Consider the following 71,557-nt stretch of genomic DNA (forward strand, 5'->3'; position numbering starts at 1 on the left):
TATAATATTTTTTTATTTCTTCATCTTTCTTGAATCATGTATTTCATTCGATTCAAAAATTCAAATGATATCGTTAGAATGAAAATGACTCTCTTTTTTTTTTTTTTTAATTGAGTTTGCGATCAAAGCTTTTTCCTTCCTAAACACCTAAGAGAATTTGGACGAATAATTAAACTTATATTAGTGATTGAAATTCAACTCACTACGATTTAGCACAACCTAATTCACTGTAATTCAACTAAGATATTGGTGATTGGAAGTCTAGATCCTACTGCATGAAACCGCCATTGAAATAGTGATTAAAAGCTTTTTTGAAGTGATTTGAGCAGCTAGCAGTGCCATGTCCCATATCCCCCTCACATGTTCCAATCGAGACACGTCCATTTTCATGGCACGTTGAAGTGTGTGAAAACGAAAAAGAAGCCTGTCTATGGTGCATTGCTTTCAGATTCCGATAATTGTAATTAATTACTTGTCAATATCAGATCTACTGAATAAAGAAAAAGAAGCTTTGAATGGTCGGTCACTGAAAAGTGAAAAAAGAGTCATCTTTGAAAAAAGAAAAGCCTCCCTATCTCATCTCTATTTCGGTGATATGGTAATGGACGGCCAAAAAAGCCATACCCTAATTTCAAAACACACATATATACATATCCACACACACGTATACAAATGTAGTCCAAGAGAATCTTGACTGTCAAAAAGCAAGAAAGGACTGTATCTTCGTATTTATTTAAGGAGCAAATTAGCCATTTCAAAAAGCTAGCAAATGCTTCTTCATCAAGTTAAGCACCTTTTAACTTTCTTAAACACATACAGCCAAGATCCCACTACCACTCATCGATGTCTTTTGTATAAACTTATATAATCTCCATTAAACCCGGACCACCCTATTTCTTTCTTCTTTCTGTGATCAATCTCATTAACTGTAAATCGAGATTTCTCATGCATGCAAACGGAAATGGCAGGAACAACAAGAAGGTTGATCGTGGAGGTAGCTGAAGCGAGGAACTTGGTACCCAAAGACGGCCAAGGAAGATCGAGTCCGTATGTGGTTATTGATTATTACGGACAGCGGAGACGAACTAAAACAGTGATTAAAGACTTGAATCCGACATGGAATGAAACTTTTGAGTTCACTGTTGGCAAGCCTTCAGATGTGTTCGGAGACATGTTGGAGCTTGATGTTTATCATGACAGACATTATGGACCCACCAGGAGGAGTAATTTTCTGGGGAGGATTCGATTGAGTTCGAGTCAGTTTGTTAGGAAAGGTGAGGAAGCTTTGATTTATTACCCGCTTGAGAAGAAGAATTTGTTTAGTTGGGTACAAGGTGATATTGGATTGAGGATTTATTACTTTGATGAAGTAATTATCCCCCCAACACTGTCACCAACGCCGTCACCAACGTCTCCACCGCCGTTAGAGCCAGTAGAAGAAGAAAAAACAGAGGAGAAAACAGAGCAGTCAGCAGAAGCAAAAGAAGAGATAGTAACACCTGAATCCAATTCAGAACCAACAAAAGAGGCCGTAACAGAGCAAAAGCAGGATCGTGGATCTGCACCATCTGTTGAGCCTGAGTCAGCAGCTGAAGCTGAAAAACCATCGAAACCAGCTCAACAAACAGATGAAGCTCAAGCTGCTGCTGATCCATCAGTAGGGCCACCACCCGAAGATTCGCAGGCAAAGGAAGCCAATGATGATATTGCGATGGAGCCTGCTACTGTTAATGCTTCAAACTTAACCTCGTCACAATCTGATACCTCGCCACAGCCTGAAGTCACGATAACAAGGTCTGTATCAGTCTCCATGCCGGACATGAAAGTGTCCGGAATCAACCCTCCCCAACCCATCATCAGGACGGTTAGTGAAGCGGCAAGCTACACTTCAGATATCTCTACAACTCCGAGCATCGAACGCTCGTCGTTCGATCTCGTGGAGAAGATGCATTACCTGTTCGTTCGTGTGTTAAAAGCTCGATCACTTCCCACCAATGGGGATCCAGTAGTGAAGATCTCAACTTCCAACACCCACATCGTATCAAAACCTGCAAGAAAAACTGCCTACTTTGAATGGGACCAGATTTTTGCATTCGTACGCGATCCACCTGATTTATCATCTTCCATATTAGAGATCTCCGTCTGGGACCCATCGTCGCCTTCTTCGAACTCCATGTCTGACGCCGATGAAAGAAATTTCTTAGGAGGCATTTGCTTCGACGTGACAGAAATCCCTTTGCGGGACCCACCCGACAGTCCATTAGCTCCACAATGGTACAGATTAGAAGGAGGTGGGGCCCACAACAGTGATCTCATGCTTGCCACGTGGATCGGAACCCAGGCTGATGACTCATTTCCGGATGCTTGGAAAAGCGACACAGCTGGTAATACTAACTCTAAAGCAAAAGTTTATATCTCCCCCAAGCTTTGGTATCTTCGAGTCACGATTCTCGAAGCCCAAGATGTTTTACCGATGAAAGCAGTAAAAGAAGCTTCCTTTCAAATCAAATCTCAGTTAGGGTTCCAAGTGCAGAAGACCAAAATCGCTGTGACACGAAATGGAGCTCCATCATGGAACGAAGACTTACTCTTCGTTGCGGCAGAGCCATTTAGCGACAACCACTTGATATTTTCCCTCGAAAACCGGCAACCTAAAGGACCAGTAACACTAGGAGTCACCAGTGTTCCTCTCACCGCCATCGAAAGACGGGTTGATGACCGGAAAGTGGTTTCCCGATGGTTTAATTTTGAAGATACAAAGAACGAGCAGAAAGTATATAAAGGTAGAGCCCATCTAAGGCTTTGCTTCGATGGGGGATATCATGTAATGGACGAGGCAGCAAACGTGTGCAGTGATTATCGACCAACAGCTAGACAATTATGGAAACCTCCTGTTGGGATTGTGGAGCTTGGGATCATTGGATGCAAGAACTTGCTACCCATTAAAACAGTAGATTGTAAAGGCTCCACAGATGCATATACTGTAGCTAAATACGGACCCAAATGGGTACGCACAAGAACTGTTTCTGACTCGTTGGATCCGAAATGGAACGAGCAGTATACATGGAAGGTTTATGATCCATGCACGGTGCTGACTATTGGCGTTTTTGACAGCTGGGAAGTTTTTGACATGAATGATTCTGATGGTAAACAAGCGACCCGACCCGATTGTCGTATAGGAAAGGTCAGGATACGTATATCTACACTGGAGACAGGAAAAGTATATAGAAATATATACCCTTTGCTTTTGTTAGGAAACAATGGAGTCAAGAAAATGGGTGAGTTAGAACTTGCTGTGAGATTTATCCGTACAACTCCAACATTGGATTTCTTACACGTGTACAGTCAACCTTTACTGCCATTAATGCACCACATCAAACCGCTAGGAATGGTCCATCAAGATATGTTGAGGAACACAGTCATGAAGATCATGGCCGTACATTTATCGCGATCCGAGCCGCCGTTGAAGAACGAGGTAGTACGTTACATGCTTGATGCCGATTCTCATGCATTTAGCATGCGTAAGGTACGTGCCAACTGGTTAAGAATCATCAACGTGCTTGCCGGATTGATTGATATCATACGGTGGATAGACGACACACGTGTGTGGAAAAATTCAACGGCTACGATACTCGTGCATGCATTAATGGTGATGCTGGTGTGGTTTCCTGATTTGATAATTCCCACGTTGGCTTTTTACATGTTCGTGATTGGAGCTTGGAATTATAGGTTTCGGTTGCGGTACCCACTGCCGCACTTCGACCCGAAAATCTCGCTGGCTGACGTGGCTGATCATGAAGAGCTTGATGAAGAGTTTGATACGGTGCCAAGCACTAGATCACCAGAAACAGTACGTGCGAGGTATGATAGGTTACGTTGTATTGGTACACGTGTCCAAAGGCTATTGGGGGATTTTGCCACGCAAGGCGAAAGGATACAAGCATTGGTGACATGGAGGGACCCACATGCGACGAGGATCTTTGTCGGGTTATGTTTTGTTGTGGCTATGTGTCTCTACATCGTACCATTGAAAATGGTGGCTATGGCCTTCGTGTTCTACTATTTCCGCCATCCGATTTTCCGTGATCAGTTGCCGTCACCTGCGTTGAATTTTCTAAGAAGACTTCCATCTTTGTGTGATCGAATCATGTAGGCTGATTTGAAGGACTAAGTCATTGTGGACTCGCTTTTGTAATCTATAATTCCATATGTTAGCTTAGTCTTTTATTTTTTAAGCCAAGCAGAGTAGAAAATTAGTGATAAATTAATGTAATATTTATAAATTAATTTCGTCAGATAATAAAATACCACTACAATGTATACAGTTGTAAGCAATCAAGACGTACCAAAAAACCAAGTAGGAAAAGGTAGAATATACCTTCGAAATCAAGATGAACTCGAGAGGAAGACAGTCGCTCATGTAAAAATCATATTAGGGTTTATATTCTTTTGTTTTTTTTTAAAGAGAATTTGAAAAGTTAACAAAGTATTTTTACTACTAGTAAAATTGTGGTGTATAAACATGGTGCTTGTATGTTATTAATTTATTGTTTAACCTAATACACACATTCCTCACGTGCAACATCCCACTTTTCTCTACACCCATGGGTTTGGATTATTAGCCAATTGGGTCTTGGATTCATTGACATTATTATTTACATATATTGTTGCAGAACGATATGTTAATTTCATTATATTTAAATATTAAAAAATTTTAAAAAAGAAATTAAATATTAATTTTAAAATTAAAATAACCGACTCAATGGTGTATTTTTTTATATTAAATTATATATTTTCAGATTTTGATAATTAAAAAAATATTTTCTTAATTTGCATCGGTAGTCAAACCATCTATACGTGTGAATAACTTTTTAAAGAGTAAAAAATCATTTGATTTGTAGCTAACTACAAGAGGGATAAGAAATGTGCTATTGCACCTAAAATAATAAAAAAACAAAAATCAAACATAATTTTTTTAAAAAATTAAATAAAAATATTGATTAATTAAAAAAAATACTGTTTTATGTAACAAAAAAGTCACCATTTAATTTGATTTATGTTTCCTTTTTTGATAATTCCATTTTTTTTCCCCTTTGAGAAGAAGGTACATTGGTTTTAGGTTACCCTATAAAGCTATTGCCATGTTACCCAAATCTTTTTAAGTCTTGACACAAGTGGATCAAATTGAAAATGAGATCCACACCATAGTTTTTATATAATGGATGATAATAAAAGTGTAAATATTATTTTAACTCTCAAATTATGTAATGAATTAAGAGAAGGCTCCCTTTTAAAATATATATATATACATATAATATGTTGTGTTACATAAAAAATAAAATTTAGATCTTTATGGTAAACTAGAATATAAATAATCGTTTAACCAAGGTTGTTGGCTAATCGAGAGAAGAAGTTATTTATTCTATTCAATACACAAAGAGATCAAAGAGAAAGAGGATAGAAATGTTAAATCTTGACTTCTATCGGGTGGTGGAGTGATGGGCGTTAAGATTGATGCTGATGCATTGGTGATAAGTGATGCTAGAGCTATTACTGGTGGTAGTGATGATCTCATAATTTTGAGATTTTTACATAAATAATTAGTTTTTTATTTACTCTAAATAAGATTTAAAGAGTTATAATTTTTTATTGAATATTTTAACATTGTAATACCCGGACCTATAATTTAACCTGAAATTAATTTTGAAGTTTAAGAAATGTATAAAAATATAATTTTTAAATTTATAAATTTTTATTTAATACAAAATTAGGAAAAAATAGGTTGAGGATAAAATTGAAAATAATTTTGAGAAAAAAATGTGAAAATTTGGATTCAAATTGTGTTTTTTAAAGAAAAATCGGAAACTGAAAGTCAAAACACAATCAAGAAAAATTGCACCAAGTAGAACCGCCCAGTCAGCATCCCCGACGAATTGGAGCGCGCCGCATGGCAAGACACACTCACTAGGTGTCACGTGGGAGGCCATGCTGGCAATCCGTGTGCCCGCGATCGGACGACCCAGATGCGTTCCCGCCCGCATGAACGGTCCGAATCTGTTTCATCTTCAGGTGTGATCAGACAGTCGCGATTAAGCGTGATAAATGGTTCAGATTTATTTTTTTTAAATGCAATCGTATGATCGAGATCAAATCGCGATAAACGGTTCAAATTTATTTATTCTTTAAACGCGATCGGACGGTCGAGATCAAACGAGATGAACGGTTCAGATTAAAAGGAGACATATATAAATATCTCGCATCACACTGAACCAAAACCCTACCCACCAGCCTCCTATTGGAGAAGAAGAACCAGTTGCTAAAGAAGAGAGCCGACCCCCGTCCCCCACTGCACTGGAGCCACCTCTGACCGCAAAAAAAAGTAAAAAATTCTCATATTCGTTTGAAATTTGATTCCGAACACCCCATGGCTAAATCGGAGCAAAAGGAACAACGGATGAGCCGAAAACTACAATTAAAGCCCGACGGACATGCTGCGGGCAAAACCCAAATCGCCTCTAATGAGTCTGTTTTCCGTTTTTCGTTTCGTGTAATTTTTCCACCATTGTGTTCATCATTCTATTTTTTACAGGTTGACCAAAGAAAAATGCTCAGTCGTGAATGTGAGCTAGCGGAGCCGCTGCATCGAAAAATTCTGCTGTCGGTAGGTTTTTATTTTTTGACTTTTTTCGGCCAACTGATGCCCCCTAACGTATTTTCTCACAGGGATGAGTATAAAATCAGCCGAAAACTGGTCAAACTGGCCGAAAACGGTCAGGCCGAGGTAAACCACTATCGCGGACGGCGATGCCATTGTCGGAGCACAGTAGTGTCGTCGTGCTGAAATTCTGAAATTGGCAAAAAAAAGTTTTTAACACCAATTTTAAATTTTTTGGGGTATTTTTAAATATGTAAAGCGTGTTTTAATCTCCATAGAAAAATTCATGAAACCTGAGAACCGTCTGTAGGTGCAGTAGAAAGTTCGGTATTTCGGATATCGATTCAGGTAAGAATCTCTTACCTTATTCTCTGTTATGGAATTGAAGTTTAATTATCAATAATACGGTATTTTGTGTAATTTAAAAAATTTCGAGAATTAGCTACAAGTTATTAATGGAGACAGAACCGGTTATTTATTATTGTTTGTCATGTTTAACCGATTGTTTGATTTTACAGCTTTAAATGCATGATGATATACTGAAATTAGTAAAATGATTCAGTTGCATTTCATTTATGCATGTATTGTTTGTCTTACGTTGATTTACGGTTAAATTGTGAAACTGAAAATTAATTGTAAACAAAAAATTAATTGGTTAAGTGAATAAATGAATGGTAAGCTTACTGGATATCCTGAGATATAGTGGACGGACCGGGTACATAGGAAACCCTACCGTGAACGTCGCCTCATTCCGGATGGGGTATCGAGGATTAGTATTTTTGGTGCTCATACCAGACTGGGTATGGAGACGGTCCGATTCACCCTCATATCGGACGAAGTATTGAAGGATGATATTTTTTACACTCATACTAGATGGAGTATGGGACGGTCGGTTAGTAGACAATGTTGAATATTGGTTTACGCGTAATGAGACATCTTTATTGGCTTTCAGGGATACCAATAGGCAAATAAAAATGGAAAGTTATTATTCTTACTCACTTGAATATGAGATTGGAATGTTATTTGAGTTATTGTCTCTATAGTTCGATTTTGTAAATATCGCAAATGGTAAATATATATAATAAATGATTTTCCTTATGATAAATAAATTTGCTTAAATTAAGAGCTCTATTGGTTGTTTTTATAATTTTTATCAACCTTCAGTTTCTGTATCGGTGAGTAGTGTGATATTCTTACTGGATTAGTGTAACTCACTATTTCATTAACTATTTTAGATCAAAAGGAACAAGACTCAGATCTCAATTAACAAGAGGGTTGTGAATAGTTCACCACCCGAATTCCCTTTAAAAACTAGTAAAGATCGTCCTAGAATGCTCAACATATTATTTTTTATTTATTTTCTTGATTTTATTTGTTTTTTTAGAATGGTCGTTTCTGTAATCCTATTAGATATTCTAAATTATTGTGTAAGGAATGTAAACCCTAAACTCTATTGTTTCGCTTCCGCATTTAATTCATTACTTCATTTTCTTTTAAGTTCCGGGTTTTTACATATAAAGTATATATGTATTATACATATATAGATAGGACAAAAATGTTTTGGTGTTATTATAAAGACATATACTTAAAAACATATATTGGGACTTAATTATCCATCAATATTGTATCTATGACACTAAAACAAACTACTAATACTGAAAATGTAATCAACTTAGGAGAATTTGATAATAGAAAATAACTTTTAATATTTTAAGTTGAGACACTATTATTATCCTATATTATATTTTGTTATACAAAAATAAATTAGTAATTGTGAAAATATAATCACCTTATGAAGAATTGAGATAGCTTTCAACAAGATATCAAGTAGGTATTTGGGACGACTTCAACTTGTGTTATAAGTTTTAAAAATACAATTAAAATAACTCTTAACTAAAAATATTTTAATAAAAAATTATTTAGCGTATAATAAAAATACTTATAAAAAATATTTTTTAATAAATGATAACTTGTGCACGTGTGTGTATATATATAAATATATTAAAATGATTATACTAAATTTTTAATTCATTGTGACTATCTCAATTAATAAAAATTAAACTTCACATAATATTAATTTTATTTAAAAATATAATAGATTCATTGAGATTTAATTTAAACTAATCACTGATGTTTTATTAATACACTAATGAAATAAATATTAAACATTACTGAATCAATATAATATGTGATTTGTTATATTTGATCTCTTGAGCAAACTAACATGAAAATTTGAAATATATATATATATATATATATATATTATATGTGCACGTATGTATAATATACCTTTAGAGGCATGCATCCAACTTATTTTTCTCAAAGTTGACATGAGAATTGTTTGTTCGGATTACGAGGTCAAAGAATCTTTTGTATCTTACCAATTGCCTTCATACATCAAAGTGAAATAGAAAATTATTTTTTAAAAAAGTGAAATAGAAAATTATTGGAAACCCAACAATTAATATAATTATTGGAAATTATTATATCTTAAGAATTAAATGGGTCCATTAATTATAACCTATAGTGCTTGTTAAACCTAATGTGTTATTAAATTGATACATTTTTCACTTATTTTAAATTATTCATAAGTAGAAAGATGTACATTATTATTTAACTATTATTTCACTGTATTTATGCCTTCATTGAATCTTCAAAAAAATTTAAAATTAAGATTTTGTTGATTTAATTTTTTTTTTTTTGAAAAAAAATTAAATACTTTTGTATTAGAAGAACACAATAATTTTAATTTTTTTTATTTATTTTGAAAATGTATTATTTTTTCTGTGATATGTGAAAGTATTTTTTGATAAGAAAAATAATTAACCACGTAGAAAATTAATCTCAGGACATGTTATTTTATTTCATCGTGATTAATTCAAGTGCATTTCCGATTTATATTGCAATCTTGTTGATTTGATATGAACATCTGAATTTATTTTCATAAAGAATGAATTTTCAATATTTTTTTTTATATTTTCATTTCATATGTCTTTCAACGTATAAAAACATATAAGATAGATAAATAAAAATAAAATTAGAAGAGAATAAAAATTACTTTTAATATTTTTAAGAAACTATTTTTATTTACATTCATTATTCCTTAAAGATTTTGGACAATAATTAATGTTATTTCGGTTTCTATTGTTTAATTATCTCTAAAAATAAGAATTATTATGGTCTAGATATTTGTATTAAATATATTTGAGATAATATTATTTGTTTAAAATTAGTAGTCATTAATTAATTATCTTTAATTATTAATAATCTAGGTAGCTTTATCCAACCATGGATCCCCCGATTACGGATCTATTTTCAGTTTGACTTGGAAAATTATAAGATTAACAATTTAATCTTAAAATTGTAGAGGGTAAATAGTGATTAGTTCCTGGATTAGGCATAATTAAACAATTTAATCTTCCATGTGGGACTTTATAGAGCTTATGTTAGGAGCTACTAAAAAATTACTATGAAGTGTATATAGTGAATTTTTTAATAAGAATTTATGTAATTTAATAATTAGATAATGTTGTATATATATATATATGTTTGGGCAATAAATCCATTGAACATTGACAAACAATCTTGGTGTTACCTCAATGGCCGTATTGTCTTCATATCCCAGAACCAGTTACATCAAATACGCTCCTTCTCAGCTGGCATCTTCATGAATCAATATATATATATATATATATATATATATATAATTGACTTTAATAATTTGTCTTCTTTATAATTTTTTTTTTCTAATTATTGATTTTTATAGATGCTAATTTATATTGTAAACCATAATTACTTGACAAAATTGCTTTTAATTTCCTTCATGACAAATGGGTATTGGAGTTGCATAACGTGATGCCAAGAAGAACGTGAGGGAAGAGCATTACAGGCTTGCAGAATATGTAAGTTATCCTTGAAGTCCGGTGTAGATCATGTGAGAATGAGGGTTCATGGTAAGAAGGATCTTGTATAAACAGAGAACTATTCCTCCCCCCCCAAGTTTCTCTTTCATTTGAAAATTTAATAATTAAATTAGGATAATCAGATACTGCCAAAACAAATTTCAATTACCACAAAGCAAGCTACTGTCCTATAAATTCCAGCTCCCTTCTCCCTTCTTCTCCATGCCCTTTCTTTTGAAGTTGCAGAGGCTACTGGGTATCTCGCATTTTCACTGTGAGTTGATAGCTCTCTCATTTTTCCTGCTTTCTTCTTAGTCTCTTTCCTCTTTCTTTAATTCTCTGTTTGTTTCCTGAGAAAAATGTATGTAAAAAAAAAAAAAACACCCATCAAGTAGAATTTTACTTTTCAATTCTGTCATGGAAACCTCGTGCTCCAACTGGGTCTCCCTTGCTTTTTCTATACATGGTTTTATGAGGTTCCTGCTGCTTTTTATCTTCTAGCTTTTTAGCCATTTATAGCGGAAAGAACTCTGCTCTGTGTATCTTTCAAACTTCACCTTTATGCCTTGTAGAATAATACATTTTTTTTTCTCTCTTTTTCTGATTGACATAATGTGTCATCCTTGAATGAGATTCAGCATTCAAATGGTGTTGTTTCCATTTTCGTCAGCTAGAACAAGTATAAACCAACAAGTTTAGATTCTCAGAAACCAAACAAAGAGTAAAAGTCATTATTATATATCTAGTTCCTTGTTTTACTTCATTCATTTTTTTGTCTTCGTTTTCAGAACAGTGTTTCCCTGCTGGCCTCAATTATAATATTTATTGTGTGTTCAAATTATTGTGCCTAGGGTTGTTCATTAGTTGTTTTTGTTTAGGTGGGACCTGTATTACAACTATGAGCTCAACGTGAGGGATAATTTGACTTTTAATTAATAAACAAATTAATAATGATTTTTTATACAATGAATTAGGATGGACTATAGATTATTTTAGCTTTCCTTTTCAACTTTCAAACGGATTGGTTCGTGGAATTGTCAAATCAGAGGTCACGTTTTTATAAGATTCATTATGTTATCTGCATTTGTATATTGTTCTGTTTACATTTCTTTTAGCTCATCTTTGCCAAGTATTGTGTTGGAAGTTTTGTACTATTTTGCTTCTTTGTGGCCCTTTTAACTTTCAATGTTAAGCAATTACCTTAGCATTCTCAATGTCTATAACAAAAGCATTGCAAAAGTTCTTGTCTCAAACCAGGAGACTAACTAAGCAATATGCTTGTTTTGATCTGAAGGCAGTCAAAGGTACAATCATGGCGAGAATTCCCACGTTTGTGGTGGCACTTTTGCTCTTGTTGTATTTGTCAAGAGCAGAATACATGAAATATAAGGATCCAAAACAGCCACTGGCAGTTCGAATCAATGACCTGTTCAAGAGAATGACGTTAGAGGAAAAGATAGGACAAATGGTGCAAATTGAACGCAGTGTTGCATCGGCTGAGGTTATGAAGAAGTATTTCATTGGTAATCTTCATTGATCATTCTTCTTCCATCCATGAGATAACTGTTTTGACCCAAATGTGATGAAGAGAGATGAAGGCCAAGAATTCTGCATTTTACAGGAAGTGTGTTGAGTGGGGGAGGGAGTGTTCCAAGCAAACAAGCTTCTGCAGAGACTTGGATCAATATGGTGAACGAATTTCAGAAGGGTGCTTTATCGACCAGGCTTGGAATTCCAATGATTTATGGCATTGATGCTGTTCATGGACACAACAATGTCTACAAGGCAACAATCTTTCCCCACAATATTGGCCTTGGAGCTACCAGGTAGGTTCATATGCCTTTCTGCAGTTTATGTTCGTATTAAATGAGTAATTGTCAGCCACCAAATATCATGTAGTTTAAAGCTTTAATTTCTAAAGGCATCATTGGGAGATATCTTTATATTTCGTGAATAGGGATCCTCAGCTTGTTAAGAAGATTGGAGCTGCAACTGCATTGGAAGTTAGAGCTACAGGCATTCCATATGTCTTTGCACCTTGTGTTGCGGTACTTAAATCAAATCCAGCGTGTCAACCGCTCTGATATATGAGACTTCAGCATAATTTCTAATTGATTTAATTGCTTTTGACTTTTCTTTTCCATGTAAAGGTTTGCAGAGATCCAAGATGGGGTAGATGTTATGAGAGCTACAGTGAAGATCCAAGCATTGTTAAGTCAATGACTGAAATTGTACCAGGTCTGCAGGGGGATGCTCCTCCTGATGGCAAGGGTGTCCCTTACGTTGCTGGAAAGTAAGAATTTCTAACAATTACAAGTGCTATTTACTTCTCCTCTTTATATTCTGTAGTACCCAACTATTTTGATATCTTGGAGGAACATTGACTGCTGTTATACTTAGCTTTCAGATCACTTGATATAATAGCAGATAATTCTAATGACTACCATGTTGTGCACAAAAGAGAAAGTTTTGTTTCTGCAAGTAACTAATTTTGTCATTTTGCTTATTCACTCCAGTTCTCATCCAGTTGACATTATCAAGAAACCAAAAAAAATTGAGTTTTGCTTCCTTAAAAATGTGACAGGACATCTAACTATCTAAAATTAGTGGTTTGTTGAAACTATAGAATGAGATTTTAGTCCAAGGTATTATGTAGATGATGCATATTATATGTTGTGTTTTAGTAAAACTAAAAAGTAGCAGTTAGCTGTTGCTGAGGAATGGCATGAACCATGTGATCCACTTTAATATGTCATGGTGTACAACAAACAAGAGGAGGACCCACCACACACGCACAAACAAGAAAACAACAGTAAAGAAACAATGGCTTCTACTTGTGGACTCCAAAGCCTCTTAGTTGTCTACTTTATTTTGTTAGTGCCTCAAATTAGATATATGCTTGGTAGTTTGTATCTTTCAATTAAGGTAGGTAGGTGGTTCCTAGAGGAAATACGTAAAAAATTGTCCAAGCTTTCTGAGGAAGCATTTTAGTAGATGATTCCTGACGTGAAAATTTAATACTTTATTCAATGATAATGTCCCCAACTTACCTTTGCAGACAGCTACTTGCAGGCCAATTTGACTAAAGGCCTGAAGTGAGGATTAAAAGAAAAGATTCATTGTCACAAAGCCAAATCTCAGTAGACTAATTCATTATTTTTTTGGGCACTTAGGTATAATGTTGCAGCTTGTGCCAAGCACTATGTGGGTGATGGTGGAACAACAAATGGCATCAATGAGAACAACACTGTAATAGACAGACATGGGTTACTTAGCATTCATATGGCAGGCTACTATACCTCAATTATAAAGGGAGTATCAACTATCATGGTTTCTTACTCAAGCTGGAATGGACTTAAAATGCATGCTAACCTCGAACTTGTCACCGAATTTCTCAAGGGCACTCTCCGCTTCAGGGTATAACCATTTGCTGCGGATTTAGATATCTGGTTTCTCTGGATTTGACTTCTAGCATTTTATATAATCAACTGAAAGCAATATGGAAATTGTGTACAATGTTTCAGGGTTTTGTGATTTCAGACTGGGAGGGTCTTGATAGGATTACGTCTCCACCTCACGCTAACTATTCATTTTCCGTTCAGGCTGGAATAAGTGCCGGCATTGATATGGTTATCCCTTTATTCCTTTGAGGAATTTTATTCTCTTCTCACCTTTTTATTGTTTTCTCAAGTTTCATTCTTTAAATTTGTTGGGGCAATCTTGCAGGTTATGGTTCCATTCAACTACAAAGAATTCATAGATTTGTTAACCTTCCAAGTGAAGAACAATATCATTCCCATGAGCCGCATTGATGATGCAGTTAAGAGAATCTTGAGAGTTAAATTCGTAATGGGTCTATTTGAGAACCCACTTTCTGATACTAGCCTTGTCAGTGAGCTTGGGAAACAGGTCTGCTTGAATATTTCAAACCTGAAATTGGAAGATGAAGAAAACATATTTATTCATAAAATATATCCTCACTTTTTCCTAACAAATCCAACAGGAGCATAGAGACTTGGCTAGGGAAGCTGTGAGGAAATCACTTGTACTTCTAAAGAACGGTAAATCTGCTGATGAACCATTGATTCCACTTGCTAAGAAGGCACGGAAAATACTAGTTGCTGGCAGCCATGCTGATAATCTGGGTTATCAGTGTGGTGGATGGACGATCGAGTGGCAGGGGCTCGGTGGCAACAACCTCACTAGTGGTAAATAGACTTCTAAAATGACAAAAGTGTTTTGAAAAGGAAGTCTGTGTTCTCAAATGCTGTAACTATCAAAATAGGTTTACGTATAACCAAGCCTTGCTGTCCTTTGTAAAGGACCTATTTAACCACCAGATTAGGTCACATTTATCTGCCTAATTCACCAACTAACCTTTTTATGTTGTAATGAAACAGGTACTACAATCCTCACTGCCATTAATAACACTGTTGATCCTGAAACCAAGGTTGTGTATCAGGAGAATCCTGATGCTGATTTCGTGAAGTCCAACGACTTCTCTTATGCCATCGTTGTGGTGGGTGAACATCCATATGCAGAGACATTTGGTGACAGCACGAACTTGACAATTGCAGATCCTGGCCCAACCACCATCACAAATGTCTGTGGAGCTGTGAAATGCGTTGTTGTTGTGGTCTCTGGCCGCCCTGTCGTGATCCAGCCATATATCTCCATGATTGATGCTCTCGTTGCTGCTTGGCTTCCAGGAACTGAGGGTCAAGGTGTTGCAGATGTTCTGTTTGGTGACTATGGTTTCACTGGAAAGCTTCCACGCACTTGGTTCAGGACTGTCGACCAGCTGCCTATGAATGTTGGAGACAAGTATTACGATCCACTCTTCCCATTTGGACATGGACTCACCACAAAACCTGTCCATTCCTTCTAAGAACCCACTTTCATTTTTTCACGAAGATTTCTGGTAGTCTCAGTTCATTTCTGTAACAAGCTTATTTTTTGTCTGGTGCAAATTATCAAAAAATGAATATAATAAAATTTATCTTGATTAACTCAATTATTTCAAATATTTTTCTTTTCTTGAGGAACAATTTTCAACTTCAGATATGGCTTAACATCTTATGTTACCAAACCATTGGTCGACTTTGATCTGAAGGATCAAATAGAGTATTAGAATAGACACTCCCCTGTTTATCACTGTGATGTTCAACACAAAAACTGTGTTTCTGGATCAAATTATGGAAGTTAGTGTTTGAATTTCATAAAATTTGAAACAATCTAATTACGTAATCTGTTTACAGTTTCTAAGATTTGCAAAAGGAGATTCAGCATACACAAAACAGAAAATACAAATATAAGCAGGCAAGAACACCATCCTTGGTCCTAATCCAGTGCAGCTTGAGCTTGGCTTCCGTTTGGTGACAAAAAAAAAAAATCTCTTCATTACATGCTTTGATGAAATATTTTGGATATATTTCGAATTGGGTTAATTTTAGTCTTCTGTTACAGACATTCAATCATGCTTTTATAACTTTAGTCTTCTTCAATCCTCTTGTCTTTAGTTTTTGGTATTTGCTCTTCCATAGTTGACCTTATTTAAGTGAACCACAGTTGAGTTCCTGGTGCTGATGCTGCATGATGAGAATCCATTATGAACATTGAGATCAAAAAATGGTTTACATTATTTAATTTATTGAAAAACTCATTGGTGTAATCCACATAATAGTCCACTACATGCGAAGGAGAAGAACAAGGAAAAAGATAAAAGAAAACACAAAGCAGAATATAATGATGATCATGGGTGCTTAGCTTTCTCTCATCTTTTGCTATTTCCTCCCTTGGTCCTTGTGATTTCTTATTTCACTTTAATTATCTTTGCTGGTTCTTTTTTTTATACATCTTGAAATTTGTAGCTCTGCTTAATTTGTTTATCTCCCATATGAGTATCTGTATTTTTATATATGAGGTTGTCTTTTAGTTCTATCAATAATTTTGGTCTACTGGAAGACTGGTTGGAATCAATTTTCTTTTTTGAAATATGTTGTGGTCTGAGTTATATTAATTGTGTAAGTTAATTAAATATAATCTTAAAAAAATTCAATCAGAAATAAATAAATACAAAAGACAACACAAAAATACAGAATTTTACAGAAAAAAATTTTTACTATAAAAAAAAAAAAACACTACAAACTAAATTCCGAATCAAATTTAGTATCAATAAATTAATAAATATAAACAATTCTAAATATCACGAACTTGAATTCTTTAACTAAGAAACACCCAAATTATTTTTCTAGTCAACACCCTACAAATATCCATATTTTTAGATAAATAATGGAAAAATAATCATTCAAATATTTTTTAATAACAAATACTCAAACACACACTAAATCCTAAAAAGAAACAAACTTATATACATATATATTTGTATGTATATATATTTCTTTCTTTCTATACTTAACATGTGCTGGACCCACTTAATAATAATATACATAATGAATCTAATCTGGATATTATCTGCGTATGAGATTTAGCTAGTAGCTTTCTATGAAATATGAAGATTGATTCCTTTTTACAAGTAGCTTTTTCTACAATCCATGTCCTTTTTTCACCTATATTTTCTTAGGAAATGATTCTAGTTCACAAAAATATACAGAGATCATTATAGATTGCTGTATCCATTTCCCTAAACTGTGATTATAATTGAACTGTGTGATTGTTTCTATGTGAAAGCAATTTGAAGGCAGAAAATGGTGAGAACTCCCTTCTTCCTCATGGCATTTTTAGTGTTTTGCTGCATGGCAATGGCAGAGGCAGAAGAGTACACGAAATATAAAGACCCAAAGCAGCCATTAGGTGTTCGACTAAACGACTTACTCAGCAGGATGACATTAGAGGAAAAGATAGGCCAAATGGTACAAATCGAGCGCAGTGTTGCCTCTGCTCAGGTCATTAACGAGTATTTCATTGGTAAAATCCATTCTTTCTTCTTTCTTTTCTTTAAAGAGTGACTGAAAGGAAGAAGCTTGATTGTTTAGCTGTACATATATGGACAAATATATATAAGAGACTGAGAGAAGAATTGTGGGTTTTTTGCAGGGAGTGTATTGAGTGGGGGAGGTAGCGTTCCTGCTAAAAAGGCCAATGCAGAGACTTGGATCAACATGGTTAATGAATTTCAAAAGGGTGCTTTGTCAACCAGGCTTGGAATTCCAATGATTTATGGCATTGATGCCATTCATGGTCACAACAATGTCTACAATGCAACAATCTTTCCTCACAATATTGGTCTTGGAGCTGCCCGGTAATCCTTCAATATCACTTTCTGCCCTATGATTTTCCTGCTATAAATACATAATCCAGAAAGCTTGAATCCCTTTTTCCAATTAAATATCAGTATTGAGTTTTGCAGCCTCAAATTCACCAACAAGCTTAGAAGGCTATCCGTTATTGAAGGATGCGTCTGTACTTATCTGAAACAAAACTCTGATGTGGCTATGTGCTTTCAATAGATCAAAATTGCTTATCAACATATTTTTTTCTTTTGAAAATCAGGGATCCTGCACTTGTTAAGAAGATTGGAGCTGTAACTGCAGCTGAAGTTAGAGCCACAGGCATTCCATATGTGTTTGCACCATGTGTTGCGGTATCTGATCAAATTTCAAGTTTTTACTGGGGAACTACAGCAAGGAAATTCTTGTATAATCCTGATTCCTTTAAATGCCTATCTCCCTAGGTTTGTAGAGATCCAAGATGGATTAGGTGTTACGAAAGCTATGGTGAAGATCCCAAAATCGTGCAAGACATGACAGAGATCATATCGGGATTACAAGGCGATATCCCTTCTAGCTCCCAAAAGGGTGTTCCATTTGTTGATGGACAGTAAGAAATTCTGCCTTCTACAAAATTTTTTTCTTTCTAGATAAAACTAAAGCAAGAGAAACACTCGGCATATATGGGTATGTATATATATGTTTTATATATTCTTGCCTTTTACAATCTTTTACTTCTGGCAAAAAGGAAAAAGGTAGCAGCTTGTGCCAAGCACTATGTAGGTGATGGTGGAACAAATAAAGGGATCAACGAGAACAATACTGTAATAGACAGACATGGTTTACTCACTATCCACATGCCAGGCTACTATCACTCGATCATCAAAGGAGTATCAACTGTCATGGTCTCTTTCTCCAGCTGGAATGGTGTTAAGATGCATGCTAACCACGATCTTATTACCAATTTTCTCAAGAACACCCTCCGCTTCCGGGTACAGCCCGATGCTTTATAACTAATCACGTTTCTCCGTATTAATGTAAGAGCAATATGTAAACTTTTGTTGTTGTCTCAGGGTTTTGTCATCTCAGATTGGCAAGGTATCGACAAGATTATGTCTCCACCTCACTCTAACTATTCATATTCCATCCAAGCAGCAATACAAGCTGGTATTGATATGGTTAGTCCTTAACATGTCATTCGTTAATTTGTCACATTAAGCTTATACATCTTCAAATGCTTGCTTCTGCAATTTGCAGGTCATGGTTCCATTCAACTACCCAGAATTCATTGATGGTTTAATCTTCCATGTGAAGAATTACAATATCCCCATTAGCCGAATTAATGATGCAGTAAAGAGAATCTTGCGAGTCAAGTTTGTGATGGGACTCTTCGAGAATCCTCTAGCCAATACAAGCCTTGCTAAGGAGATTGGAAGTCAGGTTAGTCAATATAACCCCAGAAAAGGAAGACCATTGAAAAAGAACAAAAAAGAGCTCATCGCAATTTTTCCTGAAAATATAACAGGAACATAGAGAATTGGCTAGGGAAGCCGTGAGGAAATCACTTGTGCTGTTTAAGAATGGAAAATCTGCTGACCATGAACCAATGATTCCCCTTCCTAAGAAAGCATTGAAAATACTAGTAGCTGGCAGTCACGCACACAATCTGGGTTATCAGTGTGGTGCTTGGACAATTGAGATAAGAGGGTTTAGTGGCAACAACCTCACAACTGGTAATTAAATAGACTAACATTACCTTTACTCTAATGCTATATGTATAATAGGATTCTAAATCTTCAGACTTCAAATGGAAATCTTTTATAACTTCTCAAGGAAAACTGCAGTACAATAGTAATAATAATGCTATAATACCTTTACATCTGCTGAACAGGTACTACAATCCTTACTGCCATTAAGAACACGGTTGATCCAGCAACAAAGGTTGTGTACAATGAGAACCCAGATGTTGATTTTGTTAAGTCAAAGAACTTCTCTTATGCCATTGTTGTAGTAGGCGAGCACCCGTATGGACCAATAGAGGGTAACAGTGAGAACTTGACAATACCAGAACCTGGTCCAACGACCATCAAAAATGTCTGTGGAGCTGTGAAATGTGTTGTCATTATTATTTCTGGCCGCCCTGTTGTGATCAAGCCATATGTATCCACGATGGATGCTCTTATTGCTGCTTGGCTTCCAGGAACTGAGGGTCAAGGTGTTGCAGATGCTTTGTTTGGTGATTATGGTTTTACCGGAAAGCTTCCAAACACTTGGTTCAAGACTGTCAACCAGCTCCCTATGAATCTTGGTGATCGTCATTATGACCCTCTATTCCCAATTGGACACGGACTCACCACTCAACCTATTAAACCTAACTAGGAACCCTGCTTCACAAATCATGTCAATTATTGCAGAAAACTACATGTGAGAGATGATTATGACAAAAGTACTTACTTTGAATTACAAGAAAAAAAATATGAATTTCATTAGAACAAAATCAATTTAAAAAACCATGAAATAAATTTATTTTAGTCTGATCAAACAAATATTTATCACCCAAGAAAAAACAGATTTGAAAATTAACATTTTAATCAGTTTTGTATAAAAATTCAGATACTCTTGATATGGTGTCGGCTCGGTGACCAACATTCCTGGATTCCAGGCCATAGAACTGGTTTGTTTTCAGGAATCATTTCCTGATTCAGAATTGGAATCTTGATGAACAAAACCTAAAGAAGAAGGAAAGGCTTCATAAACTCATTGCTTGCGATAACTGCAATTTTCATCACACTCTCAAAATGTAACCCTAACTTTCCTACTGCTAAAATACATTTTCGTTCCTGGGAAAGCGATGGTGACAGCACAAGAGAATGCAAGGAATTTTATTCATAAGTAGTAAAGTACTTAATTTACATAAAACTATAGATCTGTGATATTGTGATGTATTACAACCGGGGAAGGTTAACTACGCGATATATTGACTGCCTGTTATCATGTTAATTAGCTGCAGCAGCTGCTGTAGCCGTCTCTTTCTCAGCATTTTCATGACTTTCGTGCTCAGCTTCTTGGATCTGCCTCATAATATCTGCCTTTTTCTCCATGAAGGATTCAATTTTGCCATTAATCTTTTCCAGCTTCTGTTTGAGCTTGCCAATATTCTTGCTCTTGTCTCTGCTATCAGACTTTCTTTTTTTATCACCCTTCTCCTTTTTTTCTTTCTCTTTATTCTTCTCTTTTCCCTCCTTTTCCTTACTCTTGTGCTTATCTTCTTCTCCTCCAGTTTCCGGTTCTTCCCTATTGTCCTCTATCTCAATCTCCCTAGATGTTATTTCAATCTTTGACCTTGCCTCGTCTAACTTCTCCTCGTGCTTCTTCTTCTCTTTATCTTCCTCATCTTTCTCCTCCTTGTCTTCTTTCTTTTGATCATCACCATCTTTTCCCTTGTGCTTCTTCTCTACTTTCTCTTCATCTTTCTTCTTCTTCTTCTTCTTTTTGTCATCTTTCACTTCATCTTCATCAACTTCTTCCTTATCAGCTTCATCCTTTTTCTTTTTCTCCTTCTTCTCCTTGTCTACCTTCTTCTTCTTTTTCTCTCCTTCATCCTCATCTTCTATTCCCCTGTCCTTCACTTTGTCTGCTCCCTCCTTGTTTTTATCCTTTATCTTCTCCTCCTTGTCTTTGACCTTCTTTTCATCTTTCTTCTCCTTTTTATCTTTCTTCTTCACCTCTTCCTTCTCCTTAGACTCTCCATCTGAATGTTTCTTCTTCTTCTCCTCTTCAAGCTTGATTTCCTTCTGTTTCTCCTTCTCTGAAGCCCCTTCCACTGTCTCTTCTTTCTCCTCTTCCGATTCTTTGGTCCTCTCCTCCTCCTTTTCCTTCTTACCTTTCTTCTTCTTAGTTTCCTCCTCTCCCTTTTCATTATGATATTTATCCCCAAATTCCTCATCATCTTTGCTCTTCTTATGCCCTTTTTCCTTATCTTTCTTATCTTTGTTCTCTTTGCTTTTCCCTCCCTTCTTCTCAATCTCTCCAGTTTTGTTATCCTCTCCCACTGCTTCCCCAACAGCATCCTCACTATCTTTTTCCTTTTTCTTCTTTTTATCCTCATCCTTGTCTTTCTTCTTATGCGCTTCATCTCCTTCCTCCTTCTTCTTCTTCTCTTTGTCCTTCACCTTCTCCTTCAGCTCTTTGTCCTTTTTCTCTTTATCTTTTTTCTTTGAGCTACCTTCATCCTTCTCTTTGTGTTCTGCCTTCTCCTCTTTATGTTTTGGCTTTTCCTTCTCGACTGTTTTGGTCTTCACCTCCATCTCCACTTTAGTTTTTTCTTCCTTTTCGTCATCTGATTTTACATCTTCAGTCTTGATTTTCAAATGCATTTCTTCCTTCTTGACCTTTTTTTCTTCGTGAGCAAGGGATTCAGATCTGTTTTCCATTTCCCAGATCTTCCACTAAAATTGGAAATTGGAATTTGAAGCTCAGATTTCCTGACACATCAAATAAATCATCTGTTAGGAATCAAGAAAATAGGCAATAAAAAAACTTATGATGAATACTTTGAAACACAAAAAGGGGTAAAAATTTCATTGTTATTTAAATTACAACAATATGTGAGTATGATATATTGCATACAAACTCCAAACTCCTAACAGTTTTGCAAAAAAGAACCCCTTTGAATTTGGTCACTCCTAAGAATAAGTTCTCACCATAAGATTCATCTAAGTTTCCTAAAATTCAGTCCCAAATAGACGGAAACACAAGTAAATACACCAGGAAGTTCCCCATAAAACTTTGTTCAAATAATTAAAAACTGAATGATATATCACCCCGCATCCTAACTTAAAAAGAGAACATAAAGGAAACCACAAAATGTTGTTCACTACATGTGCAAAGATTTTCTCTTTTTCCCTGCAGTAGCAATATTTGAATCCAAAAACCCAAAAACCCAAAAACCTTCAAGGGAGAAAGAAATGACAGGCTAGCTATGCGAAAACGATAAACATACTTTTTTCTGTACACATATATGTTAATATGTGTACGAAGCTTAAAAAGTATATGCACATATAATACTTAAATAAGAACAAAGCACTTATTCAGAAAACAGTAGAAAAAAGAAACTTCTATTATCTTCAAATAAACCAAATAAACATATTCTCCATTTTCTATGCATTATTAAACAAATGCATAAACAATCAAGCGATGATTCAATGAAAACCTGAGTTTCTAAATACCTTAGGTAAAAACTATTGGCGAAAGGCAGACAACCATCACCAATAATGAAACTGAAAAGGTCATAGTGCAAAGAGATGGATTGAGGCTTGGAAACTAAATAACCAACTTGTTTTCTCCTAAATTCAATTGCTTATCCTATGTTCTGAACAGTCAAACAAGAGCAAGTGCCTTCCTCGTAGATGCCAGCTTATACCATATCTTCATATTTCAATCTTGAACCTCATGTCCTGCGTGGTTCGATTTCTAGTTTATTTCTTCTCTTAGTAGATTGATAGGTAAAAGAAAACCATAGTTGTAATGAATGAACAATTTCACCACTGATTTAAAACTTTTGGGGCTGAAATATAACTCCAACTTCTCAAGGTGAGAATTGCGGAAATCTCAGTTCGAGAATTAAATGAGATTCTAACACGAAAATCATGATCCAATTTTAAGATCAGAACGGCACTAAAACTGAATCAACGCGGTCATAAATAAAATAATTGAATGAATAATTAGCGTATATAGAAGAGTTTAGTGTAATTCATTATTCCCGAAGCACAAAGGTACAATCCAAAAACATCAGACAAGACTCAGAAAAAGAAAATTCCAATCAGAAAAACCATGAATTTCTGTACCTTAATTTACTCGAAGGACAGAACGAGCGATCTTCGTTCCTGTGCTTGTTCTCTGTTTCTTTCTTTTCCTTTTTCTGCCAATACAGGAACTTTAAGAGAGACAACTTCGGATCGATCCACCGGCTACGGAAATGACGGGATTGTGTACTATTTATAGGCTGAAGGGTTTTGATTGAATCACCCGCAAGGCACCTGTGTCGGTAACACGCAAAGAACACACTAACCCTGCAGTAACTGCCACGCGTTGAATTCTACGCGTCCCTTCTGACAAACTCTGGATTTGGACTGTACAGCCACGTCAGCTGCCAACCGCCAATTTGGTAATTGTGTGAATTTATATTTTAAATGTTAAGAAAATTTATCAAATTTTTTTTTTTGGGGTTAAAATTAGAGCTAGAATTCATCAATTTATTTAATTATATTTTATTGAATTAATTCTTTTAATCTTCTACCACAAATAATTTTTAAATATTAATTAATTTTATAATCATTAATTTATTAAAAATTCACAAGATAGGACATAAATTAACATGAAAGTAAAAAAAAAAATTTATTTTCATATATATTTTTTTTATTGTACTTTTATTTCTATTTAATTTGATCTAAATTTTAAGTAAACTTAATTTTATCTATTGTATTTATTTAATTGTTGAATTTTTTTTAACAACATATAACTTTTGACTTACCAATCAAGCAATCCTTCATTCATTTCAAATGCCATCTTTTTTTTTTTTGCAATTTTCTTAGTTCTTAAGAAACTAGAGGATGAAATGTAACACCAAATGATCCAATAAGATTTGAAAATGACTTACAACTAAAATAATAAATTTCATTTATGCATGCATATATATATATGTATTTATATATATAAGATCTATAAACTTTTGATGTAATAAATTTTTAAATAATCTAATTGTAGAGAAAAGTATTGGGATGAGTAATCTTGTAATGACCCCTGAAATTGAAAAGGAAATATATAATAATTTAAGTATGGAAACAAAATAAAAAGTTAAGATTTATATCCCTTACACAATAATTTAAAAGTATTAAACAATATTACAGAATGAATACTCCGAAAGAAACACGAGAAATAAGAAAAATAATAGAAAGTAGAAAGTATCTAGCATCTACTTGCAATCTTCTTGCGGATCAGGCTCTAGAACCAGGTTCTCTTGATATGAAATAGTTAAATAAAGGATGAGCTACACTTGTAACGGCCCTGGAAATTAAAAAAGAAATGTGTATATAAAAAAATTTTTGAGTGCGGAAGTGAAATAAAAATTCTAATTAACATTCCTTACATAATAACCAAAAACGTATTCAACGTATGAAAGAATAAACTAAGTAAGGTAAATACTAGTAATGAATACTATAAATAAAACTATGAAATTCTTAGACGTCTACTCGCCGTCTTCCTGCGGGACGGGCTCGGGAACCAAATCTTCCTGATCTGAAATGGTTAAATAAGGAATGAGCTACACTAACCCAGTAAAGACATCACACTATCTCACTGTCACAGAAGTAAAAGTTGATAGAAAACAAAAACGACCAATGGAGCATAATTCATGATAAATTCATTTATCAATAATAAAACCCCTTTACTGTCCACTTACCTCGGTGAGCTTCATGAAAATAACATAAGAAAACAATAACATTATAATACCATGAAATTATACACACTTTATAACACAACACATATCATACCTTTGCATTTTAATAATCAGATAACAGATTTTCCTCTTTTATCAGCCTACTAGTATCCATGGGGATCCATAGGGGTCCCTGCTACACGTGAATCATTCACATTGATAACTTGATTCTAGGGTCGTCTTCATACCCCGTTCGGTATGAGGGTGAAACGAGCCGTCCCCATACCCCGTCTGGTATGGGCAACAAAACACATAAGGTCTCCATACCCCGTCCGATATGAGAGACCACGTTCCCGGTAGGGTTCCCTACGGACCCGTTCTGTCCACCATCTTCCAGAATATCTAGTCAGGCTGTCGACATCATCCATTTATCAATTCACATACCTTTTTCTATTTTTTCTTGGTCTCAATTATCCAATCAAACATAAACACGTAAAACAGTAATGAACACCAAACAAGACAACAACAGGTTCACAATAATTCAAACCATAATAAACGAAATCGTGATTCATGCATATGAAACCATAGAATAAACACATCAAATACCATACTGCATTTAAAACTGAAAAATAGATCAAACAACAACTGACCGAAAAATACATCAGATTCGGGTTCCATTAGTAATTTTAATTAATTATACACATGTATTAATTCATGAAATGCCGTTTTATTATTTATTGAGCTTTAATACCGTGATAGGAAATGGAGTGAGAAATCCTTACTTATTTTAGAGCCTAAAATCGGCTTTACACTGTGCCTACGGGCAGTCCCTAGATTCTCTGAATTTTTTTTCGGGAACTAAAACACACTTCCGGTACCTACACGTGTCCCGAAAAAATTCAAAATCAGACCTAGAGCCTACTCGGCCAATTTTAGAATTCCGGCACAGCGGCTCCGCCGTGCTCCAGCGTCGGCACCGCCGTCCGCGGCGGCAATCCACATCGGGTTGGCCGTTTTCGACTGAATTCGGCTGATCTTGCATTGGTTCCTGCGATAAAACAACCTTAGGGCCCTCGGTGGGCCAAAAAATCACGAAAAACTGAGACTTACCGGCGGTGGAGCTCTTGGGTGCGGCAACTTCTCCAGCGCAAGTCGCGATTTGATATTTTACTCCGGTCAACCTGTAGAGAAAAGGACGGTGATCACAGTGATGTAAAAATTGCATCGAATGGGAACCGAGAATGGCTTTATCAGAGGCAAAAACTGAGGGAAGCCGTGACGGCGCCGCTGGACTTCGGTGGTATTTTTCGGCCGATTGACCAGTGGTTTAGCTCTGATTTGGCCATAGGCGGATTTAGCATCGAAAAACGAGCCAATGGGAGAAAATTTACCTCGTTTGGCCTTCGAAAAATCATCCGGTGCGGCGGCGGGTGGCGGCGGCCGGCTCCTCCGGTGACTGGGTTTTCTTCTCCAGCGAGGGTACTGGCGGCTAGGGTTTGGGGTTAAGTGTGGGTGAGGTTATTTATAACATTTCCCTTTTAATCTCAGCCGTCCATCACGATTTAATCTGGGCCGTCCGATCGCGATTAAAATAGGAATAAATCTAGACCGTCCATCGCGATGCGATCTGGACCATCCGTGCGTGATTCAATCTGGGTCATCCACACGCGTGAGATCTGGGTCGTCTGTGCGTGTGAGATCTGGGCCGTCCACACGCGTGAGATCTGAATTGTTTGATCGCATGCACGCAGATCGCCCACGTGGCTCCGTCCCGCGTGGCCTCCCGCGTCAGCGTCCTTGTCACGCGGCGTGTCCTGGTTGGCCGGGGCTGCTGACGTGGCACAATTTTTTAAATTACGTTTTGACCCCCAATTTTCGATTTTCTTTTCAAAAACACCTCCAGAATCCAAATTTTCACATATTTTTTCTAAAATCATTTTCAATTAAATCTAAAAAATAATTTTAACCATTTTTATCATTATTATTATTTTTATTTCAATTAAATTAAATTAAATTAAATTACACCCTTATGAATAAATTATTAAAATAAGATAAAATCACATAAAATTTCAATAAAAACAATAAATAAAGGTTTGGGTGTTACAACACTAGCCCAGTAAAGATATTATATTATATCACTGGCACAGAAGTAAAGGTTAGTATAAAATCAAAACAATTAATGGAGCACCAAATTTAGCAAATTTGTTTATCAATTATAAAATCATTTACCGTAGTGGAATTTATGAAAATAACCTATAAAGACAATAATACCATACAAATCATAACTTCATGAACACTCAGCAACATATAACATATTATAAATCCATATTCATTAATAATAAAATAAATCATAACCGTTTCTCATTTCACCAGCATACTAGTATCCATATGGGTTTATAGGGGTGTCCCCGTTACACGTGAACCATTTTCCTTAACAATCTCAATTACAGGGCCGTCTTCATACCCTGTCCGGTATGAGTGCTAAGACATTAAAACTTAATACCCTGTCCGGTATGAGAGTGAAGCGAGCCGTCCTCATCTCGTCCGATATGAGTGCCAAATTACTAAGTCTCCATACCCCATTCGGTATGAGACAACGTTCACGGTGGGATTCCCTATGTACCCGATCCGTTCACCATCTCCTATGATATCTAGTAAGACTGTTATTTTATTTATTTATTTAATTACACCTCTTTCCTGTTTTCCTTTAGTCTCTATTATCAAATCAAGCATAATCACATAAATAAATAAACATGCACCCGATAATGCAATTATGTCTCAAATTTCAAATCAAACAGAAGTCAGAAAAGACAGTAATACATGCATTTAAATCATAAAATAGATAAATAAGATATTATTATATTTTTAGACTGTAAAATAAATCAACAGATAACAATGTCTGGTTCGGGCTCCATTAGCTGTAACACCCAAGAAATTCCTTTTTATTTTTATTATTATTATTTTATTTTAATTTATTCTATATAAATATAAATAAGTATTAATAGAATTTAATTTAATTTATTTTATTTTAATGGAAATAATAATAATAATAATAATAAAAAGGGGTAAAAATTATTTAGGGATTTAATTGAAAATAATTTCTAGGAAAAAAGGTGAAAATTTGGGTTATGGGAATATTTTTGAAAGAAAAATCGAAAATTGGGGGTCAAAACGTAATTTAAAAAAATTGTGCCACATCAGCTGCCCGGTTAGCAGCCCCGGCCAACCAGGACGCGCTAATTGGCAGAGACGCTGAAGCGGGAGGCCACACGGAAGGGAGTCACGTGGGTGATCCGCGTGCGCGCGATCGAACACTGAGATCCGTTCTCGCGCACACGGACGGTCCAGATTGAATCGCGCGCGGACAGCCCAGATTGAATCGCGATGAACGGGCCAGATTCATTTCCTATTTAATCGCGATCGGACGGTTCAGATTAAAAGCGATTGACGGCTGAGATCAAAAGTGGATGGGTATAAATAACCTCATCCGCACCCAAACCCTAACCCTAGCCATCAGAGTTCCTCGCCGGAGAAGACAGCCCAGCCGCTAGGGAACCGAACGTCGCCACCCGCCGCCGTACTGGAGCAATTTTCGGCTGCAAAACGAGGTAAAAATTCTACCCCTTGCTCAAAATTTGATTCTAAACCCACCTATGGCCAAATCGGAGCGAAAGTACCGGCTAATTGGCCGAAAAATGCCGCCGAAGCCCAGCGGCACCGCCGCAGGGTGTCTCGATTTTTGCCTCCGATGAGGCACTTCCTGATTCCCGTTCGATGTAATTTTTTCACCGTTTTGATCACTGTTTCCTCCTCTATAGGTTGACCGGAGCAAAACACCCAACCATGACGTGAGTCGGAGGAGCCGCCGCACCAGAGAGCCCTACCGCCGGTAAGTTTCGGTTTTCTGTATTTTTTTCGGCCCATCAAGGGCCCTAAGTATGTTTTCTCATAGGAACCGATGTAAGTTTGTCTGAATTAGGCCAGAAACGGTCGAAAATAGCCAACCCGAGGTGGATATCCGCCGGCCATCGCCGGAGCACGGCAGAGCTACCGTGCCAGAATTCCAAAATTGGCCGAGTAGGCCCTGAGTATGATTTTTAGGTTATTTGGGACATGTGTAGGTACCGTAAGCGCGTTTCAGTTCCCGGAGAAACATTCAGGGAACTAAGGGACCGCTCCTAGGCACAGTGAAAATCTAGTTTTCGGCGTCAGATCAAGTAAGGACCCTTCACCATATTTCCTATCATGGAACTGAAGTTTGAATAAATGATAATACTATATTTTGTACAAATTAAATAAATATGCATAATTAATTACGGTTGCTAATAAAGCCCGAACCAGACATATTTCTCTGTCAATTCCTGTTTGATTTAGTTTACGGTTTAAATGCATTATGTTATCTGGTTTACTTATTCTATGATTTTGAATGCATGTGTTACTGTCTTACATGACCACTATGTGATTTTGGGGATCTAAGATATGCTTGCTTTGTTGGATGCACGTTACTTGTTTATGTATTCATGTTTGAGTTGGTAACGGAGACTAAGGAAAAATAGGAAAGGGGTGTGATTTGATAAATGGACAAGATGACAGTCTCACTAGATATCTTAGGAGATGGTGGACGGACCGGGTTTATAAGGAACCCTACCGTGAACGTTGTCTCATACCAGACGGGGTATGAAGACTTTATTATTTTGGCGCCCATACGGACGGAGTATGGGGACGGCCTGCTTCACTTTCATACCGGACGGGGTATTGAGGTTTATTGTTTTGGCACTCATACCGGACGGGGTATGGGGATGGCCTTGGAATTAAGCTTGTTAAAGGAAATAGTTCACGTGTAGCGAGAACCCCTATGGATCTCCATAGATACTAGTAGGCTGATAAAAAGGGGCAATTGTTGTTTGATGATTTGAATATAAAAGTATGATATGTGCTATGTAACAGATTATATATGAATTCATGATATTTATAATATTATTGTTTTCATAGGTTATTTTTATAAATTTCACTGCGGTAAGTGGACGGTAAATGGTTTGATTATTGATAAATGAATTTGTTTAAGTCTACTACTCCATTGGTTGTTTTAATTTTCTACCAACCTTTACTTCTGTGACGTTGAATAGTGTGATGTCCTTACTGGGCTAGTGTAGCTCATTCCTTATTTAACAATTTCAGATCAAAAGGACCTGGTCCTCGAGCCCGATCTACAAAGAAGACGGCGAGTAGATGCTAGATACCTTATAGTTCATTTTATTTTTATTATTTCTCATATTTCTTTTAGAGAACTTATTCCGTAATATTGTTTAGTACTTTTAAGTTATTGTGTAAGGGATATTAATCTTAATCTTTTATTTTACTTTTGCACTCAGATTATTATATGTATTTCCTTTTTAATTTTTCGAGGTTGTTACATTAGCAATCCGTAATTAATTATGCACATCTATTTAATTTTTACAAAATACCGTATTATTATTTATTTAAATTTCAATTCTATGATAGGGAATAGGGTGATGTATCCTTACTCGATTTGATGCTGAAAAACTAAACGGTTTACTGTGCCTACGGGTAGTTTTTCTTCGAGAACTGAAACGCGCTTATAATACTTACAAATGTTCCAAATAAACCCAAAATCAGTCCCACGGCCCACTCGGTCAATTTTAAAAATCTGGCACAACGGCGGTCTGCTTCTAAAGGGCTTCGATTGGCTGAAAAAATACGAAAAACCAAAACTCACCGATGGCTCCTTCAGCTCACGTTGTCGTTGAGTGTTTCACTTTGATCAACCTTTAGAGAAGAAAACGTTGATCACAACGGTAGAAAAATTACGCGAAACAGGAATCGGTAAGGGCCTCATCTGAGGCAATTTGTGAAATTTCATGCTGTGCCACTGCCAGGTTTTGTCGGTATTTTCCGGCTAATTAGCCGATTCTTTCACTCCAATTTGGTCATAGGTGGGCTTAAAATTGAATTTCATGCAAAAGAAATTTTTTTTATCTTTTTTTGGCGGTAAAAAAAGGTTCTAGTGCGGCAGCGGGTGGCGGCGGTCGGCTCCCCGGCGGCTAGGTTGTTTTCTCCACCGAGGGGTTCTGGCGGTTAGGGTTAGGGTTTGGTGCGGATGGGGGTTATTTATACCCATCCGCTTTTGATTTGGGTTGTTCATCGCGTTTGATCTGTGCCATCCGATCGCGATTAAATAGGGAGTGAATTTGAACCGCTCATGCGATCCAATATGGGCCGTCCATCGCAATTCACTCTGGGCAGTCAGTGCGCGCGGGAACGGACCTCAGCCGTTCGATTGCGCGTACGCGGATTGCCCACGTGGCTCCCCCCGTGTGGCCTCCAGCGTCAGCGCCTCTGCCACTTAGTACGTCCTGGTTGGTCGGAGCTGTTGACTGGGCGTCTGTAACGGCCCCGGAAATTTAAAATGAAATGTATATTAAAAATATCAAATGCGGAAGCGAAGTTAAAAATTCGATTAACATCCCTTACACTAAAACCAAAAACGTGCTCACAAAATATAAAAGATCAAACTACCTAAAGGAGAAACTTGAAAGTAAAAGCTACGAATATGGCTATGGAGTCTTTAGGCGTCCCCTTCGTCGTCCTCCTGCGGAACCGGCTCGGGAACAATGTCTTCCTGATCTGAAATGATTAAATAAGGAATGAGCTACACTAGCCCAGTAAAGACATCCGATATCTCACCGTTACGGAGGTAAAGGTGGGTAGAAAACACAAAAAGACCAATGGAACATAATTTACAATAAATTCTTTTATCAATAATAAATCCTTCACCATCCACTTACCTCGGTGAAATTCATAAAACAGTATACGAAAGCAATAACATTATCATAATCATGAAATCATATATAAACTGTATAACATAATACTTATCAAGCCTTTTGTAATTCAATCGTTACACAACATATTTTACTCATTTACCAGCCCACTAGTATCCATGGGGATCCATAGGGGTCCCGCTACCCGTTAACCCTTAACACCTGAAATCAGATTCCAGGGCCGTCCTCATACCCCGTCCGGTATGGGCGCCAAAACTATAAACCTCATTACCCCGTCCGGTATGAGGGTGAAACGGGCCGTCCCCATACCTCGTCCGGTATGGGCGCCAAAACACATAAGATCTCCATACCCCGTCCGGTATGGGAGACCACAATCCCGGTAGGGTTCCCTACGGATCCGGTCCGTCCACCATTTCCCAGGATATCTAGTCAGGCTGACCCCATTATACAATTACCCATTTACATAATCTTTCATTCTCTTTTTCCTCAGTCAGCATCATTAATCCACATACAAACAAGTAAAACGGTAATTTATGCCAAACAGACAACATACAGCATCAATATCTCAGTCATTCAATTCATAATCAATAAAACAGTAAAATATGCACACGAAACTATAAAATAAAAACATCAAACCTCATACTGCATTTTAAGCTGTAAAATAGGCCAAATAACAGTTAACCGACAAACACACTAGACTCGGGCTCCATTAGCGACCTTAAGTGATTTCACACATTTGTTGATTCAAGAAATACCGTTTTATCATTGTTGAACTTTAATACCGTAATAGGAAATAGGGTGAGGGGTCCTTACTCGTTTCGGGGTCCGAACACGGCTTCGCAGTGCGCCTACAGGCTGTCCCTAATTTTCCCTGAATTTTTCCCAGGGAACTGAAACGCACTACTGGTACCTGCACGTGTTCCAAAAAATCTCAAATTAGGCCCAGGGCCCCTTTTGACTCCTGATTTCTGATTTTTCTTTCAAAAATACCTACAGAACCCAATTTTTTACTCATTTTTTTCAAAATTATTTTTACATTAATCATCACTAAATTTTACTCCATTTTTTATTAAATTAAAATAAAATAAAATATAATAAATTAAATTAAATAAATAAATAATTATATCTATTAATAAAAAAAAAAAGATTTTGGTGGTGTTACAAATCTGCTAATTAATTCTATTATACTCTGAATTAGGTGAGTAAAAACGCGTAACTAACAATATATACGACGAGTACAACAAAAAATTATAAACTCCAAATATTCCGCCATGCCCAGCTCTATATATAATTAATAAAATTTTAATTTTATTTAAATTAATTAAATTTTAATTAATAAATATTTAATATTATATATTTATAATATTAATTTATATTTAGTATTGAGTATTATATTTAAACATTATTTTAAGTTAAATTTTATTTTAATTAATATTTAATATTTTTAATAAAAATTATTTAAATATATTACATTTTTTTATACTTTAAAAATAATAAATAAGACAGGTAACTTGTAAAAAAAATTATTTGCGGAATAAATATTGTTAGAAAGCTTTCCACTCCATTCAAATGTAGAACATATATAAATTTATATTTTTATTAACAGAGTAAGTATAGAGATTAGGATATACACTTGATCTATGCACCATGCTCATCTTTAACTTTGCATTACTTGGATACATGTACTTAGTTTTTTTTTTTATAGTATTTATTTTATAATTTTAAAATTTTAAAATAAATTTGTATTAATAAATTTTAGTAATATATTTATACGATTAAATTAAATTAAATATTTATTTTTCAAAATTATTTTAATATAATTTTGGCTCATTACTATATCAAACTTTTCATAAAAAAATTTGTTATTTAGTCCAAACCCAAAATAGTAGAACAAAATTAGCTACATAAGGTCCAAAAATGTTATAAAGTTATGATTAGATATTTGTTCATGAATTCATAACTCATATGCTTTGTTGTACAATTTAAGATAATTTATTATATTATCAAATTATTAAATTAGTTTATTAACTTTCATACTTATTTTATAATGTTTTTTTAATTTTTTGGTTATGATTTAATCATTAATATTTTTCATTTGCAAATATTAGTTTTATTTCATTTTCTAATGAAACAATCATACCACATTTAAATGTTTCAAAAAAATAATTAAGATGGATAATTTTAATTAATTAATTAAATTAGAAGACTAATAATATTAAAATAAAAATAGGTCAAATATTATTATTAAATTATTAATTTAATTAATTAGTTAAAGTCATTTTTTTCAACTGTTTTTTAAAACTTGGAAACATAATTTAACAATTTGAAATTTTTTTTTACGTGGTAAATGAAAAAAATAAAATTTTAAAATAAATAAAAAATATTAAAGATTGCATTAGAATAAATTAATTTAATTAAATAATTAAACTAAAAATTTAATAATATTAAAAATAAGTCAAATATTATTATTAATTTAATTAATTTAATATTTTGAAATTTGCAAACATGACCTGAATAATTTGTGAAACTTTTTTTTTTAATAGTAATGGAAAAAATGAATTTAGCGTAATTATTTAATATATATAAGTAGACATATGTTAATATTTTTTATTATTAATGTTCTTGAAAAGGGGATTATTAATTTTATTATTTTATTTAACATATTTCCATTATTTGAAAGATATGATTTTTCGGTCATTACGGTTTCGAATAAAACAAACAATCCGTCACATGCTGTCCACATCATTCTTCCTCTTATGTCGGGTTAGCCAACGAAGCGATTATCCTCCACGATGTTGCTAATCTGACTTCGAGTCTGGAAAGAGAATATCGACCCTTAAAATGTTGATGATCAGATATATTCTTCTAATCAGTTGGGACCCACATGATGTACGGTTTCGATTTACTCTATTTCTGTTCTGCGTTGTAGGAGATTGAAGCTTATGTCGGGCTGTATTCACCATCTCTCTCTCTTTGACGTTTTGAAGCAATCATATTTTTCTCTGATAAATAAATAAATAAAAACCCTAAAAAGACCTGGTTTTTTTTTTTTTTTTTTGCTGGGGAAAAAAAAACCAGGTCCTAACAATTGCGAGTTAGAGATCTCATTGCATTCTCCTTTTCCGTTCTCGCATTATCTTTTTCAAATTTGATCTTGTTTTGGAGTTCGTAATTCGAATTTTTTCTCTGTCAAGGTTATTCAATCTCCTCGTCCAACAATGAACGACCTTTTAAAGGTAATATCTTCAAGAATTGACTGATTTTAGTTTAGTTTTCTTTTCGTGTCTTTCTGCTATTTGTTTTTGGCTTTGTCTTGATCTAGGTTTGATTAAGATAGCTCTGTTTCTTTTATTGGATCGTGATTAATGAAGGGAATTGATATTTTAGTTTTTTAGTCCTAGTTTTTGGATTATCTGTTTGGCTGCTGAAGAATGAATATGAAGCAAATGTAAAATCCAATATTATTGATCACAGTTTTGGGATCTTATGCAAAAAAAAAAAAAAACGGAAATTTAAAAAGAAAGAAAATATTATTAGTTATTAGCTTATTCTTAATGAAAACATTTTAAATTTAGTTTAGCTAGCTGTTTATTTCCACTCTTTTCCTGGTTTCTTTATACCTTGTACATTTATGCTTTTGATTCATTATTAGCTTACTTGTCTTTAGCAAAAAAAGTGATGTGTACATATGTTGAATCTGGATCAATTATTTCGCGAAAACAATGGTATGCAAGGAAAAAATAGAATTGCCAACTTTACCATAAGTTGAGTTCTGCCCATAGTGTTCCAATGTTGTTATGGTTTGGAAAATACTACAATTTTATAACCAGACAGAATGTAGTTATATTATGATGTTTGCAAGTGCAGCCCGTTGCCGTTGCTGAGAGATTTTGATTTTTCTTGCCATCAATAGAATTTGATGCTTATGTGTGTCCGACAGTACTTTCTTTTCTGTTTCCCTTCATTAACCAATTAAATGGTAACTCCAGTGAATCATTTTTTTGATTCAGTATCTGGATATAATGTTCTCTTTCCTCCGCATATTCTGACAATTTCATGGATATGTTTTACATGAGGATTTAGCTGTGATTGATGGTATTATATTTTTATGCTAACACTCAAAAGTGTTTATGGTATTTCCAGAAGGTGACTTGTTACTGGTATTTTAAACTTTCTTACTGATCCCTGATTGGAAACAGGAACATACATGGGAGTATTGCATTTAGGGGTTCTGATTACGTCAGGTTTATGTAGAATGCTGAATTTCCTGAACAAACAATTATATAAGTTGTCTTTATTTGGTAATTCTCTTGCAAAGTCACAAGACACTCATGACATACAAGAGTAGGAACTCCTTACATGAATGTTTTGTTATAGGGATTGGATGTAGAGCCATTCTGGAGTCTTAAAGGTTATAAGCTGATAAAAATTGAGGAGTTGAAGGCATGTGAATTTGAAGTTAGGTGATGTCATATCTCTTGATTGGGCTATTAGGCGTACGTTTATCAGAAAAAAATAAGTTCTATAATAGAAGAGAAAAACATAACTAGAGTTTAATTTTCAGTTAATGTGCATGCAGATAAGGAGAAGGAATTAATCTTTTAACTCATGGGAGCCAGATTAACTGGGGTTTAGTGTTCTTGTGGGCCACTTGTTCGGGGTTTAATGTTCCTGTGGACCACTTGTTTGCTACTGATGAGGGAACTGAGTTGTGGTTTTTTCGTTTGATCAGAAAACTCTTAAGTGCATCTTAGATGTGCAAGCATGGCTGTCTTCTGCAGACTAGTTGGCTATCTCCTATCAGTCTACAGACTTCTTGAAGCTATACTGTCAATAGGAGCTCTTCCTTTCTCTTATTCTCCTAGCCATTATGCTCTATTTGAAGTCTGGCTTTCTAATTTAACTCATATCACCATTCTAAGTAGTAAAGCAAGCTTGTAGTACTCTAGTTGGATAGTGAGGGTGCCTTATTCTAATTGATCTGTACTTGGAGGTTGGTTGTATGGAAATAAGTCCCTTTACTTGTATAGTTGGGAAGATTGAGACGTGAAGTTTGGTGAGTGCCTAGATGGTGGCACCATTATGCCTGATGCATTAGGAAGTCAGAGTAAATTAATTTTTTGATGGAATGGATGCTTCTTTACAAGACATAGAGCTGATTTTTAGGATCTTTTTCACATCGATAGAGTTTTTTCTTTTTTCTTTTTATTTTACATTTTCACCTTCTCGTTCATATCTTTTTACAAACCTTCTCAAGTTATTGATTTTCACACCAAAACAGGTCTAACTCCCTATGTACCTGAATCAAATACATAGACATAGACATGTTTCATGGTGTTTGCCAATGCTATTGATATTTGAATAATGATGGATTCAAGTCTTACTTATTATATGGCAGCTCTGGGAAGTTGATTATATATCATCAATTGGACTGGTATACTATATGAGAGTTAGATGATTTTTTTTTAAATAATATGAGAGCTAGCTGATAAGTTCTTGTTTAAGAGGCTGATTGCTTTTGAGTTATGAAGCAACCTCTATATGTCGTTTAACTGAGTTTGTGTGACTTCTGTAGGATTCATTTGAGATCCCTCGGGGTCACTCTTCTAGAAGTGGAGATATTGAGATGGGAGGAAATGCACCAAGCAATTCTGGAGATCTGGGACTGGAAGATTTCTTCAAAAAGGTATTCCTGGCTTCTTTTCGTGGTTGTTCTATACATACTAGGCAGAAGATAAATCAGTGTCGTAGATTCTTTTTTTTTTTTTGAGATAAAAGGTATAAGTGTATCAGTCCATATATTCTTTCATCTATCAATCCTCAAACATTTTCATTGATTTGTTGTTTGTCCGTGAATACTTCAAATGCATTATAAGGTTTATCCATCTTTGTTCTAATGCTTGATATGGTATGCAGGTTCAAGAGATTGAGAAACAAAATGAGAAACTGGACAAGCTTCTTAAAAAGCTCCAGGTATTATTTATCTTGATTCTTCTTTTTTTATTCCTCTCCTTTTCCTAATTTTTTAAGACATCTGTTGGTAGGTCCATTAAGGTTTTGTTAAAAAATGTTGTGATTTGGGTGGTTGTAGGAGTCATATGCAGAATATTTGAGTTCTGTTTGAGAATGTTTAGTTATTTCATGTTGTGGCAAAAATTATACTGTATCTTCAGTCACATTCTCATTTCTTGTTTCTTTGATTCACCTCAGTGGTAAGTTACATTTTAAGTTGTGAAGGTGATGATAAGCAAATATGAGTTTAGTTTCAGTTTGACTAGTAAGTGCCATTCCTTAATAGAAAGGGGCCTCACCCAGATTCATCTGGTTAACTGAAGTTAATTGTTGTGAATCTTGTATGCAGAATGCACATGAGGAGTCAAAGGCTGTGACCAAGGCTCCTGCCATGAAAGGTAATAAGCCATTTCTGGTATTATATATTTACAAAAGCATTCTCTTCTCTGGAAACAAAAATTATGAAAGCATTTTGTTTGTAAATTACATAGGTAAATTAAGACACTGAAATGTGAATAAAAAGGTAGGTAAGAGGCAGAAATATCTGAAAGTAGACCTTATGACTCATTATGCTGGTGATACAAACTATTGCTTGCTCCTAATAAGCATATGCTTAGTCTTTGATAAATACAGAAATCATGAAGCACATGCAGGGTTCGGTAATATAGCATCAATTAATTCTAGTAATGAGGATTTCAAGATTGTGAGCAGTAGGCTTCAATTAGTCTCCTAGTGAAAGGATATATGATTATTTCTTTGGGAACAACTAAGAGGATTAAAATAATTAACTTAAAATATGCAGATATATGTGATTTAACATTTGCACAAATGAATGTGCATTTGTTTGCATGGAATCTACAGGGAGGCTAAATTGTAGTTGGAACTGTAAATACTTTGAATAAATGCCTGTCTTTCACAGCTCATTTGAGCTAGAGTCAGTGACAGTTGTTTCTTTCTTCTCTGTATTCTTTATAAACTAAATATTATTTGCACTTTTATAACCTGATAGTCATGATGGATCTTGCTATCATATGCAGCAATTAAACAGCGAATGGAAAAGGATGTTGATGAGGTTGGAAAAATTGCCCGTTCCATGAAGGGGAAAATTGAAGAACTTGACAGAGAGGTAATGGCATTATTGTATATTGGTAAATTATGACACTTCTATTTCCTCACATAGTATTTATGGTACACAGAATTTATCTAATAGGCAGAAGCCTGGGTGTGGAAAAGGTTCTGGAGTGGACCGATCAAGAACAGCAACAACTCTGTAATGGATCCTCCTATTCTGCTTCTTCTTTGATTTATTTTGATGCTTTTTTTTTCTCATGTTTCTTCGCACTTTGTTGTCATGAATTACATATTGACCATGCTTTTTGGTCACAAATTTGTACTGTTAGATACCCAGTTTGTATATAAATTTTGCTGTACGAACGCATAATCAATTTGTAAGTTATCACAAAACAAAAAGTGGTAGCATCCATCACAAGCCATTTGCCGGTAGACTAAACCAAATGTTATCACTAGGGTCTATATGGAAGTTTCTCTGCAAGAAATGAACTGCCACTCAGTTTTGTAATACAGGAGTTCATGCTTTGGCTTCATATTCCAAAGTTTTGCATTGTGTTAATTTCACATTAAAGTTTGGAGGCTTTACAGTATATTTCTTTTGTTGTTTGAAGAGTGGTATAAATGTAAGAGATGAAAAAGACAAAATTCTGTTTTTCTTTTCCCTAATGTTGGTTCAGCAAAAGATGAAAGGGACAGTATTTATTTTCTTTCGAAATTTATGAGTGAAACACAGGTGCACATATTTGGACTCTAATATTGTTATATCTTTTCGAGGTGTGGAATCTAATAAATTAGGCTCTCCCCTTTATTTTTGTGAAGGTTTCACACATAATACACACACACACATGTTCAACTAAGAAAGTAGTAAATGGTCACTTTGCATAGTTCCGTGTTTCCTTTTTGTTGGAAGTACAGTTGTGCACAGTTAGTTGTAGAACTGACTTCATTAAGTGGGACTAGGATGAGACTTATAAGAGGTGATAAATTCTGATGTTATTATATGAAAATGTAATGGTGGCAGTTCTTTGCTCTCTGTACCCTTCTGTGGGCACATTTCACTGTCCAATTATACATTATTTCACCTTCTCCAAAATATTTTTCACGTTCTACAGACTGATTTTATTTAATATTTTTACTCTTGCAGTTCTTTGAAAAAGAAATTGAAAGACAAGATGGCTGAATTTCAGGTTGGTCAGGAAATAACTACTTTCATCGTTATGGTCTGGATTAACACTGTTAAATTTACCGTATGAAGGATTTTGCAGATTTTGAGAGAAACCATTCATCAAGAATACCGGGAAGTTGTTGAGAGGCGTGTTTTTACAGGTTTGAACCCTGATCCTGCTTTCTGTCAATGACTAATATTGGTAATTTAAAGCTCTGCATTTTTTTCCATTATTTGGAACCTTGATGTGTATTTGGCCTTTGTTTTGTTTAGTAACGGGGACACAAGCTGATGAGGAGGTAAAACTTTTCTGGGATTAAGTCTTTAATAAACTTCATCCATGCAAGTCCGTTTCTAAGATTTACTTAATGCACAGACAATTGACAGATTGATTGAGACTGGAGATAGTGAACAAATATTTCAGAAAGCAATTCAGGAGCAAGGGCGAGGCCAGGTTTGTTCCTATTTTCCTCTCTGTGATCCTCTTTTTGAAGATTCTTTTGAACCGTTGAGGAGAATCCTGTTGTAATGCGGCCAGTTCTCCTGAGAATTCCTAGAAGTTCCTTTAGATTCAATTAATAACTGTTACTTGCTGATACTAGATGATCAAAAAGTAATATTTTTGCCTTGCTAACAGATAATGGACACTCTTGCTGAAATTCAAGAGCGTCATGATGCTGTTAGAGATTTGGAAAAGAAGCTCCTTGAGTTACAGCAGGTACTTTGGCTTATTGGTGATGGGAGGTGATCCAACCAAAATAAAAATTAGCTTTTATGTGGTTGATTTGTATAATTTTTAGGCATTTAAACTTGCTCCTCAATTTTAACTGTTATACATTTAAACTTACTCCTCAATTTTAATTTTTTTTAAAAAAATAAAAACATGTATATTACGTATGAGATACCAATGGAGGTGCCGCCCCTATACAAAAATATATTCAAGTCTGTTTGTATATCCAATACTCTCTCAAAATCATCCCACCGACATATATCATGCCCCAGAATTAGAGACCCAAAAGAATGTAACCTCAATTTTAATTGCTAGATGCTGAAAGTGAGAAAGAGTAATTGATGAGATATTTCAGTTAAATTATATCTTGTGTTTTTTTTAGCATGAACTTTTGTTGGTAGGTTGGGATCACAGCTGAAACATAGGTTGTGGAAAAAGAGCATTAGTTCTTCTAGATTTGTGTTTTTGTTGAATACATTATGTATGTCTTGACTGTACCTTTCAGATCAGAAACAGGAACCTTCTGGTGTTTAGTGCTCTCTCCGTGTTTAATGTTACACCGTTTCCAAAAACCCATTCTGTTCTGATTTCTGCTTTCCAGTGTCTTAGAATTCAAAACTTGATTTCTATTAGAAAAAATTATTAAACTGGGCACCTGCTACAAAAGAAAAGAAAAGTATCTGTAACTTGATGCAGTTAACAGAGTAATTTCGGGGGGTCGAGTCAACAGGTTTCTGCTTATTACTTGGAATTTCTTCAGAGAATCTTTGAATTTAATTGGTTGCATCATCATGCACATGTGCGTGCCGGAAAATTTAATTGGTTGGGGGCATGAGTACATTTTGACCAGGTAAAGCAAACCATTGAAAGGATTGTGCTTGGAACAGTACAAATGAAAGGAGACTCATTGGGGGGAAAGGGTGAAATCTTTATTAGTATCTGTATACCTGAGTGAAGATGGACTGTCCTCAAGAGCTAACTGAGACTATCTAGTGGTAGAGAGAGGTGCTGTAGATCCAGCATTTGATTACATGTTCTGTGCAGATATTTCTGGATATGGCAGTCTTGGTGGACGCACAGGGTGAGATGCTCGACAATATCGAATCCCATGTAAGAAGTAGTTTCTCTGTGCCCTAATATTGGTTAGTAGTCTCAAATGCCTGTCATCTAACTATGCTTCCCACTTTTTACTCATTGTTCAGGTCTCAAGTGCTGTAGATCATGTGCAATCAGGGAATACTGCTCTCCAAAAGGCAAAGAAACTACAGAAGAGCTCTAGGAAATGGATGTGCATTGCCATAATCATCCTTCTTATAATTGTTGCGATCATTGTTGTTGGTGTTCTCAAACCGTGGACTAGCAACAAGGGTGCATAGCAAGCTTTTCCATTTCTTATGTAAAAATGTATCGATCCTGCGCTGAAATGTTCTTAGACATCTCCCGGCAATTGTTAATTATTTGAGGTCTTTGTTTCAGACCCAGTTTTCTTCCTGTGTATTATTCTACGAAGAACTTGATGTATCATTTTAACTGAAGTATATATATATATCCTTAATATATTCTTTTACCAGTGGGCATGAGGTACTCAGGAGGAAAAAGGTTGATCACAATTCAAGAATATATTTTAAACAGACGTTTTTGTTTCCTTCAATTGATAAGAGATGCGTTTGCTTTTGAAAAATATAGACAATTTTTAGGAAATCAAGGCAAAGCCATCTAAAATTTTGAAAACAAAAATAAGATTATTTTTACTGTTTCAATCGGAAAAGAATCTTATAAATTTAACCACCAACTGACCAACTCTTTGAAACTTAAAAGTTCAAAACCATTCACCATTATGTTTAAGATGTATCATAAACGAAATAAGAATGTACCATTTTTGTTTCCTAAATAGAAGAAAATCTTCACTAATTTGTTGAAGAATTTGGAATCTAACAGGTGAATTCACTTATTCTGAACTTAACATCCATAACATAATGCTGCTGGCAATTCACTTTGATAAATTAAGAATTCCATTTCCTAAATTGAGAAAAGAAACTGCCATCCTTTTCCGTCAGTATTTCATTTGAAACAAATTTTCACTATAAATCGAAGTTTGTAGTTCAAAGGGACCAACTTGATTTATCACGGGCAACCAACTGTAAGTATGACAATCCGACATTCTAACCCTATGTTTCCTCAATATGAAAAATCGTCAACTTTACCTTGCTCTTACTACATAAAAATTTCTCTACTCTTGTCAAGGTCAAAATATATGGTGTATGACTGTATACAATATATTCTGTTATCTGTAACTTATAATTCCTTGAATTTAACTAGAAAGAATAAATCTGAATGCTCCCCTCAAAAAACTATGCCGAACTACACAGACGGAAAAAATTACCTCATCATGTTGCTGACCCCCACAAAAGAAAAAAAAGTTCCTCTTTTGTAACAAAATTACTGGAAATTGAATGGCTTCACTGCAGATAAAAACAGGAAGTAGCATCATCCACATCCAATTCTAGTCATTAGGATCCCATTCATCATCATGATCAAAGGGTAGACTGTCACTATTTTTGGCAGCATCTTCATCAGGTTCGGGCTGATCAGACAAGTCACTTTCATATTCTAGTGACTCCACATCATCATTCTTATCCCTTTCTGCTCCAGCTGATATCCATTTTGGACACTCATCTTCACCTCCATACAGAAATCGTCCATCACCATCTTTCCGTCTTCTTGATAGCCCAATAGATGAAATTCTGCAAGAACATTCAGGGAGGGGGTGCGATAGAAATGAACTGCGTTTTGACAGTAGAGATTGCCTGATGAGGCCATCTTCATCCAGGCTTTTGTTGAGATGTTCCTTCAACAAAACAGTCCAGTTACGCTTCGGATGGTACATATTATCACGGGTGATGTTAAGTAGCTCTTGAATTACTTTCCTGTTTGATAAATCATTGACAGTGTTAGAAGAGAATATTGAAATGCAAAAAAATCATGGATTGCGAACACATGGTCATTTAAATAATATAACTTCATAAATCAATAGAAACAATAACAGGTTGAATAACAAAGCTAATTGTTTGTCCTGGAAAAAATGTAAACCATCCGTTATTTAAAAGCATTTGTATGATCTCAAAACAGAGAGGTCTTGCAAAGACTTTTAAATTGCAGATATGAATTGGTGTTCCGCAGTTGTGGAGTCCAACCATGGATAAATTAATGAAAACTGCGTGAAGTTCAACCTCAAATATAAATCAAAAAGCAAAAGAGAAAGTGATTGGTCAATGTTATATCACCATTGGGTGATGATTTCTTCTTCTTGTTCAATTTTTTTAAAGGCCAGTTCAAAGTCCTTTTTTTTCTTAAAATAAAACCAATTTAATGTCACAAGCTTACTTAAAAGCCCTCTTTACCTGTCCGGTCTATAGGTTCTAGATGAAGCCCTTTCATATAGCCTTTGTCCCATGACCAAACTTGAGAAATCTGGCCATCCGTTACCATCATTATTAAAACCAGGAAAGAATGCATCAGCTTCCACAGAAACAATATAATCAAGTGCATCCAAAACTAATCTGTGTGCTTGCATTCGCAAATCCATAGGTGAAGGATCTGGTTCTGTATCCTTCTCAGTGATCCAACCATACCAGCCCTCTTTCTCATGTTGGTAGATGGGTCTGTCTGGAGGTGGTGGAAGAGGTCGTGGCCGAGGTCCAGCTCTGTTCCATTCTTCCTTAAGTTGTTTTTCACTTTTGATAGGAGGCATTTGAAAGAGATCTAGAGGAAGAGGGGCTTCAGGGCCGAATAATTCAGACAATTCGTTTTTGCTACATAAGGAAGTGTGATCCACTAAGTTGGCAAACATAGCACGTAGGGGGATTAGAACACGCTGACCACCAAATATTTCAGAACCTGCCAGGTATATAATTGTTTGGGGAGGATATCCCAATGCTCTAAGAAGAACTCCAACCTGCAAATATTAACAAGGATTTCAAAATCATATACATATGAAGCAGTATTTGCAATAATCCAAATACCTCATATACTTTGACAATCACTGAACAAATAAGCTGATTCACAGCTGATCGTTAAGAAACTGAACACAAGACCACTCACAATCAGAACCCAAACAAGATTCGCTAGAGTTAGAGGCCAAGGAAAATAATTGCAGCACAAAAATTAGAAACGCAGGTAAAATTTTACCACCAATGAACAGACATCTTAAACCTCATTTTTGCAAGTCAATCCCCATTTTGATAGAAGGATAAAATGAGAGTATAGTAATCACTTCAAATATATTTTCCGTGTAAATTAAATTTGCATAAGATTTTGACGACCAGAAAGGTAAATCTTCTTTGGGATTATTAGCAGATTACCAGAATCCATAGACTAATGCCACTTTCATTTGAAACTTCTGCAATGAATTTCATATATAAGCATAATTTAAAGATGGAACTCTTAGCATACCTCTTCAGGCATGAGAGGACATGAACCGTTGTCTCTCCGTAAGTGTGAGACTACACTTAGTTCTTCTTTAAGAATTCCTTGCTTGATCATCTGTGCTCTCCGATACTGGATCAGTTCAGTGTGAACATCCTAGAGTACCAAAAAGTAGAATGGAGTCAGAATAACATTTTACAACTAAAGAAATTTGTCGTGTCAGTCATTAACAAATTTGTTTCAGAAACTCCCTTGAAAACATTCCTAACACCTTTTTGGTGCAACTTCAACGCAACCAAGAAATTCACAAGGTCAAGAGTAGGAAGATTCCCACTTTGATTCTACCGATATGCAGGAGAACAGAGGCTTTAACATCTAACCTGAAAAAGTTCAGCACAGCCATGAAATGCCAATTTGTCCCTCACCAAGCCAGGATGAAAAGCTAAAAAAGGACGGCCCAATCCTCGTAACCTACAGAGAAAAGTTTACGAAGCACATTGTTATTTGTAGGAAATTCATTTTTGGTATAAACATATTATGGCACAGTCTAATGGAAACAGAAGTCTAGTTTCTACCCTTTGCCTATTCAAGCCTAAGATGTTCATATCCAACATATTGCTGCATCAGCAAGCTAATGACTAAATTTCTACTTGTATAATGCTTTTCATAATATTTTCCTGTTTTATGCCACGTGTCCCTTCTCATATTTCATTTTTCCCTCATGAGTTAAAGCTTGTGTAGAAAGGCAAGTGAAGGATGGAAGGCAAGCCAGGAACTGATACCTCTCCACCATCCGGCGTCCCAGTAACTTAATTTCTCGTCGAAATTGGAGTGCATGGAACGCAACTCTGCATCTAAGCCTTTGAAACTCGGACATAGTAGAAGGAAGGACTGACTGAAAGGGGAGATAAAATATTGCTTAAGTGGTATTGGTAGTCTAAATATTTCTATAACAAAAGAAGACATTATTAAGAGAAAGAGAATACAAAGAGGGGAAGTGGTGGATGTTCCATATTTTATAACTTTTCATTGTTCTTTTGTAGAACATCAAATCAAAGAAACAGAAACACGAATCAACTGTGAAAGGAAAAGACATGCATATTTGAATGCAAAGACCAAAATTGAACCCCAATGAAATCATTCAAAAATGTGATTCAGAATGAAAGAAATGATAGTCATCAGCATTTGCCACAGAATGAAATTTCCACAAACCTTCCGAGACAGGAAACAGTAACTGACTAAAAAAAAAGGATCAGCAGAATCAACCATCAAATTAATTAACCAAAAAATATAATGACCCATTTTCAGGCCTAAGAAAGCGGATTGATGCATCACCAGATTCTAAGCAAATATTGAATTTTTAAAAATCAAAGAAGAACATAAGCCAAAATGACATCTTTTTTATTTCTCAAAAAAGGAATATTGCTATTTTGTACTAATATGCTTCATAATTAACATCATTAGCTGATACACTACCTGCAAACATCCTCCTTTATTAAGAACCAATCCAATAACCTTTGCTTTCTTTAACTTTGGCAAAATTTCATTGACATAAAAATCTGGAGAAGCAGAGCTTTTGGGTTTAAAGGTAGGGAACTCATTCCTTTTTCTTGCACCCTTCAAATTTTCAGGCAGGCTCTTCACAATTATTACATCTTTTTGGAGAGATGCTATAAAATGCTCCTCATCATAGAGATAGGAGAAGCTCTTGAATTTATAACTGCAACATATTAAAGAGGTGAGAAGCTGAAAAGAAAAAGATTATGTTGCAATAAACAAACATGAAAGAAGGTTAGTGGTGATATACCTGATGCCTTTTGAGCGAAGAGCTTCTTGAATCTCTGGAATGACAAGAGTAGCATTTAGAAGCCTGGATATGGTGACAAGATCACAGATCTAGAAAATTAACAGAAGTGTTATGAACTCTCAACAAGAACTTTAGCAAAGATTGACTTTTTTAAATTGAGTGGTACATACCGAAGGTCTTATGCTCTCAAATCCACCAAAAACTTTGGCATAGATGAAACCGTTGTTCTTTTCATTTGGGACTGCAAAGAAAAAATCTAAATAACTAAACAAAGCTCAGCAGAATATAACCCCAAGCACATCAAATTTTCACACAATAAATTAGTGACAAACACCAGAAACAACGAGTTATTTGCTAAATTAAATATAGAATACAGAAAAGTGGTTCTTGTGGAAAGAGATATAAGACAACTCGCAATTTCCTTTTAAGGAAAATTTGTGTCACCTTAGTCTATTACATTATATGTTTTACAAAACTTACAAAGTAGACCAGCCTTGACATCAAAACTATCTCACGTCTGACTAAAAGAAGTACACCGCAAACAAATTTTCTTCATTACTTTTCTATTCAACAAAGTTGAGATACGTAAAGATGATCCTTAAAAAAGGAAGTCTTAAAAATGGATAGGTTAATTGATATGATCAATCTTCCAGATTAATTAAATTAACATAAGGTCTCCACTTATCATTTAATTATCTCTCATTACATACAACCTTCACAATCATTATGAAATTCGTTGTCAATTGCACTCTAACAGACTTCAAAGATAATGCCCCTCTCCTAATTACCAATTTAAACCCCTCAGAAGATCAGTAAGTCAAATAGAGGAACAGATCTTGAAGGGCTAAGCTTAAAATCCGGGAATATAACATGTAAAATTATGAGCAGACTTGATTAATCACATGTCAAATAATTAGAAATGTCCAACTATGTTCCATGGAGACCCCTAAGAGTAGTCACAAAAGACTATTAATGTTAACAGAGTAGCAGAAATATGCATGTAGGAAAAGGGGAAAAAAAAAGCTAAGTGCATGAAATAGCTTTCAGCATTGTGTTTGGCTTGTCGTTAAAGAATGTTCCTAAGGCTCTAAGTGAGTGCAAACCATGTAAAAAAGAAACAGAGCTCATTAGGAAGACAAAATTCTAAAAAGTGAACAATCTCTGAATTAAAAAGAGAGAGTATGACCCGTCAACCTAAGGTACAGTGAGTTAATTGAGTATCAATTGCTTTTTCTGAATGATTTGAATAACAAGAATTTTACTGGAATATCCGCAGATGCTATAACACAGACTTTAGATGTGTTACAGTTCATTTCATGATTGAAAGGTCCGTAACCCCAAGTCAGGAAAAAAAGTCAACTCAATTATAATTTCCATCAAAACAATTCAATAACCCCGTATAGTATATACAAATAAACAAATTAATAAAACAGACCATACATAAAATCGCAAAACTTAAATTTAGTAGCACATAATCATCAAACATAAACAGCTATTAAAGAAAAAACAATTACCAGGATAGCTGCTTCTTGGGTTGGCATAAGGCTGCAATGGCTCCAGAGACTTCACATTCCCCCATAGCTTCTTATTCCTAGAAGCCTGAAATATAGACAAAGGGGAGTAATGCATCAATAATTCAGACATGCAGAGAACTTACGCAATATATTCATGTAAAGATATCTGCACATTTGCAGAGTGACCCAGAAGAATCTCATCAAAGCTTTACCTGGGCCCCTAACGGTAAAGCCAAATCCTGAATTAGACCAGCCATTGTGCTATACTGAACTAAATCAACAGATGAAAACTTGGTCATGGAAAGATGGATAACCAAGGATGCAACGGACAAAATCAGCACAAAAAGCGCTATCCACTTTATCTTAGATTTAAAAACCATATTTGCTCATCAAAAGGAGCCCGATTTGGATCGAATCCCTGAATAAACCCTAAATTACAGTCATTCGGGGGAAAGAAAACAAATCCAACAACAGAAATCTAATCCCATCAGATTTCCGTATTAAGAGTGTAAAGACTAGAAAACAAATACGTCTCGCCTAGAAGGCCAGATGAGAAGTATAACATCGAAAGTCAACAAAGCCAAAACCCTCAACACAAGTAACCTTCTCAAAAAGCAGACAGTAGTGATTTCGAATCCAATCTAAAGATATGACTTTGTTTCTCCCCCTTTCCGTTCGAATTTCTGGGGAACCAAACAGGGGGGGCAGGTGATATGGAAGATTAAAAACTAGAACAGAGAGAGTTTAGCAGAGATGAAATTAAAGGAAAAAGAAACCAAAAGGTGAAGGAGGATTCGTTTGTTGTATTCACAAGACTGTTCTGAACAGCTGATTGGTATACTCTGTGTGTGTGTAAAGAACCGATCTGTCTCGGCAGTTGTTACAAAAGAACAAAAAGAAATGAAATTTTTAATGATCAAGGTTAGTAATTTTTTAATTATTATTATAATATGTGTATATATATATATATATATATATATTGGTCCAAGATGTGTGAGGTGAAAATTTTATTAATGTTGTTTGTAAATTATTATCATCTTATTTTTTGGATAAGCATAATATATATATATATATATAATATATATTGGTTCAAAATGTGAGGGGTGAGAAATTTATTAATGTTAATTTTCATTTAATTTATATAGAAGAATATATTTACATGTTAAGACATATTATAATTTTAGAATTTTTTATAAAAATATAAACATTATTTTCTAGAAACAAATTATATAAAATTAAATTTTTTTTTAACAAAAATACAAAAAAATTATAATATTTAATAACTCCACATAACAAAAGAGATAATAAAAAAAAAATATTTATTTTAATTTTACTTGTACATACACATGCTCTATATATATATATATTTTAAAAAAATATAAACAAATTAAAAATTTATTTTTAACCAATTTTTTCGTATTATAAAAAGCAATAAATAAATAAATAAATAAATTTTTGAAAAGAACATACAAAAACACACATAACTCATTACTCACAAATCTTGTTATAATCAAGTTGAAAAATGATTAGTACAAATATGACTTTATTATATTATAAAGTAATCCAAATTATATATATATATTTTTTAGACCAAAGTTACTTGACAAACAATCATGTCTTCATCAATTGAAGTTCAACCGTGTGACGTGAAATACAATTATAAAATAATAATAATAATAATTAATTATAAATAACTTCTACCTCCCTTTTTCATTTACTTTTTTTTTTTGGGTTTAAAAAAATCAATATCAATCTATTATTTTTTCAAGCCAATTAAATAATTTATTAATTTTATGTTTTTATACATGATTATAACTATAGAATTTATATTATTTAATTTTATTATTATTAGTGTACATGTTTCATTAATTATTAAAATATCAATTAGACATTTTATGTCAAAGAAATTAATAATTAAATTCACCGACGCATAAATTAACAAACATATTATTTTTTCTAAATACAGAAAAAAAAAATACCCAAAAAGCACCGTCGTCAACTTTCCGTCTAGTACTAAACCCTCATCAACGGAACCCTAACCGAACTCCTCCGCAACCACAGCTCATACATGGTGATATAAAAAGCGTCGTGGTCAACCGGAGGGTCATTCCACTTGAAATGTTTCCTCACCTTGAGCACATTACTCTGCAGCCATGAATACTCATCAAAGCTTATTCTCTGAAGCACTCTCTTCAGTACAGGAATGTCCACCGCCGCAACCACAACAGAGAAGCTGTTCCAGTTTAAAATGTCTGCAAACGGGAGATCATGGCGGTCGGCGATGATGATCGGAACACAGCCGTAGTACAGAGCGTCGGAAATATGAGCTGTGTTCACTTCAAACACTTTTACGTGCAGGCAGAACTTGCTCCTCATTAGCTGGTATCCATATGGTTTTTTGAACCGCCCGAAGTGAGCAAATATGTCCGTGTCATTTCTCCATATTTTTACCAGAGCTGCCCGCACTGGCGAGTTGATTTGTCCGGCGAAGAATGCTAATTGCTTTCTGTATGTATATATATATATAGTTAATTTCATGAATATGTTTTTGGTGCTGTGAATTTCAAAAGTAATAGAAATCATTTTAGTCACCTTTCTGATGTTTAGATTAAAGAAGTATCACCTTTCTGATGTATGAAGATTCGGGGGGATCTCCAGGTCTAGGCCAAATTTGGGGCAAGGAAGCATCCTTGTGAGCGACATAACCTGAAAGGAAATAACTGGAAGAGCATACAACTTGGATGGAATTGAACTGCACCTCGTTGATTTTCTCCATGGCTGATCTACTGGATGAATGACAAGCAACATAAAAATGATCAGCACCGCCTGTTCGGTTCCAGTAAGGATAAGTCTGGCTGATGTTCACTACATAGTTCTTCACAAAATCTTTGATCCCTTCTACTCCAATTCTCAGATCATGGCGCATTTCGACAATGGAAAAAGGCATGAAGAAGAGATCTGCTTCTGTTGGATCATTGGTGATGAAGTGACTGTGCATCAGTATTTTCTTGAAGTAAAGTTCACTGGCATAGCTTCCTTTTGGCTGGTAATCGACTGGTAAGCAGTATATTTGCAAATGGGTCGTTTTTGTTGTAGGGATAAACATAAATCTTGAAGCTTTTGTTCATGTGCTTGTAGTCTTCCAGGAAGGTTTCACTGTCATGGAAGACATTCTCTTTGTTGTTCACATAGTTGCCTGAAAAATCAAAATTTGTATAAATGATGCTCAAGGTTTCATCTCAAATCGTTCCAAGATCTGATTTTTAGTCTCCTAAATGCGTCAATATCATCCCCCAACACAAATTTTTCTTTTTCTAATCAAATTCTCATCCAACATCGTCTTAGACATCGAGGACAACTCTCTTAATCTCTTTCCATCACAGCCAGTAAAATGATGGTTATCAGAAACGAGATCAGACACCAAATCATATACTTACAAAATTAATAAAGAATTGAAAATTAGAGTGGAACATAGTAAAAAAAGTGTGAGACACGGACATGATCAAACTATTTTGTCCAACATAACTGCATTATTGAAATTTTCAGTAAGTATGATCAAAGGAATCCAACTTCAGATTCTTGCACAAGGCATATACTGAGAAAATTATTTGATGGAGGAGATTTTAATACAAGTTGAAACTTGAAAGTTAAAGTTTACATACCTACAGAGCCAAATAGATTTGCTATAGACCATTGGGTGTCCTTTGAAAAGTTGGCATTAAACTTGAGGGTATCAAAGAAGAAGTCCTCTGCATTGTTGTCAATAGAAATTGGGATGTTTTGATAGGAAAGTGGTGAAGGCCTTTCTTCTTCAGATTCAATGTAAATAGTTGTTTTAACAGTATGGAAGAATTTAGAAGTGGTTGCTATGTAAATGAAAATGAGAAAAAAGGTTGTGAAGGCCGAAGTCATTGGCAAGTAGAAGAAATAGCGTTTGGATGAACGGTTCTGGGAAACATGGTAGAGCAGAAAGGATGTTTTTTCCATTTGGAAAATATTGGAGAAAGGATGCTACGAAAGGACGAACTTAAATTGCAGAATTTATATAATCTGAAATTCATGTTCAGAGTAAATTGACAAATTAATATATATATATATATATATATCAATTCAAAAATGTCAAGATCAAGGAATTCAAAATGGAATATCAGGTAAAAAAATGTGTATCATAAAACTCTTTTCAATTGTTAAATGACAATTGCCTACTTGACATGTTGCAATCTTCCTTGATCTAATTTTCTTCTGAAAATCTCTCTATCCATTATTTCAAAAGAAAAAAAAATCCCTCTATATCCATTGATCATCTGAAAAGGACTGATGGCAATCTTGTAACGAAAGTCCTTCTAAGAAAATTAGTATTCTAAAATGAAATATTTCATCATCATTTTCTTCCTGTTATCTTCTAGAGTCATTAGGGTTTAATGTGCCATTTAGGACATTAATGATTTGATAGGTTCTTTGGATTTTAATAGCAATTTTTTTTTTTTATTTAATTCGTTCTTATCGATAGAAATCTCTCTTAGATTTAAGACTGTTTTTCAACACAAGGTGGATGAAATCAAAGTTTTGATAGTTTAGTTAGACAAATTATATCTACATGAGGAAATTATGCGGACCCAATAGTTGCCGATAAACTAGTTGAAATGAGGTGATCATAACATTAATTTCTTTCATACAAGGGGAACAAAAAGGAGACGTTGAACTACAATTCAGAAAATTATGAATGCTGAAGGGGTGTGGGTTTCTGACCTCAAATATGTAACGACCCCGTAAATTTTTGAAGTAAATAAATTATAAATTTAGTGCGAAAGCGAAATAAATAATTAGGATTTACATTCCTTACACAATAACTGAAATTACCAAATAGAATTTACGGGAATAACCATCCTAAAAGAAAAACTAATAATCAAGGAAATAAATTAAAACAATCAATTTAATGTTTTACTCGCAATTCTCTTGTGGATCAGGTTCTAAATCATGACCCTCTTGATATGAAATGGTTAATGAAAGAATAAGATACATTAACTCAGTAAAAATATCACGCTACTCACCGACACAGAAATAAAGTTTTGTAAAAATCATAAAAACAACTAATAGAACTTTTAATTAAGTAAAATCATTTATCATAAATAAAATCATTTACTGTTTACTTACCGTAACGATATTTACAAAAAATGACCTATAGAGGCAATAACATAGCACATATCATAATTTCATATGCAATCGGTTGTAATAACAATTTTCTCTTTTATCAGGCTAGTGGTATCTATAGGGGTCCATAAGGATATCCCCACAACGCGTGAACACTTTTCTTTAACATTTCTAATTAACGGACCGTCTCCATACCCCGTCCGGTATGAGCACAAAATTACTAAATCTCGATATCCTGTCTGATATGAGGGTGAGACGGATCATCCTTATACTCTATCCGATATGAGTGTCAAATTAACAAATCTCGATACTTCATCCAGTATGAGACAACGTTCATGGTAGGGTTTCTTATATACCCGGTCCGTACACCATCTATCAGGATATCTAGTAAGGCTGCTGTTTCATCCACTCATTTAATCAAACAATTTTTCGACTTCCTTTAATTTCCAATTTCTTAATACAACCATAATCACATGAACCAAACAATACATGCGCATTCAAACTATAAGATTAATCAATCAAGTATATTGTAAAATAAATCAACAGAATCAACAGTGAATAATTTCAAATTCTGTCTTCATTAGTAACCTGTAATTAATTATGGATATTTTTTAAATTGCACAAAATACCGTATTATTATTATTAATTAGACTTCAATTCCATAACAGAGAATAAAGTGAGGGATTCTTATTCTAATTGATACCCGAAATATTAAACTTGTTGACTGCGTTTACTGGCGGTCCTCGGATTCCCTAAATTTTCATTCGGAGATTAAAATGTACTTCAAGTACTTAGAAATATCCTAAAAAAAATTAAAAATCAGTGTTAGGACCCTTTTTCGACCAATTCTGGAATTCCGGCACGGTTCCGCCGTGCTCCGGCGACGACACCACTGCCTACGGTGGCAGTTTACTTCGGGTCGATTGTTTTTGGCCAGTTTTGTATCAATCTCTGCGAAAACATACATTAAAGGACATCGGTTGGCTGAAAAAACTGAAACTTACCGACGACGGGGTTCTCCGGGGTAGCGGCTCTATCGGCACACCTTTGCAGTTAGGTGTTTTGCTTTAATCAACCTGTAGAGAAGAAAACAGTGATTATAATGGTGGAAGAACTACGCAGAATGAGAATTGGGAATGGGCTCATCGGATGCGTTTTTTGTATTTTCCTGCGGCGGCGGCGGCGTTGGGTTTTGCTCACAATTTTCGGTCAATCTGCCCGTTCTTTTGTTTTGATTTGGGCATGAGATGTTTAAAATCGAATTTCGAGTAAAAAAATTTTTTTTACCTCCTTTGGCGGTCGGAAGTAGCTCCGGCGCTGCGGTAGTGGCAGCGGCAGTAAGCTTCCTTTCCGGCGGCTAGATCTTCTTCTCCGGCGCGGGGGGAGAGGGGGGTCTGGCGGCTAGGGTTAGGGTTTGGTGTGAAAATGGTTATTTATATCCGTCCCCTTTTTATCTGAGTCGTCTATCGCGTTTGATCTGTACCGTCCGATCGCGATTAAATAGGAAGTGAATATAGACCATTCATCGCGATTTAATCTGAACTACTCGATCGTATTTAAATAAGAAGTGGATCTGTACCGTTCATCGCGTTTAAATCTGACCGTCCGATCACGTCTAGGGAGAGAACGGATCTGGACTATTCGTGCGTGCGGGAACAAATCTGGACTGTCCAATCACAGGCACGCGGATTGCCCGCGTGGCACCGCATCAGCATCCCTTGCCACGCGATCCACTCCGGTTCATCGGAGCTGCTAACTGGGTGTTTTACGTGACACAATTTTTCTAAATTATATTTTGACATTCAGTTTCTGAATTTTCTTTTAAAAATACCAACATAACCTAAATTTTCACCCATTTTTTCTAAAATTGTTTTTAATTTCATCCCCAATTTAATTTTCTCCATTTTTACATTGAACAATAATTAAAATGAAAATAAAAATAAAAATAAAAATTAAATTATATATATTAATTTGAATGTTGCAAATTAAATTCCGGGTATTAAAGATAGATGGAGGGCGTATTTTATGATCATTTCCTAATCCTGTTTAGTAGTGGAGGTGCTAAGCAAATGGATACGGTCTTTGACGGTATCCATAGGAAAGTTTCAGATAGCATGAACATGAGCCTACTTGAACCTTATGCGAGATCAGAGGTCCTAAATACACTGAAGCAGATGCACCCAATGAAAGCATTTGCCCCTAATAGTGTGCCTCCTATATTCTTCCAAAAGTCCTGGCATGTTATTCATCGTGATGTCGCTCAGTTTGTCATAGATATCTTAAATAATCATAGGTCCCCTGGTAATATGAATTATATATATATATATATTACTTTGATATCCAAGACTAGGGACCCATGTACACCATCAAAATTTCGAACCTATTAACTTGTGCAAGGTGGTGATGAAATTAGTAACCCAGTTATAACTAATAGTTAAAACTTTGTCTATCACATATTGCAAATGAGTCTCAAGTCTGCTTTTATTCCATAACAGCTTATCACTGATAATGCCTTGATTGCTCTATAATTGTTTGATTTTATGAAACATAATATGAGTTGGTCTAGTATTTTTGTACTTAAATTTGATATTAGTATAGCATATGACCAGTTGAATGGCCTTTCCTTGAAGGAATCATGTTGAAGTTGGGTTTTCATAACTCCTTTGTGTCACTGATAATGCGATATGTGACGACTGTCATATTACATATTGATTAATGGCAAGCCATCAAGGGTGGTTTATGCAACAGAGGTCTCGGTCAGAGAGACCCATTATTATAGTATTTGTTTATTTTATATTTAGAGACCTCCTCAACATGATTCGAGATTCAGAGGCTTGACGTGACTTAAAATAGGATCTGAATTTCTAGAAGGACCCCACTTATCTCACACTTGTTACTTGCTGAGGATAGTCTGATTTCAGAAGAGTGACAGAGAATGAGATGAAAATTTTGAAAAGAGATCCTCCGTGACTACTCACAAGAATCAGGTTGAAAAGGATCTTGGATGTGAATCTAGTAAGCGCACATAATAGATATCTTGGTCGTCCTATCGTGATTGGTCAATCTCTTAATCATACGTCCTCTTTATTGGTGGATAAGCTTGCAAATTGGAATCAAAATTGGAAAATGAATCAATTCTACAAGGCTGGTAATGAAATCATTTGAAATCAGTGGCTCAATTTATACAGACCTATGCCATGAGCATATTTCTATTACCCAAATTAGTATGTATGCTGATGGAATCTATCATCTCAAGTTCTGGTAGGGCCAATGAGGGAGAAGACAGAATACATTGGCTCAAGTGGTCAAGACTTTGCTCTAGTAAGTTCTCTAGGGACTGGGTGTTAGGGATTTTATGTATTTCAATCATGCCATGCTTTCCAAACAAGCTTGGAGGATTCTTCAGGATCCTTCTTCCTTGCTTTTCAGAATCTATAAAGACAGGTACTTTGTTGATCGGAATTTTTTGGAGGCATAGCTGGGCTACAGACCTAACTATTCATGGAGAAGCATCTTTACTGTGCTTGAGCTTCTTCAATGGAATTTACAGTGGAGGTGAGGAATGGTCAGTCCATCAACATTTGGTATGATAAATAGCTCCCAACTCAGATAGGGCATAAAGTGTGGACTCCAAGGCCACCAAATTGTCCATTTATGACTATGGCTAATCTTATACTTTCTGATGGGGATGGTTGGCACTTGGATCGGATCTACAATTACCTCTCTGCACATTACGCGAATATAGTATTAAATATCCTTTCGAGTAGAAGACTACTTCCAGATAAGTTGATTTGGCCATATTAAAAGCATGGTGACTATACTGAAGACTGGTTATCAGAAGGCTTCAGCATTAAGACATGCACAGGAGGTTGGTCCACATCTCTGTTTCACAGTATCCCTTGGAGAAAAGGTATGGACAACCCCACTGCTTCCTGAAATAAAGCACTTTGTTTGATGATTAGGTATTGATATTCCCCCAGTGCTGCACAAACTCACTCAAAAAGGACTAGAAATTGATGACAGATGCTCCGTGTGTAAGGAATGTGAGGAATCCTCAACTCACTTGATCATGGAATGCATATATATATATATATATATATATATATATATATATATTTAAATAAAAAGTGTGAAGTATTATTCATAAGGTACCAAAAACGAGAATACCACCCATGTACAAAATCACTACAAACAAATTAGAGCATTAATGACTTCTCCAAAATTTTCATCATTAACGATGTCATGACTAAACACAATTGTCCCAAACAAATATGTCCATCTATCTATTAATCTATTCAAACTACTCTCTATGCTATCAAAATCCCTTCTATTCCGCTCTTTCCAAATAACCCAAAAAACGATCAAAGAGATAAGATTAGCAATGTTTTTTTTTACATATAAACCATCACAAGCCCAAATCTCTCCCCCAACCAAACCCGAAATAACTCAATTGATACCTAACCACCCATAAATCCCGCATCATAGTTTAGAAACAGTAGGACACCATAGTAGAAGATGATTGCTAGTTTCCTTGGCCTTTAAACAGCAATAGCAACCATTTGCAATAATCCTGCCTTTAATTTTCAACCTGTCCAAAGTAAGGATTTTTTCCCAGCAAGCCTCCCAAGCAAAAAAAGCGATGCGCGAAGGAATTTTAGTCTTCCAAATCGGCTTAGCAGGAAATAGTCTTCTGTTTTCAGTACCTATTTTGTGAAGAACTTATAGTATGAAGTGACCGAAAATACCCATTTTCCATAACACCTTATCATTACTATCCGACACCTGTGCAGATTCAAGAATAGACATCAAGTCTTCAAACTCTTTAACCTCCCAATCATTCAAGTTCCTCTTAGTATTAATTAACCAAACCATGTTCCCATTAACAACCTTGTAAGCCTCCAAAATAGTCATATCTTTGGATTGAGCGATATTATAAATTCTGGGAAACTTCCTCAGTAGTCTACCTTCCCCAACTCAATCTTCTCCCCCAAAAACTTTTCTTGTTACCTCTGCCATTCCACTTTAAGCACTGATTAAACAAATACTGCATCAGAATTTTCCTCCACAAACCCCACCCATGAGGGAGAGAAAGACTGCCACCACTTCTACCCCATCTAGCTTCAACAATCCTTCTCCACAATTTATTTTCTTCCCTCCAATACCTCCAAAGCCATAGCCATTTACCTTGACTAGCTTCATTCAATATAACCAAGGACCAAATCCCTAATCCTCCATATTGAAGAGGAGCTTTAATGTTATTCCAATTAACCAAATGATATTTCCGGTCATCAATACCATCACCCCACAAAAACCAACACTGGATGCTTTCCAATTTCTTTGCCACCTTCACCAGGATAGTAATTATAGATAAGTAATAAATTGGAAGATTGGTCAAAATATTTTTAATTAAGGTTAATCTCCCTCCTTTAGACAAAAAACTCATCTTCCACCCTGCAAGTCTCCTTTCATACATGTCGATAACCGGCTCCCACATACTTGATCTTTGTATTTAGCCCCCAAGGGAACCCCTAAGCACTTAAAAGGGAAATTAACTTCTCTGCACCCCAAAATTTCTGCATAAGTCCCAGCCGCACCACCACCACCAGTTCTGGCCATTTCGGATTTGTTGAGATTAATTTTGAGTCCCGAAACTGTTTGAAAATATAATAATATACAGCTTAAATATAGCAGATTCTTTAATTCTGGTTGGCAGAATATGAGAGTGTCGTCAGCAAAAAATAGATGGGTCACATCAATTTTGTTTCCACCCCTACCCACCGAAACACCCCTCAACATCTGCAGATTATACGCCCTACACAAAAGGCCATTAAAGATTCTATAACATAGATGAAAAGAAGAGGAGAGAGAGGATCCCCTTATCTTAAACCTCTTGTCGCCTTGAAAAAATTAGAAGGACCCTCATTTATAAATACAACAAAAGATGTAGTAATGCATGTTTTCATCCACTTCCTCCATTTTGAACTAAAACCCATTCTATCAACAAAATTCCAATTAATATAGTCATAAGCCTTCTCCAAATCAAGCTTGCACACCAAACCGTCCCTCTTATTGACAAAAAGATCATCAACCGTTTCATTTGCAGCTATCACCACGTCAAGAATCTGTCTTCTTTCAACAAAAGCATGTTGACATTCCCTAATAACCTCTCCCAACACCTGAAGAGCCTTCTACCCAACACCTTTGCAATTAATTTGTAGACACAACCCACTAAGCTTATAGGTCTAAAATCTTTAAACTCATTGGCCTCATTCCTTTTAGGTATGAGCGTAATAAAGGTAGAGTTTAAAGATTCCACAAATTTACCCGAGTAGTACAATTCTTTGAATATACACATAATGTCATCTTTCAACAAGTACCAGAAAACTTTAAGAAACTTCAAATTAAAGCCATTTGGACCAAGAGCCTTGTTTCCATTGCATGATTTTAACCCATCAAGCACCTCCTCCGTGGTGAATTCAGCTTTGAGCATTTTACAACTCATTTCTGAAATTCTATTAAATGGCAAACCATTCAGATTGGGGCGAACCTCCCTGTCTTCTTTGTATAGGTTGAGGAAATAACCTCTGGCAGCCTCCCTCAACTCAGTATTGCCTTGAACCTTCTTACCATCACACCAAACCTCTTCAATGTAATTTCCACGGCATCTATAAGAGGGCAAAGTATGAAAATATCTAGTGTTCCTGTCCCCCTCCTCCAACCATTTGTCCTTGGATCTTTGTCTCCAAACTGACTCTTCATCCTTCAAATGAGTAGTCAATCTAAGCTTCAAAAGATGACATGGAGGATGAGCCCATCAAGATACATGAATGTGCCCCCAGCTGGTTTTATGCAATGTGGTTCAGTTTAGTCCTTTGGGGAACAAGGTGGAGCAGGAACAATTAGATTCATGAGTTGAGATTGACCGCCCCTTTCTCTTTAATATGTATGCTCCAGAAATGGATTCTGGAGATGGAAGCAGCTCAGCGTTCTGAACATCCCAATGATCAAATAAAAATTCCTTCTACCCAGGACATAGTATGGCAATCACTCCAGGTATGGTCAAAATTAATTGCAATGCTTCTATCAGGTCTGGGGGTTGGACAGGTAATGTAGTGATATTTGGAGATCATAATGGTGAATTATTGGATTAAGCATGCGGCAAATTCCTACACTGGGAACGATTGAAGAAAAAGAAATGCATGCCATAATTATGGGTATAGGCCTCCTCTCACAAGGGGGGTCTTCAATGTGGTGCTAGAAAGTGACTCCAAAATTGTTTACCAACAATTAGTGAATGTTGTATCTCCAGAACGTAAACTCCTTTTTGAGGATTTGTTATTTCTTAAAGACAGATTCAGGTGACTCATGCTTTATCCGGAGAAGTGATTTGTCTACCTAAATTTAGTTTTTGCTCATGTGCTACTGCCAGGACTAGCATCTCTATTTTTCAACCTAGGTATTGAACTAGGCAACTATATCCTGGATTTTTTTTTTTTAATTTACACTTCTTATTCAAACAGTTGTCTACAGAGTTATCAGCAATCAGTTGTTTACAAGCTAGATACTAGATAACTGAACCCTGCTCTTTCAGAATAAAAAATAAATATATATAAGGGCACTACCATTATCAACCAATCATCAAAGAGAAATGAGACTGTAGTGAGAACTCTCAAAGTACTTCGAAGCCACAATTCATAAATAGCCATGTAAAAAGCATCATAATCCACAGGAAGAAGATGCCACTTGAAATGTTTGTGTACCTTCAACACATTGCTCTGTAGTGCTAGATATTCATCTGAACTTATCCCTTGAAGGATTTTCTTCCGTAATGGGATATCTTCAACCACTACAATAACTGAGAAGCTTTTCCAGTTTAATGTCTTGAATGAGAGATCATAGTAGTTAGCAAGGATCACTGGAACACCATCATGAAATAATAAATCTGCAAGCTAGCTATGTTGACTTCAAATCCTTTGACATGGGGGCAGAATTTGCTTCTAAGTAGTTCATCGGTATACCCGGACTTAAGCCGACCAAAATTGGCAGAGATGTCAGTTATTTTTCCAAAAACAAAGAAGTTTTTCATGTAATAGAGAGTTGATTGCTCCAGCAGAAAACGTGAGTTCTTTCCTGGGATTACAGTTGGCAGAGAGGTGAATTCATCATAGTCTGAGATAAAACCTGTGCAGATGCAGTTCTTACACACGTAAAATAATAATCTTGTTATGGATAATTCAGCAGATCAGTCAATAAGAATGGGCCAAATTAGGTATTATCTAGCTTGAAAAACTTATATTTCTTGAGATTGCCTTTAAAGTTCATTACTGACTTAAAAATAGCTGAAGATTAACCGACATAGAGCAGGTACTTCAGGTATGCTACTTAAACACAACTTTGGGTTTCAATTTGTTTGGGATGAAAAAATGATCTTTACTTGATTAAATAAGAAGTAGACTCTATTTTGATCTGTTTATATTTCATAAAACCATCATTTATAAGGCAAAATAATTAGCCACCTCGTGGAATATAGTCAATATAAAATATAATAATTCAAGAAAAAAATGCACATATAATTGATATAAAAGCAAAGAATAAAAGACGATATATTGAAAATAAAATACAATGAATTGTCGTGATTTTCCATTGAACAATCATCCTTTACATAGGCACTTTCACAACCATATATAGCAAAGAAATAGGAAAACATGTACCACTACTTTTATCACTAAATAAACCACTAAATGCACCATTACTCTTACCACTAAGCTAAAAAAAGGTACGACAAAGGTACGACAAAAAACCTATAATCTCTTATAATAAACTCCACTACTTCCACTCCTGCAATGACTAAAACAACTAAAAGATTACCTACATGAAAAACATTCAACCATTAGTACAAAAACATGGAGATCAAATAGCCCAGGCACAGAAGTCCATAACCAACCATTATCAACTGACCTATTACTTTTCCAGCTATTAAAAAGGTTCTCTGAAAATAATTAATGAACCTCCAAATTGAGTATATAGGTATAGAATTAAAACCTAGACTTTGGAGTGGATATACTATGAGTTAAAGACTATAAATAGGAATTCAAAAAAGTATATGCACTGGTTACATGAACCATGAATAGGGGGATCCTATTGTCTTGGCTGAATTTGTGGCAGAGAGATATCCCTCTGAGAAATGTACCGAGTGAGGAAATAACTTGAGTAGCAGACCACTTGAATAGCATTCAGCTCCACCTTATCATCTTTTTCCGTGGCTGACCTCCCAATGGAATGACAAGCAACATAAAAATGATCTGCTCCACCCGTTTGGTTTTCTACAAGTATTTCTGACTGATATTTAATATGTAATCACGGAGAAAATCTTTGATACCTTCCACACCAGTCCTCTGGCATGGTGCCTCCTCGAAATTGAGAAAGGCATAAGGAAAAGATCAACCTTAGTTGGATCCTTCATGGTGAAATGACTTTTCATGAGGACCTTCTTAAGGTAACTTTCACTGGCATAGCTACCCTAAGATTCGGAATCCACAGGCAAGAGTATATTTGAAAAGGGATCATTTCTCCTGTGAGGATAAACATATATCTTAAGCTCCTATTCAATTCTTAGCAGCCTTCCATGAAGATACCTTTATCATGGAGTGCCTACATGTTACTAACATGATTTCCAGAACACTGAAAAACAAACAATTCGTAGATCCCGTGTTTAAGAAACATAGATTTGCACGAACTGACTTAACTTATCCTTAAGCAATCCATTCACCCCATCAACTCCAAAAAAGACTGGTTCCGACACTGAAAGATTCATGTTAAATTGCCTCAATCTAAAAACAAATGAACTCTGAATATAACATTTTTGAAAGAATCAGTCCACCATTTGAATACTGCATTTGATCACTTAATCCAGGCAGCCTGATAGCTATCAATTAGTTACACCTAGATAATTCCCTTAGATGAATTGCAACACAAATGCAAGTCTTGATGCTTGAGATGATGAAAATGTGAAATTTCACCACAAACTACCACGAAAATCCTTCTTTATTTGAAATCTAGAGAAACAATCCGCCATTGGTAACCAGCACCTACTAGAAACAGTAAATAAAATGCACTGACAGGTTCCATATCCATAAAGCTCAATGTCCGGTTTTCTTTCGGATGACCCATCTCCAGGTTTCAGCAAACCAACATTTTTTCAGTTCATATATAAACCACAATCTATGGAATTTTCCAGATTAAAACTTAATGCAGTAATAAGAATAGCCCAAATATTATTGACTATGTTATTAAGAAAAAAAAAAAAGCAGGAATCAAGAGTTAATCAAGGCTTCTTTTCCCCCGTAAAAAATAGAATAAGATAAATTTCAATTCACTAACCAATCAAGCTGGAACGGATATCTTCATTAAAAAAAAAAACATCGAGTTCCCTGAAGCTAAACATTTTCATTGATATATACACATTGAGAATATCAACAAACTTCAACACAAAACTGTAAACAGGAAAAATACCATATCGATGAACGCAAGAGGAATACCGTAATATCCATAATCCAAAACCGTGATAGAAATTCAACAAAATAAACAATCCACAGAAAAAAAAAAAAAAGGAAGAAGAAAAAAATCGGCATACCAATTTCGACTAAGATAAAGCCCAGTGGGGTCGTTGACCCCTGTCAACTCCACCACCACTACCACCATCACCCTTTGACAAATCAGCCTTCTTCTGCAAAGCTAACCAGGAAGTCTTAGAATGATTTTGAAGTGGAAATGAGCAATCACAGGAGAGATTGATGAAGGGCAAAAAGGCGGGTTTAGGGTGGGGTGCAATTCAGGGAAGAACGATTTTTCAAATTTAAATCAAATTTATAATTTAATTACTAATTAACACATATTTCTTTCTTAATCAGGATTTTAATCTTAGCTTACAATTAATCAAGTGTATAATATGAGTTATCAAGTCATTAATTACTTTTCCCCAATTATTCAATTTCTTTTATTTGGGTCTCTTTTTAATAAATATTTTTTAAGAATGCAAATAACTCAAAAAAAAAATTATTACTTAAAATTTAGTTTTTAAATTTATATAATTCTTTCATTCCATAACTTTTTATATACTAAAAAATTTCTATATTTCATTTTTTCATAAAATTTAAAAATTATAAAAATTAAATATTAATTATCTTAATAAAATTAATGGAAATAATAATTTTGTATTTAAAATGAAGAACAATATTAAGAAAAATATATGTATATATATATATATATACACACACATTTATATATGTAAAAGTGGAAGTTATGGTATTTTTGAATTAATCAAGTTAGGCAGGTGATCATGAGTTGACACACTGATACAAACATATATATACAGAATGTAAGGTAAATAGAAAGAAGAAGAAGAAGAAGAAGAAGAAGGGTAGGTACAACAATATTTGCAATTCAATATATATATTCTTCTGATCACACAAAATCAAACTCCATATTTTGCTCTCACACAACTTCGTTATAGTAATACTCTTTTCCTTTCTTCTCACAACATTTTTGCTCATTCTGTTGGAATATATGTGTGCTTTTGTGTATATATATATGTATATGCTGCTCTGGGGAGGTGATGGAATTTGTTTAAGATTTACCAGACCCATATGTTGTCTTACGCTGCAGGTTAGTTTATTCAAACCTATTTCATTATACTCTTGTTCTTCTGTACTCATTCTAACTCCTTAAATCTGAAACATATGTTCCTATATATATCCATGTATGTAACACTTGACGTTTAATTTTAATGCTATAATTATTTTTAAAATTTTTCGAATATCTCATTCACATATTCGGTGAATAATAAGTAGTAGTTCAATGCGTTCCTAAATAATCTCCTCCGACATCCTCCAAAACATATATGAATCCATAATAGATGATATTTTAGGATATTTTTGTTGACGGTTTTACAAAATGTTACTATAATTTAATCGAAAAATTTTGGTTGAAGAAGAAAATAGTAGTGATGATTATAACTAGAGATTTTTAAATATCTATAGGTGTCATAAGACAATCTTACCAAATAAATGTTGAAAAAGGAGTCTTTAGTTTTTTAATTTTGATAACTTTTTAGACTTTTGATGAGCTTGCAAAGTATTTGTAAGATGAAAATAAAAAGAGTTCCTCTTATATAATTATATTTTATATTTTATTGTAATAATTAATTATATTACATAATATATCAAGAATTATATATTTTAAATTTTTTAATCACAATGTATATATTCAACAATAGTAAACAAAATAATGAAGTAATGATAATTAATATACTTATAGTCTTTGAAATAATGAATTACAATAAATGAGTAGTATTTACATAATAAATCACATTTATCGTAGTCAAAATATATTAATCTCTAAAGTGTCAAAATATATGTAAAACTTCAAACCCCTATAAGAGATTTTCGAACGTTTAGCTTAGTTATAATAATAATATAAATAATACTAAAATTTTTATATAACAGAAAAGTTAAAGGTTAAATATTACTTTCCTTTTATGTTTATTTAAAATACTCAAATAAGAGCTAAAGGAATGTTCAGAATTTAAAATGAGAAACTACGACAAAATGATTTGGGTCTTAGTCGTCCTGATCTGAAATAGTTAATAAAAAAAATGTGAAATACATTATCTCAGTAAAAATATCAACTCCTTACTACTGACACAGAAAATCAAAGGATTGTAGAAAATATAAAACGACAAATGGGGTATAATTTAATAAAACCGAATGTTAATGCATTTCTTGTCCGTTTTTCTGAAAACGTTAATATTCATTTCCCCATCTAGTAGTCTATCAACGCAATACACTAAATAAAATTAGAATGACGATTTAAATCACAATGAGTGTACATTCTAATAAACATGTAACACTGGGGTTTTTACTATTTTACTTGAAATCGAGTTTCTTACAATACTCGTTCCTATCTTACCATTTTTATTTCTCTCTACCAGTATCACTGGAGGTCCATAGGGATTCTCGCTACGCATGGGTACATAACACTTCCTTTATAAATTATCGGTCGTTCTTATATCCCGTCCGGTAATGAGCGCCACATATTAAAGACCATCTCAATACCCTGTCTGGTATGAGCAAAATTAACTAACTCCCAACCACATCCGGTATGGGACTTTCTAGCTCCGTACAACTGAGAATAACATCCACAATGGGGTTCACCTTATGTACCAAGTCTGTATGCTCTTTCCCATGATACCCGGTACGTATTTGATTCATGTCACCATATGCATATATATATATATATATATATTTCACTGTTATTCAAGCAATTAATAGTCGTGAGTTCGTAAATTAAATTAGAAAAGAGCGTATAATTCATGTTTTGGTACCCAATAAAAATAAAACTGTAATTAAGAGTGAAATAAGGTGGCGAAATAGGATAAAAATTTTCTACATAAATAATAAAGCAAAATGAATAAAATAAGACATATATAGGATAAAATAAAATATAAGAATGAAGTGAAAAGGAATAAACTAGAACAAAATACCACAAAACAATAAAATAGAATAAAATAAATCACGACGATCCAAGATATATGATTAATATATTGATTCTAGATTAGTATAACAAAGTAAGGATAAAAACATAATAGACTAACCGAATGAAGATAAATAAATAAATAAAAATTAAAAAATAATTAGATAAAGAAAACGAAAACAAAAGTAAAGATATAAATAAAAATAGAGAATGACAATTAAAAATAAAAGTAATAACGGACAAAACCAAATCAATTCACTAGTTCCATCGACAACCTGTATTTAATCATTAAGGAATCACAAAACTGTTTAAAACTACTGTTTATTATCGTTTTAACTTTAATTTACCGTAATAGAAAAAATGTTGAGGAATTCTTACACTAGGTCGGAGTTCAGAACATCACCTTTTTCAACTACAGTTCACAGTGGTTCCCAGCTCTTGGATTTCTTGGATTTTCTGGTAAAATTTAGAAACACATATCAAAACGGAGTGAAAATATGTAAGGAGTGGGAAAAAAAGAGTAGAGAAAACTCACCGGGGTTAGGTTGGGGTTCCTGCATGGCGGCGTCGCAGAGCTTTGCTGCCTGGTTCTCCTTCTCTGATGCCTTTTTCTCTCAACCAAACCAAACCGAGCGGTTTCATGGTGGAAATCATATTAAACCATGGAGAGGAGAGTGTTTCACTGGAAAAGAGAGAAAATTTCGGCCTTACCGGTCGGTTTTTGATTTTTGGTACGGCAGCAAAATTGTGCTTCGTTGCATGTCCCTCTTAGGTTGCGGCCTTCCTTAGTTTTTCCCGTATTAGAGTTAGTCTAAATAACCTATGTAACGGCCCCAGAAATATCCAAAGAAAATAAAATATAATTAAAGTGCGGAAGCATAATAAAAGTTCAGAGTTTACATTCCTTACACAAATAACTTAAAGTACCAAACAGTGTTATGAAATTCACCCTTGCTGAAAGAAATACTAGAAATAAGGAAATGAACGAAAAATAAAGAAATCTAGCATCTACTCACAATTCTCTTGCGGATCAGGCTCTGGAACCTGGTTCTTGATATGAAATGGTTAAATAAGAGATGAGCTACACTAACCCAATAAGAAAATCACACTATATCACTAACACAGAAGTAAATGTTAGTATAAACTCAAAAATCACTAATGGAGCACTAAATTTAGCAAATTCATTTATCAATAATAAAAATCATTTACCATTCACTTACCGTAGTGGGATTCATAAAAATAATTTATACAGATAATAATATTATACAGATCATGATTTCATATATAATCAACAATCATAGCTTATATTATAATTCTATACCCATCATCAATAAATCAAACAATAACTGTCACTCTTTTTACCAGCCTGCTGGTATCCATGGGGTTCATAGGGATATATCTGCTACACGTGAACTCTTTCATTTAACATTCTCAATTACGGGTCGTCCCCATGCTCCGTCCGCTATGAGTGTCAATTTACCAAACCTCAATACTCCGTCCGGTACAAGGGTGAAGCGCGTCATACCCATACCCCGTCCGGTATGAGCGTCAATTTTACCAAGCCTCTATACCCCGTCCGATATGAGACAACGTTCACGGTAGGGTTCTCTATGTCCCCAATCCGTCCAGCATCTCCCAAGATATCCAGTAAGACTGTGTCATTTCATCTATTTATTTTATCACACAATTTTTACCGTTTAACTTTTTTTTTTCTTATTCAACAGTAAACACATAGAATAAATCATACATGCATTCAAAGCCATAAAATAATTAATAAGCTACCATCATGCATATAAACTATAAAAACAATCAACAAACGACAGTAGATAATTTTCGGTTCTGGCTTCATTAGCAATCTGTAATTAATTATGCACATTTTCTAAATTGTAACAAAATACTATATCTATTGTTAATTAAACTTCAGTTCTATGATAGGGAATAGGGTGAGGGATCCTTACTCAATTCGATTATGAAAGCTATGCTATTTGACTATGCCTACAGGCGATTCTTGGGTTCCCTGAATTTTTTTTCGAGAATTAAAACGCGCTAATAGTACCTACAAATATCCTAAACAAACCGAAAATCAGTCCTAGGGCCCACTTGGCCAATTTTAGAATTCCAGCACGGCGGCTCCGCCATGCTCTGATGACGGCGCCACCGTCTGTAGCAGTGGTTCGCCTTGAGTTGGCTTTTTTTCGGCCGATTTTGTATCAATCCCTACGAGAAAATACGTTAAAGGGTCTCGGTTAGCCGAAAAAATACAAAAAATTGAAACTCACCAGTGGCGGGGCTCTCTAGTGTGGCGGCTCCTCCGACTCACGTTGTAGTTGGGTGTTTTACTCCGGTCGACCTATAGAGAAGGATACGATGATCAAAATGGTGGAAAAATTACATAAAACGGGAATCAGGAAGGGCATCATCGGAGGCATTTTATGAAATTTCCCACGGCAGTATCGTCGGTGTTTATCGGTTAATTGGCCAGTCTTTTTACTATGATTTGGCCATGGGTGCACTTAAAATTAAATTTCGAGCAAAAATTTTTTTTTACCTTTTTTGACGCTCGAAAAAAGCTCCGATGCAGCGGCAGGTGGCGGCAGTCTCCTTCCCAGCGGCCAGGTCTTCTTCTCCGACGAGGGAGTCTGGTGGCTAGAGTTAGGGTTTGGTGTAGATGAGGGTTATTTATATCCGTCTACTTTTGATCTGAGTCATCCATCGCGTTTTATCTAGACCGTCCGATTGCAAGTAAATAGGAAGTGGATCTGAACCGTTTATTGCGATTCAATCTGTACCGTCCATCGCGTTCTAATATGAACCATCTGATCGTGTTCAAATCTGACCATCCGATCTCGTTTGGGGAGAGAACGCATCTTGGTCGTTTGTGCGCGCGGGAACGAATCTGAGTCGTTCGATCGCGGGCATGCGGATCACCCACGTGGCCCCCCCGCATCGCATCGCGTCAGCGTCTGCTGCCACGGGACGCATCCTGGTTCGTTGTAGCTACTGATCGGGCGTCCCATGTAGTAGAACTTTTTTAAATTGTAATTTGACCCCCGATTTTTAATTGTTCTTTCAAAAATACCCACAGAACCCAAATTTTTACCCATTTTTCCCAAAATTATTTTTAATTTCATCCTCCTTCAATTTTGTACTTCATTTTTAGTTTAAATTAAATTAAAAAATTAAAAAATTATATTTATTAATTTAAATTACATTAAAATCTCATTTTGGGGTATTACAACCTAGGGCGAGAAAATAGGGAGAATGGGAAGAAAAATCATGTTTATCGACACGTTTTGGGTCTTCAGCATGGTGCCACTATCGTCCCTCTAATGGTTGAGCTTTCTTCTGGTTGCCCTTCTTCTTCTTCTCTGGTCCAGGGTGTCGGCTAGGGTTTGAGAATCGACGGAAGAGAGGTTATAAACCTCTCTTCATTTGATCTGGGTCGTCCTATCTGGGGGATGTAGAGGTACGCGGACCGTCTGATCGAGCCTATTTAAGAAATTGATATGGGTCGTTCGCGCACGTGGGAGTAGCCCTGAGCCGTCTGATTGGCTTCGCACGTGGATTGCCAGCATAGGCTTCCCGCGTGGAGCCCATGTTGACGCGGTCACCACACGGCATGTGCTGATTCGTCGCATTGCTAACTGCGCATCCACGTAGGCCATTTCTTTTTTTTTTTGCGAATTGACCCCTGTTTTCTAAATTTTTTTCAAATAGGCCCTCCTATATTACAGTTGTACCCAGACTTTTGAAATTGTTTTAAAAAAAGGTTCAAAACGAATTTCTTTAATTATTTTTTGTAATTTCATGATAAATTAATTTTATTTATTCATTTCGCGATAAAATATAAGAAAAATAAAAAGATAAATGAGTGGAAATTCATGAAATTAAACGAAATAAAAGTGTTTTTGTTGACTCAAAATTAAATAGGTACATATCAAATTTGGGGCATTAAGATTACATATAACATGAATAAACTAGGAATGCTATACAAAGTTCATCATATATGTCCTAATAATGTTTCATATTATTACCTCAAGAACTTTTTAAAAACATATCCATAAAATTGTATGTCATCTCTAGTACTTGAAGAATTAAACACATATACACTAGTAAGAAACATTTATATAA

The 71,557-nt window shown here is 35.0% G+C and overlaps 6 protein-coding genes and 1 long non-coding RNA gene across 11 annotated transcripts; 4 read left to right on the top strand and 3 right to left on the bottom strand.

Annotated features, from left to right (window-relative positions):
* Positions 1 to 729: 729 nt before the first annotated feature.
* LOC110814903 (C2 calcium/lipid-binding plant phosphoribosyltransferase family protein) lies at positions 730 to 4,320 on the top strand. The gene has a single exon (XM_022042484.2). The coding sequence runs from the start codon at positions 950 to 952 to the stop codon at positions 4,151 to 4,153; it is 3,204 nt and encodes a 1,067-aa protein (XP_021898176.2). The 5' UTR covers positions 730 to 949; the 3' UTR covers positions 4,154 to 4,320.
* Positions 4,321 to 10,465: 6,145 nt separating this feature from the next.
* LOC110814955 (uncharacterized) lies at positions 10,466 to 15,571 on the top strand. Of its 3 annotated transcripts, none has more exons than XM_088223483.1 (10): positions 10,466 to 10,831; positions 11,852 to 12,080; positions 12,179 to 12,383; positions 12,515 to 12,605; positions 12,708 to 12,850; positions 13,731 to 13,974; positions 14,082 to 14,186; positions 14,284 to 14,466; positions 14,561 to 14,765; positions 14,958 to 15,571. In XM_088223483.1, exons 2-10 carry the CDS (start codon positions 11,870 to 11,872, stop codon positions 15,443 to 15,445), a joined length of 1,875 nt encoding a protein of 624 aa, XP_088079609.1. In that variant the 5' UTR covers positions 10,466 to 10,831; positions 11,852 to 11,869; the 3' UTR covers positions 15,446 to 15,571. The 3 variants fall into 3 exon arrangements, with proteins under 3 accessions (XP_088079609.1, XP_088079608.1, XP_088079607.1); XM_088223482.1 differs by having other exon boundaries at positions 11,856 to 12,080; XM_088223481.1 differs by lacking the exon at positions 10,466 to 10,831 and having other exon boundaries at positions 11,722 to 12,080.
* A 1,166-nt stretch (positions 15,572 to 16,737) lies between these two features.
* Positions 16,738 to 20,348, top strand: LOC110814954 (uncharacterized). 2 transcript variants are annotated; one of them, XM_022042549.2, is made up of 9 exons: positions 16,738 to 17,484; positions 17,614 to 17,818; positions 18,070 to 18,160; positions 18,251 to 18,396; positions 18,535 to 18,778; positions 18,860 to 18,964; positions 19,044 to 19,226; positions 19,312 to 19,519; positions 19,678 to 20,348. In XM_022042549.2, the coding sequence occupies exons 1-9, from the start codon at positions 17,265 to 17,267 to the stop codon at positions 20,163 to 20,165; spliced, it is 1,890 nt and encodes a 629-aa protein (XP_021898241.1). In that variant the 5' UTR covers positions 16,738 to 17,264; the 3' UTR covers positions 20,166 to 20,348. The 2 variants fall into 2 exon arrangements, with proteins under 2 accessions (XP_021898241.1, XP_021898242.1); XM_022042550.2 differs by having other exon boundaries at positions 17,336 to 17,462.
* Positions 20,349 to 20,641: 293 nt separating this feature from the next.
* On the bottom strand, positions 20,642 to 23,789 carry LOC110814956 (MAEBL domain protein). Of its 2 annotated transcripts, none has more exons than XM_022042554.2 (2): positions 23,633 to 23,789; positions 20,642 to 22,270 (listed from the first exon to the last, which is right to left on the bottom strand). In XM_022042554.2, exon 2 carries the CDS (start codon positions 22,217 to 22,219, stop codon positions 20,783 to 20,785), a length of 1,437 nt encoding a protein of 478 aa, XP_021898246.2. In that variant the 5' UTR covers positions 22,220 to 22,270; positions 23,633 to 23,789; the 3' UTR covers positions 20,642 to 20,782. The 2 variants fall into 2 exon arrangements, with proteins under 2 accessions (XP_021898246.2, XP_088079610.1); XM_088223484.1 differs by lacking the exon at positions 23,633 to 23,789 and adding an exon at positions 23,015 to 23,617.
* Positions 23,790 to 35,033: 11,244 nt separating this feature from the next.
* LOC110814967 (syntaxin-132-like) lies at positions 35,034 to 42,566 on the top strand. Its single transcript, XM_022042565.2, has 13 exons — positions 35,034 to 35,257; positions 37,597 to 37,707; positions 37,938 to 37,994; positions 38,383 to 38,431; positions 39,071 to 39,159; positions 39,230 to 39,303; positions 40,249 to 40,291; positions 40,370 to 40,430; positions 40,543 to 40,568; positions 40,646 to 40,723; positions 40,907 to 40,987; positions 42,044 to 42,109; positions 42,202 to 42,566. Exons 1-13 carry the CDS (start codon positions 35,240 to 35,242, stop codon positions 42,373 to 42,375), a joined length of 927 nt encoding a protein of 308 aa, XP_021898257.1. The 5' UTR covers positions 35,034 to 35,239; the 3' UTR covers positions 42,376 to 42,566.
* A 644-nt stretch (positions 42,567 to 43,210) lies between these two features.
* EDA30 (O-fucosyltransferase family protein) lies at positions 43,211 to 49,643 on the bottom strand. The gene is made up of 10 exons (XM_022042555.2): positions 48,958 to 49,643; positions 48,746 to 48,830; positions 47,402 to 47,472; positions 47,232 to 47,320; positions 46,901 to 47,144; positions 46,207 to 46,319; positions 45,805 to 45,895; positions 45,452 to 45,580; positions 44,401 to 44,954; positions 43,211 to 43,926 (listed from the first exon to the last, which is right to left on the bottom strand). The coding sequence occupies exons 1-10, from the start codon at positions 49,123 to 49,125 to the stop codon at positions 43,503 to 43,505; spliced, it is 1,968 nt and encodes a 655-aa protein (XP_021898247.1). The 5' UTR covers positions 49,126 to 49,643; the 3' UTR covers positions 43,211 to 43,502.
* Positions 49,644 to 50,653: 1,010 nt separating this feature from the next.
* LOC110814935 (uncharacterized) lies at positions 50,654 to 64,806 on the bottom strand. Its single transcript, XR_015821418.1, has 4 exons — positions 64,530 to 64,806; positions 61,657 to 62,077; positions 51,369 to 51,941; positions 50,654 to 51,251 (listed from the first exon to the last, which is right to left on the bottom strand). It is a non-coding gene; the product is annotated as an uncharacterized LOC110814935 (long non-coding RNA).
* Between the last annotated feature and the right edge of the window lie 6,751 nt (positions 64,807 to 71,557).

Source organism: Carica papaya, chromosome 6 (genome assembly GCF_054855325.1).
Source record: "Carica papaya isolate Zhongbai chromosome 6, ASM5485532v1, whole genome shotgun sequence".
Taxonomy (NCBI): domain Eukaryota; kingdom Viridiplantae; phylum Streptophyta; class Magnoliopsida; order Brassicales; family Caricaceae; genus Carica; species Carica papaya.

Coding starts and splice junctions, on each gene's coding strand:
- LOC110814903 (XM_022042484.2), top strand. CDS start 950: ATGCAAACGGAAATGGCAGGAACAACAAGAAGGTTGATCGTGGAGGTA.
- LOC110814955 (XM_088223481.1), top strand. CDS start 11,771: ATGTCTATAACAAAAGCATTGCAAAAGTTCTTGTCTCAAACCAGGAGA. Junction 12,384..12,514: donor ATTGGCCTTGGAGCTACCAG/GTAGGTTCATAT, acceptor TTTCGTGAATAG/GGATCCTCAGCTTGTTAAGA. Junction 14,766..14,957: donor TGGCAACAACCTCACTAGTG/GTAAATAGACTT, acceptor GTAATGAAACAG/GTACTACAATCCTCACTGCC.
- LOC110814954 (XM_022042549.2), top strand. CDS start 17,265: ATGGTGAGAACTCCCTTCTTCCTCATGGCATTTTTAGTGTTTTGCTGC. Junction 17,485..17,613: donor CATTAACGAGTATTTCATTG/GTAAAATCCATT, acceptor GGTTTTTTGCAG/GGAGTGTATTGAGTGGGGGA. Junction 18,161..18,250: donor TGTTTGCACCATGTGTTGCG/GTATCTGATCAA, acceptor CTATCTCCCTAG/GTTTGTAGAGATCCAAGATG.
- LOC110814956 (XM_022042554.2), bottom strand. CDS start 22,219: ATGGAAAACAGATCTGAATCCCTTGCTCACGAAGAAAAAAAGGTCAAG.
- LOC110814967 (XM_022042565.2), top strand. Junction 38,432..39,070: donor CAAGGCTCCTGCCATGAAAG/GTAATAAGCCAT, acceptor TATCATATGCAG/CAATTAAACAGCGAATGGAA. Junction 40,569..40,645: donor GGACACAAGCTGATGAGGAG/GTAAAACTTTTC, acceptor CTTAATGCACAG/ACAATTGACAGATTGATTGA.
- EDA30 (XM_022042555.2), bottom strand. CDS start 49,125: ATGGTTTTTAAATCTAAGATAAAGTGGATAGCGCTTTTTGTGCTGATT. Junction 47,145..47,231: donor CTTCGCTCAAAAGGCATCAG/GTATATCACCAC, acceptor AATATGTTGCAG/TTATAAATTCAAGAGCTTCT. Junction 45,896..46,206: donor GGACGCCGGATGGTGGAGAG/GTATCAGTTCCT, acceptor TTTTCTCTGTAG/GTTACGAGGATTGGGCCGTC.